The following is a 61,134-nucleotide window of genomic DNA, read 5'->3' as shown; positions in this document are numbered from 1 at the left end:
TCTCTCTGTACCTCTCTCTCTCTCTCTCTCTCTCTGTACCTCCCCTCTCTCTCTACTCTCTCTCTCTACCTCCCTCTCTCTCTCTCTCTCTCTCTCTCTCTCTCTCTCTTTACCTCCCTCTCTACTCTCTCTCTTACCTCTCTCTCTCTCTCTTTACCTCCCTCTCTTTACCCTCCCCTCCCTCTCTCTTCTCTCTCTCTCTCTCTCTCTCTCTCTCTCTCTCTCTCTCTCTCTCTTTACCTCCCTCTCTACTCTCTCTCTACCTCTCTCTCTCTCTCTCTCTCTTTACCTCTCTACTCTCTCTCTCTACTCTCTCTCTCTTACCTCCCTCTCTCTCTCTACCTCCCTCTCTCTCTACTCTCTCTACTCTCTCTCTACTCTCTCTCTCTCTCTCTCTCTCTCTCTCTCTTACCTCTCTCTCTCTCTCTACCTCCTCTCTCTACCTCTCTCTCTCTCTCTCTCTCTCTCTCTACCTCCCTCTCTCTCTCTCTCTCTCTCTCTCTCTCTCTCTCTCTCTCTCTCTCTCTCTCTCTCTACTCTCTCTTTACTCTCTCTCTACCTCCCTCTCTCTCTCTCTCTCTACCTCCCTCTCTCTCTCTCTCTCTACTCTCTCTCTACTCTCTCTCTACTCTCTCTCTCTCTCTCTCTCTACCTCCCTCTCTCTACTCTCTCTCTACTCTCTCTCTCTCTCTCTCTCTCTCCTCCCTCTCTCTACTCTCTCTCTCTACCTCTCTCTCTACTCTCTCTCTCTCTACTCTCTCTCTCTCTCTCTACCTCTCTCTCTCTCTCTCTCTCCTCCCCCCCTCTCTCTACTCTCTCTCTCTCTACTCTCCCTCTCTACTCTCTCTCTCTCTCTCTCTCTCTACCTCCCTCTCTCTACTCTCTCTCTACTCTCTCTCTCTCTCTCTCTCTCTCTACCTCCCTCTCTCTACTCTCTCTACTCTCTCTACTCTCTCTACTCTCTCTACTCTCTCTACTCTCTCTACTCTCTCTACTCTCTCTCTCTCTTTACTCTCTCTCTCTCTCTCTCTCTCTCTCTCTCTCTCTCTCTTTACCTCCCTCTCTCTCTCACTCTCTCTCTCTCCCTCTCTACTCTCTCTCTCTCTCTACTCTCTCTACTCTCTCTCTCTCTCTCTCTCTCTCCCTCCTACTCTCTCTCTCTCTCTCTCTCTCCTCCCTCTCTCTCTCTCTCTCTCTCTTCTCTCTACTCTCTCCTCTCTATACTCTCTCTCTACTCTCTCTCTCTCTACCCTCTCCTCTCTCTCTCTTCTCTCTCTACTCTCTCCTCTCTCTCTCTCTCTACCTCTCTCTCTCTCTCTCCCTCTCTCTCTCTCTCTCTCTCTCTCTCTACTCTCTCTCTCTCTCTCTCTCTCTCTCTCTCCCTCACTCCCTCCATCACAGGAAGAGTTGGAGAACTTCCCCCTGCCTACGATCCACCACTGCCAGACAGTGTTGAATCAGACCAGGTATCCATCTGTCCTACTGCTGGTGTGTCAAGACACTGAACAGCACAGACCTGACATACACTTCTTCCACTGTGACGAGGTCGAGGTGGGTCACTTCTATCTACGTAATCATGAGAGACAACAGCAGGTCACTATATAGGGAATGGGCCCTGGTTAATAGCAGGTCACTATATAGGGAATGGGCCCTGGTTAATTGTCACGTTCTGACCATCGTTCGTGTGTGTTTTCCTTGTATGTTTGGCCTGAGATGATTCTCAATCAGAGGCAGGTGTTAGTCATTGTCTCTGATTGGGAACCATATTTAGGTAGCCTGTTTTGTGTTGGGTTTTGTGGGTGATTGTTCCTGTCTTTGTGTTTGTGGCACCAGATAGGACTGTTTTGGTTTTTCATGTTTCTTGTTTTGTAGATTGTTCATTGTTCATCTTTATTAAAGACGTTTACAAGTAACCACGCTGCATTTTGGTCCGCCTCTCTTTCCCCAGAAGAAAACCATTACATTAATAGCAGGTCACTATAGAGGGAATGGACTCTGGTTAATAGCAGGTCACTATATAGGGAATGGACCCTGGTTAATAGCAGGTCACTATAGAGGGAATGGACCCTGGTTAATAGCAGGTCACTATAGAGGGAATGGACCCTGGTTAATAGCAGGTCACTATAGAGGGAATGGACCCTGGTTAATAGCAGGTCACTATAGAGGGAATGGACCCTGGTTAATAGCAGGTCACTATAGAGGGAATGGACCTGGTTAATAGCAGGTCACTATAGAGGGAATGGACCCTGGTTAATAGCAGGTCACTATAGAGGGAATGGACCCTGGTTAATAGCAGGTCACTATAGAGGAATGGACCCTGGTTAATAGCAGGTCACTATATAGGGAATGGACCCTGGTTAATAGCAGGTCTCTATAGAGGGAATGGACCCTGGTTAATAGCAGGTCACTATAGAGGGAATGGACCCTGGTTAATAGCAGGTCACTATAGAGGGAATGGACCCTGGTTAATAGCAGGTCACTATAGAGGGAATGGACCCTGGTTAATAGCAGGTCACTATAGAGGGAATGGACCCTGGTTAATAGCAGGTCACTATAGAGGGAATGGACCCTGGTTAATAGCAGGTCACTATAGAGGGAATGGACCCTGGTTAATAGCAGGTCACTATAGAGGGAATGGACCCTGGTTAATAGCAGGTCACTATAGAGGGAATGGACCCTGGTTAATAGCAGGTCACTATATAGGGAATGGACCCTGGTTAATAGCAGGTCACTATAGAGGGAATGGACCCTGGTTAATAGCAGGTCACTATAGAGGGAATGGACCCTGGTTAATAGCAGGTCACTATAGAGGGAATGGACCCTGGTTAATAGCAGGTCACTATAGAGGGAATGGACCCTGGTTAATAGCAGGTCACTATAGAGGGAATGGACCCTGGTTAATAGCAGGTCTCTATAGAGGGAATGGACCCTGGTTAATAGCAGGTCTCTATAGAGGGAATGGACCCTGGTTAATAGCAGGTCACTATAGAGGGAATGGACCCTGGTCAATAGCAGGTCACTATAGAGGAATGGACCCTGGTTAATAGCAGGTCACTATAGAGGGAATGGACCCTGGTTAATAGCAGGTCACTATAGAGGGAATGGACCCTGGTTAATAGCAGGTCACTATAGAGGGAATGGACCCTGGTTAATAGCAGGTCACTATAGAGGGAATGGACCCTGGTTAATAGCAGGTCACTATAGAGGGAATGGACCCTGGTTAATAGCAGGTCACTATAGAGGGAATGGACCCTGGTTAATAGCAGGTCACTATAGAGGGAATGGACCCTGGTTAATAGCAGGTCACTATAGAGGGAATGGACCCTGGTTAATAGCAGGTCACTATAGAGGGAATGGACCCTGGTTAATAGCAGGTCACTATAGAGGAATGGACCCTGGTTAATAGCAGGTCACTATAGAGGGAATGGACCCTGGTTAATAGCAGGTCACTATAGAGGGAATGGACCCTGGTTAATAGCAGGTCACTATAGAGGAATGGACCCTGGTTAATAGCAGGTCACTATAGAGGGAATGGACCCTGGTTACTAGCAGGTCACTATAGAGGAATGGACCTGGTTAATAGCAGGTCACTATAGAGGAATGGACCCTGGTTAATAGCAGGTCACTATAGAGGGAATGGACCCTGGTCAATAGCAGGTCACTATAGAGGGAATGGACCCTGGTTAATAGCAGGTCACTATAGAGGGAATGGACCCTGGTTAATAGCAGGTCACTATAGAGGGAATGGACCCTGGTTAATAGCAGGTCACTATAGAGGGAATGGACCCTGGTTAATAGCAGGTCACTATAGAGGGAATGGACCCTGGTTAATAGCAGGTCACTATAGAGGGAATGGACCCTGGTTAATAGCAGGTCACTATAGAGGGAATGGACCCTGGCTAATAGCAGGTCACTATAGAGGGAATGGACCCTGGTTAATAGCAGGTCACTATAGAGGGAATGGACCCTGGCTAATAGCAGGTCACTATAGAGGGAATGGACCCTGGTTAATAGCAGGTCACTATAGAGGGAATGGGCCCTGGTTAATAGCAGGTCACTATAGAGGGAATGGACCCTGGTTAATAGCAGGTCACTATAGAGGGAATGGACCCTGGTTAATAGCAGGTCTCTATAGAGGGAATGGACCCTGGTTAATAGCAGGTCACTATAGAGGGAATGGACCCTGGTTAATAGCAGGTCACTATAGAGGGAATGGACCCTGGTTAATAGCAGGTCACTATAGAGGGAATGGACCCTGGCTAATAGCAGGTCACTATAGAGGAATGGTCCCTGGTTAATAGCAGGTCACTATAGAGGGAATGGACCCTGGTTAATAGCAGGTCACTATAGAGGGAATGGACCCTGGTAAATAGCAGGTCACTATAGAGGGAATGGACCCTGGTTAATAGCAGGTCACTATAGAGGGAATGGACCCTGGTTAATAGCAGGTCACTATAGAGGGAATGGACCCTGGCTAATAGCAGGTCACTATAGAGGGAATGGACCCTGGTTAATAGCAGGTCACTATAGAGGGAATGGACCCTGGTTAATAGCAGGTCACTATAGAGGGAATGGACCCTGGTTAATAGCAGGTCACTATAGAGGGAATGGACCCTGGCTAATAGCAGGTCACTATAGAGGGAATGGACCCTGGTTAATAGCAGGTCACTATAGAGGGAATGGGCCCTGGTTAATAGCAGGTCACTATAGAGGAATGGACCCTGGTTAATAGCAGGTCACTATAGAGGGAATGGACCCTGGTTAATAGCAGGTCACTATAGAGGGAATGGACCCTGGTTAATAGCAGGTCACTATAGAGGGAATGGTCCCTGGTTAATAGCAGGTCACTATAGAGGGAATGGACCCTGGTTAATAGCAGGTCACTATAGAGGGAATGGACCCTGGTTAATAGCAGGTCACTATAGAGGGAATGGGCCCTGGTTAATAGCAGGTCACTATAGAGGGAATGGACCCTGGTTAATAGCAGGTCACTATAGAGGGAATGGACCCTGGTTAATAGCAGGTCACTATAGAGGGAATGGACCCTGGTTAATAGCAGGTCACTATAGAGGGAATGGACCCTGGTTAATAGCAGGTCACTATATAGGGAATGGACCCTGGTTAATAGCAGGTCACTATATAGGGAATGGACCCTGGTTAATAGCAGGTCACTATAGAGGGAATGGACCCTGGTTAATAGCAGGTCTCTATAGAGGGAATGGACCCTGGTTAATAGCAGGTCACTATAGAGGGAATGGACCCTGGTTAATAGCAGGTCACTATAGAGGGAATGGACCCTGGTTAATAGCAGGTCACTATAGAGGGAATGGGCCCTGGTTAATAGCAGGTCACTATAGAGGGAATGGACCCTGGTTAATAGCAGGTCACTATAGAGGGAATGGACCCTGGTTAATAGCAGGTCACTATAGAGGGAATGGACCCTGGTTAATAGCAGGTCACTATAGAGGAATGGACCCTGGTTAATAGCAGGTCACTATAGAGGGAATGGACCCTGGTTAATAGCAGGTCACTATAGAGGGAATGGGCCCTGGTTAATAGCAGGTCACTATAGAGGGAATGGACCCTGGTTAATAGCAGGTCACTATAGAGGGAATGGACCCTGGTTAATAGCAGGTCACTATAGAGGGAATGGACCCTGGTTAATAGCAGGTCACTATAGAGGGAATGGACCCTGGTTAATAGCAGGTCACTATAGAGGGAATGGACCCTGGTTAATAGCAGGTCACTATAGAGGGAATGGACCCTGGTTAATAGCAGGTCACTATAGAGGGAATGGACCCTGGTTAATAGCAGGTCACTATAGAGGGAATGGACCCTGGTTACTAGCAGGTCACTATAGAGGGAATGGACCCTGGTTAATAGCAGGTCACTATAGAGGGAATGGACCCTGGTTAATAGCAGGTCACTATAGAGGGAATGGACCCTGGTTAATAGCAGGTCACTATAGAGGGAATGGACCCTGGTTAATAGCAGGTCACTATAGAGGGAATGGACCCTGGTTAATAGCAGGTCTCTATAGAGGGAATGGACCCTGGTTAATAGCAGGTCACTATAGAGGGAATGGACCCTGGTTAATAGCAGGTCACTATAGAGGGAATCTACCCTGGTTAATAGCAGGTCACTATAGAGGGAATCTACCCTGGTTAATAGCAGGTCACTATAGAGGGAATGGACCCTGGTTAATAGCAGGTCACTATAGAGGGAATGGACCCTGGTTAAAATAGCAGGTCTCTATAGAGGGAATGGACCCTGGTTAATAGCAGGTCACTATAGAGGGAATGGACCCTGGTAAATAGCAGGTCACTATAGAGGGAATGGACCCTGGTTAATAGCAGGTCACTATAGAGGGAATGGACCCTGGTTAATAGCAGGTCACTATAGAGGGAATGGACCCTGGTTAATAGCAGGTCACTATAGAGGGAATGGACCCTGGTTAATAGCAGGTCACTATAGAGGGAATGGACCCTGGTTAATAGCAGGTCACTATAGAGGAATGGACCCTGGTTAATAGCAGGTCACTATAGAGGGAATGGGCCCTGGTTACTAGCAGGTCACTATAGAGGGAATGGACCCTGGTTAATAGCAGGTCACTATATAGGGAATGGACCCTGGTTAATAGCAGGTCACTATAGAGGGAATGGACCCTGGTTAATAGCAGGTCACTATAGAGGGAATGGACCCTGGTTAATAGCAGGTCACTATAGAGGGAATGGACCCTGGTTAATAGCAGGTCACTATAGAGGGAATGGACCCTGGTTAATAGCAGGTCACTATAGAGGGAATGGACCCTGGTTAATAGCAGGTCACTATATAGGGAATGGACCCTGGTTAATAGCAGGTCACTATAGAGGGAATGGACCCTGGTTAATAGCAGGTCTCTATAGAGGGAATGGACCCTGGTTAATAGCAGGTCACTATAGAGGGAATGGACCCTGGTTAATAGCAGGTCACTATAGAGGGAATGGACCCTGGTTAATAGCAGGTCACTATAGAGGGAATGGACCCTGGTTAATAGCAGGTCACTATAGAGGGAATGGACCCTGGTTAATAGCAGGTCACTATAGAGGGAATGGACCCTGGTTAATAGCAGGTCACTATAGAGGGAATGGACCCTGGTTAATAGCAGGTCACTATAGAGGGAATGGACCCTGGTTAATAGCAGGTCACTATATAGGGAATGGACCCTGGTTAATAGCAGGTCACTATAGAGGGAATGGACCCTGGTTAATAGCAGGTCACTATAGAGGGAATGGACCCTGGTTAATAGCAGGTCACTATATAGGAATGGACCCTGGTTAATAGCAGGTCACTATAGAGGGAATGGACCCTGGTTAATAGCAGGTCTCTATAGAGGGAATGGACCCTGGTTAATAGCAGGTCACTATAGAGGGAATGGACCCTGGTTAATAGCAGGTCACTATATAGGGAATGGACCCTGGTTAATAGCAGGTCACTATAGAGGGAATGGGCCCTGGTTAATAGCAGGTCACTATAGAGGGAATGGACCCTGGTTAATAGCAGGTCACTATAGAGGGAATGGACCCTGGTTAATAGCAGGTCACTATAGAGGGAATGGACCCTGGTTAATAGCAGGTCACTATAGAGGGAATGGACCCTGGTTAATAGCAGGTCACTATATAGGGAATGGACCCTGGTTAATAGCAGGTCACTATAGAGGGAATGGACCCTGGTTAATAGCAGGTCACTATAGAGGGAATGGACCCTGGTTAATAGCAGGTCACTATAGAGGGAATGGACCCTGGTTAATAGCAGGTCACTATAGAGGGAATGGACCCTGGTTAATAGCAGGTCACTATAGAGGGAATGGGCCCTGGTTAATAGCAGGTCACTATAGAGGGAATGGACCCTGGTTAATAGCAGGTCACTATAGAGGGAATGGACCCTGGTTAATAGCAGGTCACTATAGAGGGAATGGTCCCTGGTTAATAGCAGGTCACTATAGAGGGAATGGACCCTGGTTAATAGCAGGTCACTATAGAGGGAATGGACCCTGGTTAATAGCAGGTCACTATAGAGGGAATGGACCCTGGTTAATAGCAGGTCACTATAGAGGGAATGGACCCTGGTTAATAGCAGGTCACTATAGAGGGAATGGACCCTGGTTAATAGCAGGTCACTATAGAGGGAATGGACCCTGGTTAATAGCAGGTCTCTATAGAGGGAATGGACCCTGGTTAATAGCAGGTCACTATAGAGGGAATGGACCCTGGTTAATAGCAGGTCACTATAGAGGGAATGGACCCTGGTTAATAGCAGGTCACTATAGAGGGAATGGACCCTGGTTAATAGCAGGTCACTATAGAGGGAATGGACCCTGGTTAATAGCAGGTCACTATAGAGGGAATGGTCCCTGGTTAATAGCAGGTCACTATATAGGGAATGGACCCTGGTTAATAGCAGGTCACTATATAGGGAATGGACCCTGGTTAATAGCAGGTCACTATAGAGGGAATGGACCCTGGTTAATAGCAGGTCACTATAGAGGGAATGGACCCTGGTTAATAGCAGGTCACTATAGAGGGAATGGACCCTGGTTAATAGCAGGTCACTATAGAGGGAATGGACCCTGGTTAATAGCAGGTCACTATAGAGGGAATGGACCCTGGTTAATAGCAGGTCACTATAGAGGGAATGGACCCTGGTTAATAGCAGGTCACTATAGAGGGAATGGGCCCTGGTTAATAGCAGGTCTCTATAGAGGGAATGGACCCTGGTTAATAGCAGGTCACTATAGAGGGAATGGACCCTGGTTAATAGCAGGTCACTATAGAGGGAATGGACCCTGGTTAAAATAGCAGGTCTCTATAGAGGGAATGGACCCTGGTTAATAGCAGGTCACTATATAGGGAATGGACCCTGGTTAATAGCTGGTCACTATAGAGGGAATGGACCCTGGTTAATAGCAGGTCACTATAGAGGGAATGGACCCTGGTTAATAGCAGGTCACTATAGAGGGAATGGACCCTGGTTAATAGCAGGTCACTATAGAGGGAATGGACCCTGGTTAATAGCAGGTCACTATAGAGGGAATGGACCCTGGTTAATAGCAGGTCACTATAGAGGGAATGGACCCTGGTTAATAGCAGGTCACTATAGAGGGAATGGACCCTGGTTAATAGCAGGTCACTATAGAGGGAATGGACCCTGGTTAATAGCAGGTCTCTATAGAGGGAATGGACCCTGGTTAATAGCAGGTCTCTATAGAGGGAATGGACCCTGGTAATAGCAGGTCACTATAGAGGGAATGGACCCTGGTTAATAGCAGGTCACTATAGAGGGAATGGACCCTGGTTAATAGCAGGTCACTATAGAGGGAATGGACCCTGGTTAATAGCAGGTCACTATAGAGGGAATGGACCCTGGTTAATAGCAGGTCACTATAGAGGGAATGGACCCTGGTTAATAGCAGGTCACTATAGAGGAATGGACCCTGGTTAATAGCAGGTCACTATAGAGGGAATGGACCCTGGTTAATAGCAGGTCACTATAGAGGGAATGGACCTGGTTAATAGCAGGTCTCTATAGAGGGAATGGACCCTGGTTAATAGCAGGTCACTATAGAGGGAATGGACCCTGGTTAATAGCAGGTCACTATAGAGGGAATGGACCCTGGTTAAAATAGCAGGTCTCTATAGAGGGAATGGACCCTGGTTAATAGCAGGTCACTATATAGGGAATGGACCCTGGTTAATAGCTGGTCACTATAGAGGGAATGGACCCTGGTTAATAGCAGGTCACTATAGAGGAATGGACCCTGGTTAATAGCAGGTCACTATAGAGGGAATGGACCCTGGTTAATAGCAGGTCACTATAGAGGGAATGGACCCTGGTTAATAGCAGGTCACTATATAGGGAATGGACCCTGGCTAATAGCAGGTCACTATAGAGGGAATGGACCCTGGTTAATAGCAGGTCACTATAGAGGGAATGGACCCTGGTTAATAGCAGGTCACTATAGAGGGAATGGACCCTGGTTAATAGCAGGTCACTATAGAGGGAATGGACCCTGGTTAATAGCAGGTCACTATAGAGGGAATGGTCCCTGGTTAATAGCAGGTCACTATAGAGGGAATGGACCCTGGTTAATAGCAGGTCACTATAGAGGGAATGGACCCTGGTTAATAGCAGGTCACTATAGAGGGAATGGACCCTGGTTAATAGCAGGTCACTATAGAGGGAATGGACCCTGGTTAATAGCAGGTCACTATAGAGGGAATGGACCCTGGTTAATAGCAGGTCACTATAGAGGGAATGGACCCTGGTTAATAGCAGGTCACTATAGAGGGAATGGACCCTGGTTAATAGCAGGTCACTATAGAGGGAATGGACCCTGGTTAATAGCAGGTCACTATAGAGGGAATGGACCCTGGTTAATAGCAGGTCACTATAGAGGGAATGGACCCTGGTTACTAGCAGGTCACTATAGAGGGAATGGACCCTGGTTAATAGCAGGTCACTATAGAGGGAATGGGCCCTGGTTAATAGCAGGTCACTATAGAGGGAATGGACCCTGGTTAATAGCAGGTCACTATAGAGGGAATGGTCCTAGGCTTTGGGATGGTTAAAAGGCTGTCTCTCCATGCCACCTGGTCCTAGGCTTTGGGATAGTTAAAAGGCTGTCTCTCCATGCCACCTGGTCCTAGGCTTTGGGATAGTTAAAAGGCTGTCTCTCCATGCCACCTGGTCCTAGGCTTTGGGATAGTTAAAAGGCTGTCTCTCCATGCCACCTGGTCCTAGGCTTTGGGAGAGTTAAAAGGCTGTCTCTCCATGCCTCCTGGTCCCAGGCTTTGGGAGAGTTAAAAGGCCAGAGGCCCTGAGAGACCTACTGTGTATATAACTTAAATCAAAACCGGTGTCATGTGTGCTCTCCGTCTGGTCTTGGGTCAGTACCCGTGCTGCAGCATTCTGTATGTTTTACAGTTGACCAATGGCTTTCTTGGGTAGAGCAGACAGGAGAGCATTACAGTAATCATGTCTGCTTGTAATAAAAGCGATGAGTCTCTCTGTTTCAGCCTGAGAGAGAAACGGCCACACCTTGGCAATGTTCCTATTGTGTGATTAGAAATTGAGTTCAGAATCTAAAATAACAACTAGTTTTTTTTACCTGGTGTTTTATCTTTATTACCGTGAGTTAAAATGTGCGTCCAGATTCTCTCTGTGCGCTTCGGTTCCACCAATAATTACTTCGGACTTGTCTTGATTTAGCTGCAGGAAATTGTGAGCCGTCCAAGTATTTAAATCACTTATGAAGTCTAATAATTAATCTGTGGAGCTAAAATCCTCTGGTGACACAGAAACGTAAAGTTGTGTATTGTCTGTAATATTAGGAAGGCGTTCCTCATACTCATAAAGTAAACAGTAATTTACCTCTTTAAGCGAGGGTCATCTCCAAATACTACCGTTGCACCATCGACTGTCATCAAATCAAATCAAGTTAATTTATAAAGCCCTTCTTACATCAGCTGATATCTCAAAGTGCTGTACAGAAACCCAGCCTAAAACACCAAACAGCAAGCAATGCAGGTGTAGAAGCACGGTGGCATTACAGCCCGGTGTAGAAGCCCGGTTGCATTACAGCCCGGAGACATGTGTAGAAGCCGGTTGCATTACAGCCCGGTGTAGAAGCCTCTCTGCATTACGGCCGGGCAGTAGAAGCCCGGTTGCATTACTGCCCGGTGTAGAAGCCCGGTTGCATTACGGCCCGGTGTAGAAGCCCGGTTGCATTACAGCCCGGTGTAGAAGCCCGGTTGCATTACAGCCCGGTGTAGAAGCCCGGTTGCATTACGGCCCGGTGTAGAAGCCCGGTTGCATTACGGCCCGGTGTAGAAGCACGGTGGCATTACGCCCGATGTAGAAGCCCGGTTGCATATACAGCCCGGTTGCATTACAGCCCGGTGTAGAAGCCCGGTTGCATTACGGCCCATGTAGAAGCCGGTTGCATTACGCCCGGTGTAGAAGCCGGTTGCATTACGGCCCGGTGTAGAAGCCCGGTTGCATTACGGCCTGGTGTAGAAGCCCGGTTGCATTACGGCCCGGTGTAGAAGCCTGTTGCATTACGCCGGTGTAGAAGCCCATGGTGGCATTACAGCCCGGTGTCTCTCCTGGTTGCATTACAGCCTCTCTGGTGTAGAAGCCTGGTTGCATTACAGCCCGGTGTAGAAGCACAGTGGCATTACGGCCCGGTGTAGAAGCCCATGGAGACATTACGGCCCGGTGTAGAAGCCTGGTTGCATTACGGCCCGGTGTAGAAGCCTGGTTGCATTACGGCCCGGTTACATGGGAATTGTTCTGAATTGTTAAAACCAATTTCTCCAGAATGTTTCTTAAGAATGGAAGGTTGGACGTTGGCTGTAAAATTGCTAAGAGCTGAATAATCTGTTCTTCAGAAGGTGTTTCAGCAGATTTTATAGTGCAGTGGGGGAAAGTGCCTGTGAATAGGAAGTTTATTTTTTATTTATTTTTTATTTCACCTTTATTTAACCAGGTAGGCGAGTTGAGAACAAGTTCTCATTTACAACTGTGACCTGGCCAAGATAAAGCAAAGCAGTTCTGACACATACAACACCACAGAGTTACTCATGGAATAAACAATAAACAAGCCAATAACACAATAGAAAAAATAAAATAAAATAAAGTCTATATACAGTGTGTGCAAAGAGGAGGTAAGGCAATAAATAGGCCATAGTAGCTTTCTTATTACAGTTTAGCAGATTAACACTGGAGTGATCGATGAGCAGATGATGATGTGCAAGTAGAGATACTGGTGTGCAAAAGAAATTTAAATAAAGTGATTAGCAATAGCTTGTACTTCTTCAGATATGCATTTAAAAACTGGTTTGAAGAAAGTGGTGTGGTTAGGATCTAGCAGGTAGAAGTCCTAATTTGTGATAACACTTTCCTGAACATGTCTGTGTCAACCAGGGAAAATACATCTGTAGTAGACTAGGGCAGATATCAGATATCAGATATCGTCAAACTTCTCATCAGGTCTTGACTGGTACTTAACGTTTGTTATCCTTTCTCATCAGGTCTTGACTGGTACCTAACGTTTGTTATCCTTTCTCATCAGGTCTTGACTGATACCTAACGTTTGTTATTCTTTCTCATCAGGTCTTGACTGGTACCTAACGTTTGTTATCCTTTCTCATCAGGTCTTGACTGATACCTAACGTTTGTTATCCTTTCTCTGCCATATTTAGATGTGGTGGAAAGTTCACATAGGTTTGCGGGGGGGGGGGGGGTGTGTGTGTATGTTTTATCCGGCCATAAATGGTCGAGAAGAGCCTTCTCAAATTATTCTGATTATTAGTGTTCAAGTAGGTAAAATGACCCCGTCTGGCATTTCTATAATCGCCTTGTTTTATATGCTCATTTTTTTGACAAATCATGATTTGGTGATGATACTTTTGACAAATCATGATTTGGTGATACTTTTGACAAATTGTGATTTGGTTCTTGAAGTGTTGGCAGAGACATTTACCAGAACGTTTGTTGTGATTCTGTAGTCATATACAACTGTTATTCAGCTCTGACCGCCGTACACACATCCCCTACAGGCAGAGATGCTCCATGGAGACATTTATATTGACTATGCTTTCTCTCTCTGTCTCTCTCTCTGTCTCTCTCTGCAGGCAGAGATGCTCCATGGAGACATATTTATATTGACTATGCTTTCTCTCTCTCTCTCTCTCTCTCTGTCTCTCTCTGTCTCTCTCTGCAGGCAGAGATGCTCCATGGAGACATATTTATATTGACTATGCTTTCTCTCTCTCTCTCTCTCTCTCTCTGTCTCTCTCTGCAGGCAGAGATGGTCTATGCAGACATCGACAGTGCCCTGGGTGACAACAAACATGGGAAGAAGATGCGACCACAGACCTTGAAGTAAGACTCTGTTATTTCTAATTTCTAATGGGGCCCAGCCCCCCCCACCGTCCATATCCACCGGACATATTTATATTGACATTAAAAACCCCCTCCTCCTTTCAGGGTGAACCAGGAGAAGATGAAGCGCCACAGAGAGACTATCATCCCCCCCTCCTCGGCCCCTAAGGGCCCGACCCCAGGGGGCCGCGTGGCTGCCATGAACATGCAGGGTAAGACTTATACCACACACACATTACGGACACACACACACACACACACACACACACACACACACACACACACACACACACACACACACACACACACACACACCACACAACATTACAGAGAGACACACACACACACACAAAGACACACACACACATTACACAGAGACAGAGAGACACACACATTACACAGAGAGAGAGACAGACACACACACATTACACACAGCGAGAGAGACACACACACACACACACACACTACACAGAGAAATACACACACACATTACACACAGAGAGAGAGGGAGAGAGAGCGAGACACACACACACACACACACACACACACACACACACACACACACACACACACACACACACAAAACACAGAGAGAGAGAGAGACACACACACACACACACACACACACACACACACACACACACACACACACACACACACACACACACACACACACACACACACACACACACACACACAGCATAATCCAAATAAAATACCATTTTATTGGTCACATACAGTTTTTCCTGTTTTGTTGCATAACAACCTGTAATTTAAATAGATTTTATTTGGATTTCATGTAATGGACATCCACCAAATAGTCCAATCAGTGAAGTGAAATTTAAAAAATATTATAATTTTTTTTTAATATGAAACGGAAAAGTGTTGTATGAATTCACCACCTTTGCTATGAAGCCCCTAAATAATATCTACCTATGAATATGGCACCACAACAAACCTGCCAAGAGAGGGACGCCCACCAAAAGTCACAGACCAGGCAAGGAGGGCATTAATCAGATGGAGCTGCAACGCTCCACAGCAGAGATTGGAGTATCTGTCCATAGGACCACTTTAAGCCTTACACTCCACAGAGCTGGGCTTTATGGAAGAGTGGCCAGAAAAAAAGCCATTGCTTGAAGAAAAAAATACACTTTCGCCAAAAAGCATGTGGGAGACTCCACAAATATATGGAAGAAGGTACTCAGATGAGACTAAAATGCAGATTTTTGGCCATCAAGAAAAATGCTTTGCCTGGTGCAAACCCAACACCTCTCATCCCCTCGAGACACCATCCCCACAGTGAAGCATGGTGGTGGCAGCATCATGCTGTGGGGATGTTTTACATTGGCAGGGAAACTGGTCAGAATTGAAGGAAGGATGGATGGCGCTAAAGGCAGGGAAATTCTTGAGGGAAACCTGTTTCAGTCTTCCAGAGATTTGAGACTGGGACGGAGGTTCACCTTCCAGCAGGACAATGATCCTAAGCATACTGCTAAAGTAACACTTGAGTGGTTTAAGGGAAACATTTAAATGTCTTAGAATAGCCTAGTCAAAGCCTAGACCTCGATCCAATTCAGAATCTGTGGTATTTGTATATGACTTAAAGATTGCTGTACAGCGGAACCCATCCAACTTGAGCTGGAGCAGTTTTGTCTTGACGAATGGGTAAAACTCCCAGTGGCTAGATTTGCCAAGCCTATAGAGACATACCCCAAGAGACTTGCAGCTGTAATTGCTGCAAAAGGTGTCTCTACAAAGTATTGAGTTTGGGGGGGTGAATAGTTATGGACGCTCAAGTAAAAAAAAAAATGGTGTTCTTGTTTGTTTCACAATAAAAATGATTTTGCATCTTCAAAGTGGTAGACATGTTGTGTAAATCGAATGAAACAAACCCCCCAAAATCTATTTTCATTCCAGGTTGAAATAGTAAAAATGCCAAGGGGGCTGAATACTTTCGCAAGCCACTGTATTCATTGCGGGTGTGGCGAAATGCTTGTGTTCCTAGCTCCAACAGTGCAGTAGTATCTAACAATTCACAACAATACAATACACAGAAATCTAAAGTAAAGGAATGGAATTAAGAAATATATAAATATTAGGATGAGCAATGTTTGAGAGGCATTGACTAAAGTACAGTAGAATAAAATGCAGTATATACATATGAGATGAGTAAAGCAGTAGGGAACCATTCTGACCAGTGTTTCATTATTAGAGTAGCCAGAGACTCCATGTCTATGTATAGGGTTAGGGTGGCAGGGTAGCCTAGTGGTTAGACCAGTAGTATAGAATACAGTATATACACACAGACACCAGTAGAATAGAATATAGTATATACACACAGACACCAGTAGAATAGAATACAGTATATACACACAGACACCAGTAGAATAGAATACAGTATATACACACAGACACCAGTAGAATAGAATACAGTATATACACACATACACCAGTAGAATAGAATACAGTATATACACACAGACACCAGTAGAATAGAATACAGTATATACACACAGACACCAGTAGAATAGAAGACAGTATATACACACAGACACCAGTAGAATAGAAGACAGTATATACACACAGACACCAGTAGAATATAATACAGTATATACACACAGACACCAGTAGAATAGAATACAGTATATACACACAGACACCAGTAGAATAGAATACAGTATATACACACAGACACCAGTAGAATAGAAGACAGTATATACACACAGACACCAGTAGAATAAAATGCAGTATATACACACAGACACCAGTAGAATATAATACAGTATATACACACAGACACCAGTAGAATATAATACAGTATATACACACAGACACCAGTAGAATAGAAGACAGTATATACACACAGACACCAGTAGAATAGAATACAGTATATACACACAGACACCAGTAGAATAGAATACAGTATATACACACAGACACCAGTAGAATAGAATACAGTATATACACACAGACACCAGTAGAATAGAATACAGTATATACATATGAGATGAGTAAAGCAGTATGGAACCATTCTGACCAGTGATTCCAGGTCTATGTATATGGAGCAGCATCCTCTAAGGTGCAGGGTTGAGAGTGACTAGTGTTCCATTATTAGTGGCCAGTGATTCCAGGTCTATGTATATAGGGCAGCAGCCTCTAAGGTGCAGGGTTGAGAGTGACTAGTGTTCCATTATTAAAGTGGCCAGTGATTCCAGGTCTATGTATATAGGGCGGCAGCCTCTAAGGTGCAGGGTTGAGAGTGACTAGTGTTCCATTATTAAAGTGGCCAGTGATTCCATGTCTATGTATCTGGGGCAGCATCCTCTAAGGTGCAGGGTTGAGAGTGACTAGTGTTCCATTATTAGTGGCCAGTGATTCCAGGTCTATGTATATAGGGCGGCAGCCTCTAAGGTGCAGGGTTGAGAGTGATTAGTGTTCCATTATTAAAGTGGCCAGTGACTCCATGTCTATGTACATGGGGCAGCAGCTTCTAAGGTGCAGGGTTGAGGAACCAGGTGGAAGCTGGCTAGTGATGGCTGTTTAACAGTCTGATGGCGTTGAGATAGATGCTGTTGCCCCGTCCAGGTGTATGGGGGCCTTCTCCCTCTACTGTCTCCTAAAGTCCACAATCAGCTCCTTTGTTTGTTGACATTGAGGGAGAGGTTATTTTCCTGGCACCAGGGCCCTCACACTGACACACTGATACACACACACACACACACACACACACACTGATACACACACACACACTGATACACACACACACACTGATACACACACACACTGATACACACACACACACACACACTGATACACACACACACACTGATACACACACACACTGATACGCACACACTGATACACACGCACGCACGCACGCACACACTGATACACACACACACTGATACACACACACACTGATACACACACACTGATACACACATGCACACACACACACACACACACACACACATACACACACACACACACACACACGCACACACTGATACACACACACACGCACACACTGATACACACACACACACACACATACACACACACACACACACACACACGCACACACTGATACACACACACACGCACACACTGATACACACACACACACACACACTGACACACACACACACATTATAATAACCATGACTAACTGTTATCGTTGTTGTTGTTGTATATGAAGTAGACTCTGACTGTGTCTGTTAGATGTGGAAAGACGAGGCTCCGCCCAGCAGGACCCAGAGTCCCATGAAAAGCTGGCCCAGCGTATTGAGAAGGACGTGGTGAGTTCCACTGTTACACCTTGTGACCCACATACTAATAGCGAACACATGTCTCTATCGTCCTGCAGAAAGTCAGTCATTACTGCCTCCCTTTTAAATCTCTTTTACCACCTCTAATCTACACTTAACATAGAAACACAACAGTTTCAAAGATTTAACTGAGTTACAGTTCATATGAGGAAATCAGTCCATTTAAATACATTCAATAGGTCCAAATCTATGGATTGCACATGACTGTCGGTCACAGATATCTTAAAAAAAAAATGTATGGGCGTGGATCAGACACCCAGTCAGTATCTGGTGTGGATCAGACACCCAGTCGGTATCTGGTGTGGAGCAGACACCCAGTCGGTATCTGGCGTGGATCAGACACCCAGTCGGTATCTGGCGTGGATCAGACACCCAGTCGGTATCTGGTGTGGATCAGACACCCAGTCGGTATCTGGCGTGGATCAGACACCCAGTCGGTATCTGGCGTGGATCAGACACCCAGTCGGTATCTGGTGTGGATCAGACACCCAGTCGGTATCTGGCGTGGATCAGACACCCAGTCAGTATCTGGCGTGGATCAGACACCCAGTCAGTATCTGGTGTGGATCAGACACCCAGTCGGTATCTGGTGTGGATCAGACACCCAGTCGGTATCTGGTGTGGATCAGACACCCAGTCGGTATCTGGCGTGGATCAGACACCCAGTCAGTATCTGGCGTGGATCAGACACCCAGTCGGTATCTGGCGTGGATCAGACACCCAGTCGGTATCTGGTGTGGATCAGACACCCAGTCGGTATCTGGTGTGGATCAGACACCCAGTCAGTATCTGGTGTGGATCAGACACCCAGTCGGTATCTGGCGTGGATCAGACACCCAGTCAGTATCTGGTGTGGATGAGACACCCAGTCAGTATCTGGTGTGGAGCAGACACCCAGTCAGTATCTGGTGTGGATCAGACACCCAGTCAGTATCTGGTGTGGATCAGACACCCAGTCAGTATCTGGTGTGGAGCAGACACCCAGTCGGTATCTGGCGTGGATCAGACACCCAGTCGGTATCTGGTGTGGATCAGACACCCAGTCAGTATCTGGTGTGGATCAGACACCCAGTCAGTATCTGGTGTGGATCAGAACACCCAGTCAGTATCTGGTGTGGATCAGACACCCAGTCAGTATCTGGTGTGGAGCAGACACCCAGTCAGTATCTGGTGTGGATCAGACACCCAGTCGGTATCTGGTGTGGATCAGACACCCAGTCAGTATCTGGTGTGACCACCATTTGCCTCATGCAGTGTGACACATCCCTTCACATAGAGTTGATCGGGTTGTTGGTTGTGGCCTGTGGAATGTTTTCAGCTTCCAGGAATTGATCCTTGCGACATGGGGCCGTGTATTATCAGGCTGAAACATGAGGTGATGGCGGCGGATGAATGGCACAACAATGGGCCTCAAGATCTCGTCATTGTATTTCTCTGCATTCAAATTGCAATCGATAAAATACAATTGTCCTTAGCTTATGTGTGTCCATACCATAACCCCACCCCACTGCGGTTGTGAGGCCGGTTGAACGTACTGCCAAATTCTCTAAAATGACGTTGGAGGCGGCTTATGGTAGAGAAAATAACATTCAATTGTCAAAACAGTGGCGCAGCGGTCTAAGGCAAATTTGTTTACGTTAGTGACGTCTGTGTGGTGTGACAAAACTGCACATTTGTTGAGTGGCTTTTTATTGTCCCCAGCACAAGGTGCACCTGCGTAATGATCATGCTGTTTCATCAGCTTCTTGTTATGCCACACCTGTCAGGTGGATGGATTATCTCAGCAAAGGAGAAATGCTCACTAACAGCGACGTAAACAAATTTGTGCTCAGAATTTGAGAGAAATAACTTTTTTTTGTGCGTATGGAACATTTCTGGTATCTTTTATTTCAGCTCATGAAACATGGGAACAACACATTAACACTTTAATGTTGCTTTTCTATTTTGATTTCAGTGTAGGTATTTCTGTTACTTGCCTAGCGCCTGTAGATCTGTCTATTAGTAGTTACTCTTCTGTGTGTATTGTTCTCTTGCATGGTCGATAAATCACTCCTTAGAATTTCCCCTGCAGGACATTCACAGCTAAACCATTTGATCATGCTAGCTTGGTGGTCAGCCATCACTCATGAGACTTTTTTTCTTTCTCTGTCCTTCTCTTTTAGCAAATCCTGAACTGTTCCCTGGATGACATTGAGATCTTTGTGGCTCGGCTGCAGAAGGCTGCGGAGGCGTTCTCTCAGCTCAACCAGCGCAACAAGAGTAAGAAGAGTAAGAAGAAAGGCCCAGCAGGTCTGTCTCCTCTTCTTCTGGTCAACTGACAATATGACACATATTGTCCACTAACACTTTCCATGTTCTCTTGTATTATATCTTCTCTTTAACTCTTTCATCAACTGAACTGTGTATCTTGAAATACGGTATTGTCCACTATCTATGATGTAATCTATAGAGATGATGGAGAGCAGTATATACATAAGATATGTAAACATTATTAAAGTGGCATTATTTAAATTGGACAATTTATCAAATTGGACAATGATTTGAGTCTGTATATAGGCAGCAGCCTCTCTGTGTAGTGATGGCTGTTTTAACAGTCTGATGGCCTTGAGATAGAAGCTGTTTTTCAGTCTCTCGGGCCCAGCTTTGATGCACCTGTACTGATCTCCTCTTCTGGATGATAGCAGGGTGAACAGGCAGTGGCTCGGGTGGTTGTTGTCCTTGATGATCTTTTTGGCCTTCCTGTGACATCGGGTGGTGTAGGTGTCCTGGAGGGCAAGTAGTTTGCATCTGTTGATGCATTGTGCAGACCTCACTACCCTCTGGAGAGCCTTGTGGTTGTGGGTGGTGCAGTTGCCGTACCAGGCGGTGATGCGATGCAGTCCGACAGGATGCTCTCAATTGTGCATTTGTAAACGTTTGTGAGGGTTTTAGGTGACAAGCCACATTTCTTCTGCCTCCTGAGATTGAAGAGGCGCTGCCTGTGTGGGTGGACCATTTCAGGTTGTCCGTGATGTGTACGCCGAGGAACTTAACATTTTCCACCTTCTCCACTGTTGTCCTGTCGTGGTGGATAGGGAGGGGAGGGGGGTGCTCCCTCTGCTGTTTCCTGAAGTCCATGACTACCTTCTGATCCAAGACACATAGATCTCGGTGAAAAATGGGTAGCTGATGTTGAATACGTTGAATATTCTAAACTGGTCACGTATTGACTAAAATCAGTTGGAATGAGTCTACAATTTCTCAGATGGTCTGTGTGGAATTAGAAATAATTAATTAAATATTGATCTTGATCTTGTCAGATGTCCTTTTTGACCTGGCTATACAGTTCTAAATTCTGAATGCAACTGAGAAATCTGAACAGATGATTCTACACGGACACAATCAACACAGCTAGATAGGCGTGTTATGTTGACTCCGCCCATCTGACCCCTCTCCCTTGCCTTGTGTGAAGCCTGTATGTTAATCTTGATACTACTATTAATAGCTGCGACCAGCAATGAACGGGGTTCACAGGATGACAGAAAGGACACGCGATCTGTTGGATGAATAACTCTATAGCAGTCTGTGGTATGTTTGTCTCTCTCGCCTGTCTGTCTGCTTATTGTCAGACGGCATGCTGACCCTGAGAGCGAAGCCCCCCTCCGAGGCAGAGTTCATTGATAGCCTACAGAAACTGAAGCTGGCCTTCAACCTGCTGGTGAGTGGACTTCCTCCTGCACAAACCTCCATTATGTACAGTATAGTACATCTGACATTTTAATAATTAGCAGATGCTCTGATCCAGAGCCACTACAGTAGGGAGTCATTTAGCAGACTCTCTTATCCAGAGACACTTACAGTAGTGAGTCATTTAGCAGACTCTCTGATCCAGAGACACTACAGTAGGGAGTCATTTAGCAGACTCTCTTATCCAGAGACACGACAGTAGTGAGTCATTTAGCAGACTCTCTGATCCAGAGACACTACAGTAGTGAGTCATTTAGCAGACTCTCTGATCCAGAGACACTACAGTAGGGAGTCATTTAGCAGACTCTCTTATCCAGAGCCACAACAGTAGTGAGTCATTTAGCAGACTCTCTTATCCAGAGACACTTACAGTAGTGAGTCATTTAGCAGACTCTCTTATCCAGAGACACTTACAGTAGTGAGTCATTTAACAGACTCTCTTATCCAGAGACACTTACAGTAGTGAGTCATTTAGCAGACTCTGATCCAGAGACACTTACAGCAGTGAGTCATTTAGCAGACTCTCTTATCCAGAGACACTACAGCAGTGAGTCATTTAGCAGACTCTCTTATCCAAAGCCACTACAGTAGTGAGTCATTTAACAGACTCTCTGATCCAGAGACACTACAGTAGTGAGTCATTTACCAAACTCTCTTATCCAGAGCCACAACAGTAGTGAGTAATTTAGCAGACTCTCTTATCCAGAGCCACGACAGTAGTGAGTCATTAAGCAGACTCTCTTATCCAGAGACACTTACAGTAGTGAGTCATTTAGCAGACTCTCTTATCCAGAGACACTTACAGTAGTGAGTCATTTAACAGACTCTCTGATCCAGAGTCACTACAGTAGTGAGTCATTTAGCAGACTCTCTGATCCAGAGACACTACAGTAGTGAGTCATTTAGCAGACTCTCTTATCCAGAGCCACGACAGTAGTGAGTCATTAAGCAGACTCTCTTATCCAGAGCCACTTACAGTAGTGAGTCATTTAACAGACTCTCTTATTCAGAGCCACTACAGTAGTGAGTCATTTAGCAGACTCTCTGATCCACTACAGTAGTGAGTCATTTAGCCGACTCTCTGATCCACTACAGTAGTGAGTCATTTAGCAGACTCTCTGATCCAGAGACACTACAGTAGTGAGTCATTTAACAGACTCTCTGATCCAGAGCCACTTACAAGAACAATTAGGTTTAAGTACCTTGCTCAAGGGCACTTTGACAGATTTTTCACCATTCGAACAAGCAACCTTTAGCTTACTGGCCCAATGTTCTTAACCCTTAGTACCAGTGGAGACCAAATCGTTCCCTACCCCTTTACTGTGGTCCTAACCCTTTACTGTGGTCCTACCCCTTTACTGTGGTCCTAACCCTTTGCTGTGGTCCTAACCCTTTGCTGTGGTCCTAACCCTTTACTGTGGTCCTAACCCTTTGCTGTGGTCCTAACCCTTTACTGTGGTCCTACCCCTTTGCTGTGGTCCTAACCTTTTACTGTGGTCCTAACCCTTTACTGTGGTCCTAACCCTTTGCTGTGGTCCTAACCCTTTACTGTGGTCCTAACCCTTTGCTGTGGTCCTAACCCTTTACTGTGGTCCTACCCCTTTGCTGTGGTCCTACCCCTTTGCTGTGGTCCTACCCCTTTGCTGCGGTCCTAACCCTTTGCTGTGGTCCTAAACCTTCACTGTGGTCCTAACACTTTACTGTGGTCCTAACCCTTTAATGTGGTCCTTCCCCCTTTACTGTGGTCCTACCCCTTTGCTGTGGTCCTAACCCTTTGCTGTGGTCCTAACCCTTTACTGTGGTCCTAACCCTTTGCTGTGGTCCTACCCCTTTACTGTGGTCCTTACCGTTTACTGTGGTCCTAACCCTTTGCTGTGGTCCTAACCCTTTACTGTGGTCCTAACCCTTTGCTGTGGTCCTAACCCTTTAATGTGGTCCTTCCCCCTTTACTGTGGTCCTACCCCTTTACTGTGGTCCTAACCCTTTGCTGTGGTCCTAAACCTTCACTGTGGTCCTAACGCTTTACTGTGGTCCTAACCCTTTAATGTGGTCCTTCCCCCTTTACTGTGGTCCTACCCCTTTACTGTGGTCCTAACCCTTTGCTGTGGTCCTAACCCTTTACTGTGGTCCTAACCCTTTGCTGTGGTCCTACCCCTTTACTGTGGGCCTAACCCTTTGCTGTGGTCCTACCCCTTTGCTGTGGTCCTACCCCTTTGCTGTGGTCCTACCCCTTTGCTGTGGTCCTAACCGTTTACTGTGGTCCTAACCCTTTATTGTGGTCCTAACCCTTTACTGTGGGCCTAACCCTTTACTGTGGGCCTAACCCTTTACTGTGGTCCTAACCCTTTATTGTGGTCCTAACCCTTTGCTGTGGTCCTACCCCTTTGCTGTGGTTCCCTTTACTGTGGCCCTACCCCTTTACTGTGGTCCTACCCCTTTACTGTGGTCCTACCCCTTTACTGTGGTCCTACCCCTTTGCTGTGGTCCTAACCCTTTGCTGTGGTCCTAACCCTTTGCTGTGGTCCTAACCCTTTGCTGTGGTCCTACCCCTTTACTGTGGTTCCCTTTACTGTGGTCCTAACCCTTTGCTGTGGTCCTAACCCTTTACTGTGGGCCTAACCCTTTACTGTGGTCCTACCCCTTTACTGTGGTCCTACCCCTTTACTGTGGTCCTAACCCTTTACTGTGGTCCTACCCCTTTACTGTGGTCCTACCCCTTTGCTGTGGTCCTACCCCTTTGCTGTGGTCCTACCCCTTTGCTGTGGTCCTACCCCTTTGCTGTGGTCCTACCCCTTTGCTGTGGTCCTAACCCTTTGCTGTGGTCCTATCCCTTTACTGTGGTCCTACCCCTTTACTGTGGTCCTACCCCTTTGCTGTGGTCCTACCCCTTTGCTGTGGTCCTACCCCTTTGCTGTGGTCCTACCCCTTTACTGTGGTCCTACCCCTTTACTGTGGTCCTACCCCTTTACTGTGGTCCTAACCCTTTACTGTGGTCCTACCCCTTTACTGTGGTCCTACCCCTTTACTGTGGTCCTACCCCTTTGCTGTGGTCCTACCCCTTTGCTGTGGTCCTACCCCTTTACTGTGGTCCTACCCCTTTACTGTGGTCCTACCCCTTTACTGTGGTCCTACCCCTTTACTGTGGTCCTACCCCTTTGCTGTGGTCCTACCCCTTTGCTGTGGTCCTACCCCTTTGCTGTGGTCCTACCCCTTTGCTGTGGTCCTACCCCTTTACTGTGGTCCTAACCCTTTGCTGTGGTCCTACCCCTTTGATGTTGACAAATTTAAAGGGGTGTTTAATCAAGCTAGTGGTGGAGCCTCCACCATGCTGTGGTGAACTGTCTCTAACAGTCTGTATTTGTCACTCTGCCCCCTGCAGGCCAAACTGAAGAAGCACATCCAGAACCCCAGTGCTTCTGAGCTGGTGCACTTCCTGTTTGGCCCCCTGGAGTTGGTAAGAACCTGACTGATACACAGTATCAGTATATTTATACACAGTATATATGTTTCCTTATGGAGTGCATTCATAGCAGGCAAAGTTGGTAGAAAGTTGGTTGAAAAGACATAACAGCCAGATAACAACCTGAACCGTTTCAAATCTGGTTGCAATAATGACGTCATCCCGTATTTAGATAGAGATTGTTGGGTGTCATACTCTGTCCTTGCAGAGAAAATAAGTCTCACTGTTGCCTACATCAGATGAGGTAGGAGAGTGTTTCTAAACATCAGACACGGGTCTTTCAGCTGGTCTTTCAGCTGGTCTTTCAGCTGGTCTTTCAAACCAGTTTCTGTTATTCTGATTTTTTTTTAAATCAAACAAATGCCAGTGACATCAACTAAAATCTCAATGAACATGATATGGATTGTTTCTGTACCTTTTGGCCTTCTACTAAACGATGTCTGGCCAGCCAAGCAGAACACTGTATGCTTTAGGAAGCATTAAGGCTTCCCCACAATGTTGACTGAATCACTGTTATCGCCACACACAACCGTTGGTCTATTGAAGTGGGGAGGAGAACAGTTGAATGTGTGTATTGTCCTAGTCATCAACATACCCTTCCCTCTATTGTCTTGTGTGTGCGTGTGTGTGTGTGTGTGTGTGTGTGTGTGTGTGTGTGTGTGTGGTAGCTTTCCTGCAGGGGGATAGTCTAATGAGTGATGTACCTAGCATGCAAACACACACACACACACACACACACACACACACACACACACACACACACACACACACCTTCCATCATGGAACTAAGCAGACCGGATCAGTGTGGTTATATCCCACATCAGGTGCAGCCACCACAATTGCCAAATGATGGCTAGATTTACCTAACCCTGACGTGTTTTATTGAGACAGACACACCTGGTAGCTAGATTTACCTAACCCTGACGTGTTTTATTGAGACAGACACACCTGGTAACTAGATTTACCTAACCCTGACGTGTTTTATTGAGACAGACACACCTGGTAACTAGATTTACCTAACCCTGACGTGTTTTATTGAGACAGACACACCTGGTAACTAGATTTACCTAACCCTGACGTGTTTTATTGAGACAGACACACCTGGTAACTAGATTTACCTAACCCTGACGTGTTTTATTGAGACAGACACACCTGGTAACTAGATTTACCTAACCCTGGCGTGTTTTATTGAGACAGACACACCTGGTAACTAGATTTACTTAACCCTGACGTGTTTTATTGAGACAGACACAACTGGTAACTAGATTTACCTAACCCTGACGTGTTTTATTGAGACAGACACACCTGGTAACTAGATTTACCTAACCCTGACGTGTTTTATTGAGACAGACACACCTGGTTACTGTCTCATGGGAACATAGCCTTACGGTACACCTGGTTACTGTCACATGGCAACATAGCCTTACGGTACACCTGGTTACTGTCTCATGGCAACATAGCCTGAATATACACCTGTCTACTTCCAGGTGCTCTAGTGTATGAGCTGTGACCTCTACCCTCTGACCTCTAGGTTCTCCAGTCCTGTGGTAGTCCAGAGCTACCCCGCTCGGTGGTCTCCCCTCACCTGTCGAGAGATGCAGTAGACTTCCTGAGAGGTCACCTGTCGCCTAAAGAGATGACCATCTATGAACTGCTGGGAGACGGGTGGACACGACCTAGGTGAGTGTATGGGGTTTCTGGAAGGTACTACGCTGCGTACAGACCTCCTCAACGTCTTCAAGACACACGACATGACTAGGGCGTGGTGACCGTATTACCGCCACACCGGCGGTCACGAATCACGAAGGCAGTCAAATTCCACGTTCACCTGTTTAGTCACTTTAATTAGGCTTCTTTAAGCTCTGATGCTGCTGCTGGTCATTAGTATCCTGCCAAACTGGCTGACTGCCTGGTACTCAGCACTCTGGTGTCCCTCTAATCACTCTGACATCAAATGTAGTTGAAAATCTAATCAAATTCTTCATGAGAGCCCATGAGCTCATGTTGCGCAACGTTTCTATAGGCTATGCAATTGCACGAGTGATGACCTCTATTAAAAAGAGGAGAATCCCAACAGATACATATTCTATATTTATTTCTCAACATTACTATTATGAAGCACATTGCTTCTCTTTACAACAGGAATATAGCCTACCTGGCTGGCATGAAAATGACCAATGAGAAAGCGTCCTCCATTCTCTATGTACCCCCCCCCCCTGTTTCGATACAGGTGCATGATAATGGTCCATTATAAATTAAAACTAATTTCACACATATTATTTAGCATATGTAAAGACAAGATTAAATCAAGAATAGTCTGACGGGAGATAATATTAGCTTATCACTTGTGAATTATATATTATCACTTGTGAATCATGCCCAGCGTAAGGCAAGAAGCAATGCCTTTTCTTTGTGACTTTTTCAGATCATAGTCCTACATCTCATTTAGAGCATAGGCCAACATGCTTTGATAAGGTTGTAATCACAACTAAAGTGGCCAAATATCTCCTTAAAATGAAGCACATTAATCCGCTTTACAATGAGTGTAGCTAGAGCCTAACTGGCATATATACAGAACGTGTGAGTTTCAAGTTTGGGGAAGATAATTTTCACCATTAAAATGCACCTTTATAATAAAAGAATTAGGTGCATAATCACTTTTGATAATGGTGTTTTCCACTGATGGAACATTCTCGCTTATAGCTTTGCCGTGTTCGCATTGGTACACTTATAACGTGAAGAAATAGCCTCATAGTTTATCAACATGTTCTGAACTGTTGCATCAGCCTCATTGAGTAAAAAAAAAATTTATGCTAGTGATTGTATTCATTTGGGATCCTCAAATCGTTTGGGGAAAATATCCTTTCTGATTCAAACAGCTTAGTTCAATTGTATTCTTCATACTATAAAATAATATAAATAAAGCCACAGAATTCCAACCAAATGTTATCTGCTAAATGAACTAGTGTAGCCCACAGCCATGTGGAATAGCCAGATCAGGGCCGAACCAAGGGAAAACTCTGAACATTTAGTTCCTCTGAAGTAGACTACATTTCCTTCATATCATAATGCGTCTTGAGGCTTTAGTCTAAAATAAATAAGGGATTTATTGTGAAGGTGGACGCTATACTACATGCATTTATTAAACTTTTAAAAATGTAGATGTTCCGAAGGTCTGCATCAGTGGCTTGTAGTCTGTGTGTGGAAGACAGGAGATGCTAAATGTGTTTATGTTAATTACAGTAAATTACCATGATACCAACAGTTATTTTCTTGACAATCACCGTCTGATGAAATTTCGTGACCGCCACGGCCCAATAAATTACCAAAAGTATGTGGACACCTGCTCGTCGAACATCTGATTCCAAAATCATGAGCATTAACATGGAGTTGGTTCCCCCTTTGCTGCTACAGCCTCCTCTCTTCTGGGAAGGCTTTCCACTAGATGTTAGAAGAACACTAGATGAACATTGTTGTGGGGACTTGCTTCCATTCAGCCACAAAGAGCATTAGCGAGGTTGGGCAGTCAGCGTTTCAATTCATCCCAAAGGTGCTGATGGGGTTGAGGTCAGGGCTCTGTGCAGGAAAGTCAAGTTCTTCCACATCGATCTCGATAAACTATTTTTGTATGGACCTCGAATTGTGCACAGGGGCATTGTCATGCTGAAACATGAAAGGGCTTCCCCAAACTGTTGCCACAAAGTTGGAAGCACAGAATGTCATTGAATGTTGTAGAATGTTGTTAAACTGTTCGGCCTGCTGTTAAACTGTTCAGCCTGCTGTTAAACTGTTCGGCCTGCTGTTAAACTGTTCAGCCTGCTGTTAAACTGTTCGGCCTGCTGTTAAACTGTTCGGCCTGCTGTTAAACTGTTCAGCCTGCTGTTAAACTGTTCGGCCTGTTGTTAAACTGTTCAGCTGTTAAACTGTTCGGCCTGCTGTTACACTGTTCAGCCTGCTGTTAAACTGTTCAGCCTGCTGTTAAACTGTTCAGCCTGCTGTTAAACTGTTCGGCCTGCTGTTAAACTGTTCGGCCTGCTGTTAAACTGTTCAGCCTGCTGTTAAACTGTTCGGCCTGCTGTTAAACTGTTCGGCCTGCTGTTAAACTGTTCAGCCTGCTGTTAAACTGTTCAGCCTGCTGTTAAACTGTTCGGCCTGCTGTTAAACTGTTCGGCCTGCTGTTAAACTGTTCGGCCTGCTGTTAAACTGTTCGGCCTGCTGTTAAACTGTTCGGCCTGCTGTTAAACTGTTCAGCCTGCTGTTAAACTGTTCGGCCTGCTGTTAAACTGTTCGGCCTGCTGTTAAACTGTTCGGCCTGCTGTTAAACTGTTCGGCCTGCTGTTAAACTGTTCGGCCTGCTGTTAAACTGTTCAGCCTGCTGTTAAACTGTTCAGCCTGCTGTTAAACTGTTCGGCCTGCTGTTAAACTGTTCTGCCTGCTGTTAAACTGTTCGGCCTGCTGTTAAACTGTTCGGCCTGCTGTTAAACTGTTCGGCCTGCTGTTAAACTGTTCTGCTGTTAAACTGTTCAGCCTGCTGTTAAACTGTTCAGCCTGCTGTTAAACTGTTCGGCCTGCTGTTAAACTGTTCTGCCTGCTGTTAAACTGTTCGGCCTGCTGTTAAACTGTTCGCCTGCTGTTAAACTGTTCGGCCTGCTGTTAAACTGTTCTGCTGTTAAACTGTTCAGCCTGCTGTTAAACTGTTCAGCCTGCTGTTAAACTGTTCAGCCTGCTGTTAAACTGTTCGGCCTGCTGTTAAACTGTTCAGCCTGCTGTTAAACTGTTCGGCCTGCTGTTAAACTGTTCGGCCTGCTGTTAAACTGTTCGGCCTGTTGTTAAACTGTTCGGCCTGCTGTTAAACTGTTCGGCCTGCTGTTAAACTGTTCGGCCTGCTGTTAAACTGTTCGGCCTGCTGTTAAACTGTTCGGCCTGTTGTTAAACTGTTCAGCCTGTTGTTAAACTGTTCAGCCTGCTGTTAAACTGTTCAGCCTGCTGTTAAACTGTTCGGCCTGCTGTTAAACTGTTCAGCCTGCTGTTAAACTGTTCGGCCTGCTGTTAAACTGTTCGGCCTGCTGTTAAACTGTTCAGCTGTTAAACTGTTCTGCTGTTAAACTGTTCGGCCTGCTGTTAAACTGTTCAGCTGTTAAACTGTTCTGCTGTTAAACTGTTCGGCCTGCTGTTAAACTGTTCAGCCTGTTGTTAAACTGTTCAGCCTGTTGTTAAACTGTTCAGCCTGCTGTTAAACTGTTCAGCCTGCTGTTAAACTGTTCAGCCTGTTGTTAAACTGTTCGGCCTGCTGTTAAACTGTTCGGCCTGCTGTTAAACTGTTCGGCCTGCTGTTAAACTGTTCGGCCTGCTGTTAAACTGTTCAGCCTGTTGTTAAACTGTTCAGCCTGCTGTTAAACTGTTCGGCCTGCTGTTAAACTGTTCAGCCTGTTGTTAAACTGTTCGGCCTGCTGTTAAACTGTTCGGCCTGCTGTTAAACTGTTCGGCCTGCTGTTAAACTGTTCGGCCTGCTGTTAAACTGTTCGGCCTGCTGTTAAACTGTTCGGCCTGCTGTTAAACTGTTCGGCCTGCTGTTAAACTGTTCGGCCTGTTGTTAAACTGTTCAGCCTGTTGTTAAACTGTTCAGCCTGCTGTTAAACTGTTCAGCTGTTAAACTGTTCAGCCTGCTGTTAAACTGTTCGGCCTGCTGTTAAACTGTTCAGCCTGCTGTTAAACTGTTCAGCCTGTTGTTAAACTGTTCGGCCTGCTGTTAAACTGTTCGGCCTGCTGTTAAACTGTTCTGCTGTTAAACTGTTCGGCCTGTTGTTAAACTGTTCGGCCTGCTGTTAAGTTGTTCGGCCTGCTGTTCTAATACTTTATAAGTTGTTATACACTTGTTCTCTCTGTATCGGCATTAACGACCTCCCCCCGACCCCTGCCCCTTGCAGAGCGGACTGGCCGCGGGACCAGTGTGCTCCTACATACTTCCCTAAATTCAGGAATGGGTGGGAGCCCCCAGCCGAGCTGTTCAGGACCTCCCCGTGGGAGACAGAGGGATCAGGGGAACCTCCCAGGTCCCCCATATCCAACCTCCTGTCCCCCTACAAGTCAGACGAGGTGTGTACACAGACACACACACACAGACACACACACGTTCTACACTGATACATTTTTAGGCTCCAGTTGAGTCATTCTAGTAGATTTTTCCCAACCATCCAGACTTCTCCCAGCCATCCGTTGTTAGTTCTTCATTTGTTTGTTTACATTTCTTTAGTGATGCAGGTTTGAAATACTTTTGAGTTATTTACTAGTTCAGTGTGTTACACTAGTCAGAAACATACTAGTCCAGTATTGTATTTTTTATTGAACCTTTATTTAACTAGGACAGTCAATTAAGAACCAATTCTTATTTACAATGACGGCCTAACTCGGCCAAAATCTCCCCTAATCCGGACGATGCTGGTCAAATTGTGCGCCGCCCTATAAAAATTTCTCTCTCTTTCAGATTTTTGGAACCCAGTCTTTAAACTCATCGAATGGGTAAATGGATTATATTTCCCAGATTACTACTACTGTGATTCTACATTACATGCTGCTACTACCATTACTTAACAAAAATATTTCTCAAATTATTATTTCTTGAGCTGCTATAAAACGCTGTTGTAGTGTTAATACAGACCATGTACCAGAAGTGTAGCTAAATCTGGGCCAATATTTATTGTGCAAATAACTCATGCATCTGTCTCCTGTCCCAGGTCCAACAATGGGCTGACCTCCTCGTCCCGTAAATATGCCAAGATCCGCTACCACTTTGTGGCCCGCAATGCCAACGAACTGTCAGTACTGCAGGACGAGGTGCTAGAGGTACGACATCTATATTATAATACTGTCAGTATGATTGTATATAGTCTGGTGCTGATAGTATCTAGTCTGGTGCTGATAGTATGATAGTATATAGTCTGGTGCTGATAGTATATAGTCTGGTGCTGTAAGTATATAGTCTGGTGCTGATAGTATATAGTCTGGTGGTGATAGTATATAGTCTGGTGCTGATAGTATATAGTCTGGTGCTGATAGTATATAGTCTGGTGCTGATAGTATCTAGTCTGGTGCTGATAGTATCTAGTCTGGTGCTGATAGTATGATAGTATATAGTCTGGTGCTGATAGTATATAGTCTGGTGCTGTAAGTATATAGTCTGGTGCTGATAGTATATAGTCTGGTGCTGATAGTATATAGTCTGGTGCTGATAGTATATAGTCTGGTGCTGATAGTATATAGTCTGGTGCTGATAGTATATAGTCTGGTGCTGATAGTATATAGTCTGGTGCTGATAGTATATAGTCTGGTGCTGATAGTATATAGTCTGGTGCTGATAGTATGATAGTCTGGTGCTGATAGTATATAGTCTGGTGCTGATAGTATGATAGTATATAGTCTGGTGCTGATAGTATATAGTCTGGTGCTGATAGTATGATAGTATATAGTCTGGTGCTGATAGTATGATAGTCTGGTGCTGATAGTATATAGTCTGGTGCTGATAGTATGATAGTATATAGTCTGGTGCTGATAGTATATAGTCTGGTGCTGATAGTATGATAGTATATAGTCTGGTGCTGATAGTATGATAGTCTGGTGCTGATAGTATATAGTCTGGTGCTGATAGTATGATAGTATGATAGTCTGGTGCTGATAGTATATAGTCTGGTGCTGATAGTATATAGTCTGGTGCTGATAGTATATAGTCTGGTGCTGATAGTATATAGTCTGGTGCTGATAGTATGATAGTATCTAGTCTGGTGCTGATAGTATATAGTCTGGTGCTGATAGTATGATAGTATATAGTCTGGTGCTGATAGTATATAGTCTGGTGCTGATAGTATATAGTCTGGTGCTGATAGTATATAGTCTGGTGCTGATAGTATATAGTCTGGTGCTGATAGTATATAGTCTGGTGCTGATAGTATATAGTCTGGTGCTGATAGTATATAGTCTGGTGCTGATAGTATGATAGTATATAGTCTGGTGCTGATAGTATATAGTCTGGTGCTGATAGTATATTATCTGGTGCTGATAGTATATAGTCTGGTGCTGATAGTATATAGTCTGGTGCTGATAGTATATAGTCTGGTGCTGATAGTATGATAGTATATAGTCTGGTGCTGATAGTATATAGTCTGGTGCTGATAGTATCTAGTCTGGTGCTGATAGTATATAGTCTGGTGCTGATAGTATGATAGTATATAGTCTGGTGCTGATAGTATATAGTCTGGTGCTGATAGTATCTAGTCTGGTGCTGATAGTATATAGTCTGGTGCTGATAGTATATAGTCTGGTGCTGATAGTATATAGTCTGGTGCTGATAGTATATAGTCTGGTGCTGATAGTATATAGTCTGGTGCTGATAGTTTATAGTCTGGTGCTGATAGTATATAGTCTGGTGCTGATAGTATGATAGTATATAGTCTGGTGCTGATAGTATATAGTCTGGTGCTGATAGTATATAGTCTGGTGCTGATAGTATATAGTCTGGTGCTGATAGTATATAGTCTGGTGCTGATAGTATATAGTCTGGTGCTGATAGTATGATAGTCTGGTGCTGATAGTATATAGTCTGGTGCTGATAGTATGATAGTATATAGTCTGGTGCTGATAGTATATAGTCTGGTGCTGATAGTATATAGTCTGTCTGGTGCTGATAGTATATAGTCTGGTGCTGATAGTATGATAGTATATAGTCTGGTGCTGATAGTATATAGTCTGGTGCTGATAGTATGATAGTCTGGTGCTGATAGTATGATAGTCTGGTGCTGATAGTATATAGTCTGGTGCTGATAGTATGATAGTATGATAGTCTGGTGCTGATAGTATATAGTCTGGTGCTGATAGTATATAGTCTGGTGCTGATAGTATATAGTCTGGTGCTGATAGTATGATAGTATCTAGTCTGGTGCTGATAGTATATAGTCTGGTGCTGATAGTATGATAGTATCTAGTCTGGTGCTGATAGTATATAGTCTGGTGCTGATAGTATATAGTCTGGTGCTGATAGTATATAGTCTGGTGCTGATAGTATATAGTCTGGTGCTGATAGTATATAGTCTGGTGCTGATAGTATATAGTCTGGTGCTGATAGTATGATAGTATATAGTCTCGTGCTGATAGTATATAGTCTGGTGCTGATAGTATATAGTCTGGTGCTGATAGTATATTATCTGGTGCTGATAGTATATAGTCTGGTGCTGATAGTATATAGTCTGGTGCTGATAGTATATAGTCTGGTGCTGATAGTATGATAGTATATAGTCTGGTGCTGATAGTATATAGTCTGGTGCTGATAGTATCTAGTCTGGTGCTGATAGTATATAGTCTGGTGCTGATAGTATGATAGTATATAGTCTGGTGCTGATAGTATATAGTCTGGTGCTGATAGTATGATAGTCTGGTGCTGATAGTATATAGTCTGGTGCTGATAGTATGATAGTATATAGTCTGGTGCTGATAGTATATAGTCTGGTGCTGATAGTATATAGTCTGGTGCTGATAGTATGATAGTCTGGTGCTGATAGTATGATAGTATATAGTCTGGTGCTGATAGTATATAGTCTGGTGCTGATAGTATGATAGTATGATAGTCTGGTGCTGATAGTATGATAGTCTAGTCTGATAGTATATAGTCTGGTGCTGATGTATGATAGTATATAGTCTGGTGCTGATAGTATATAGTCTGGTGCTGATAGTATATAGTCTGGTGCTGATAGTATATAGTCTGGTGCTGATAGTATGATAGTCTGATAGTATATAGTCTGGTGCTGATAGTATGATAGTATATAGTCTGGTGCTGATAGTATATAGTCTGGTGCTGATAGTATATAGTCTGGTGCTGATAGTATATAGTCTGGTGCTGATAGTATGATAGTCTGGTGCTGATAGTATATAGTCTGGTGCTGATAGTATATTATCTGGTGCTGATAGTATATAGTCTGGTGCTGATAGTATATAGTCTGGTGCTGATAGTATATAGTCTGGTGCTGATAGTATGATAGTATATAGTCTGGTGCTGATAGTATATAGTCTGGTGCTGATAGTATCTAGTCTGGTGCTGATAGTATATAGTCTGGTGCTGATAGTATGATAGTATATAGTCTGGTGCTGATAGTATATAGTCTGGTGCTGATAGTATCTAGTCTGGTGCTGATAGTATATAGTCTGGTGCTGATAGTATATAGTCTGGTGCTGATAGTATATAGTCTGGTGCTGATAGTATATAGTCTGGTGCTGATAGTATATAGTCTGGTGCTGATAGTATATAGTCTGGTGCTGATAGTATATAGTCTGGTGCTGATAGTATGATAGTATATAGTCTGATGCTGATAGTATATAGTCTGGTGCTGATAGTATATAGTCTGGTGCTGATAGTATATAGTCTGGTGCTGATAGTATATAGTCTGGTGCTGATAGTATATAGTCTGGTGCTGATAGTATATAGTCTGGTGCTGATAGTATGATAGTATATAGTCTGGTGCTGATAGTATGATAGTCTGGTGCTGATAGTATATAGTCTGGTGCTGATAGTTTATAGTCTGGTGCTGATAGTATGATAGTCTGGTGCTGATAGTATGATAGTATATAGTCTGGTGCTGATAGTATGATAGTCTGGTGCTGATAGTATATAGTCTGGTGCTGATAGTATATAGTCTGGTGCTGATAGTATGATAGTATATAGTCTGGTGCTGATAGTATGATAGTCTGGTGCTGATAGTATATAGTCTGGTGCTGATAGTATGATAGTATATAGTCTGGTGCTGATAGTATGATAGTCTGGTGCTGATAGTATATAGTCTGGTGCTGATAGTATATAGTCTGGTGCTGATAGTATATAGTCTGGTGCTGATAGTATATAGTCTGGTGCTGATAGTATATAGTCTGGTGCTGATAGTATATAGTCTGGTGCTGATAGTTTATAGTCTGGTGCTGATAGTATATAGTCTGATGCTGATAGTATGATAGTATATAGTCTGGTGCTGATAGTATGATAGTATATAGTCTGGTGCTGACAGTATATAGTCTGGTGCTGATAGTATGATAGTATATAGTCTGGTGCTGACAGTATATAGTCTGGTGCTGATAGTATGATAGTATATAGTCTGGTGCTGATAGTATATAGTCTGGTGGTGATAGTATATAGTCTGGTGCTGATAGTATATAGTCTGGTGCTGATAGTATGATAGTCTGGTGCTGATAGTATATAGTCTGGTGCTGATAGTTTATAGTCTGGTGCTGATAGTATATAGTCTGATGCTGATAGTATGATAGTCTGGTGCTGATAGTATCTAGTCTGGTGCTGATAGTATATAGTCTGGTGCTGATAGTATATAGTCTGGTGCTGATAGTATGATAGTATTTAGTCTGGTGCTGATAGTATATAGTCTGGTGCTGATAGTATGATAGTATATAGTCTGGTGCTGATAGTATGATAGTCTGGTGCTGATAGTATATAGTCTGGTGCTGATAGTATATAGTCTGTTGCTGATAGTATATAGTCTGGTGCTGATAGTATATAGTCTGGTGCTGATAGTATATAGTCTGGTACTGATAGTATATAGTCTGGTGCTGATAGTATGATAGTCTGGTGCTGATAGTATATAGTCTGGTGCTGATAGTATATAGTCTGGTGCTGATAGTATATAGTCTGGTGCTGATAGTATATAGTCTGGTGCTGATAGTATATAGTCTGGTACTGATAGTCTGGTGCTGATAGTATATATATAGTCTGGTGCTGATAGTATGATAGTCTGGTGCTGATAGTATGATAGTCTGGTGCTGATAGTATATAGTCTGGTGCTGATAGTATGATAGTATATAGTCTGGTGCTGATAGTATATAGTCTGGTGCTGATAGTATATAGTCTGGTGCTGATAGTATATAGTCTGGTGCTGATAGTATGATAGTCTGGTGCTGATAGTATATAGTCTGGTGCTGATAGTATATAGTCTGGTGCTGATAGTATGATAGTCTGGTGCTGATAGTATATAGTCTGGTGCTGATAGTATATAGTCTGGTGCTGATAGTATATAGTCTGGTGCTGATAGTATGATAGTATATAGTCTGGTGCTGATAGTATGATAGTCTGGTGCTGATAGTATGATAGTCTGGTGCTGATAGTATATAGTCTGGTGCTGATAGTATATAGTCTGGTGCTGATAGTATGATAGTATTTAGTCTGGTGCTGATAGTATATAGTCTGGTGCTGATAGTATGATAGTATATAGTCTGGTGCTGATAGTATGATAGTCTGGTGCTGATAGTATATAGTCTGGTGCTGATAGTATATAGTCTGGTGCTGATAGTATATAGTCTGGTGCTGATAGTATATAGTCTGGTGCTGATAGTATATAGTCTGGTGCTGATAGTATGATAGTCTGGTGCTGATAGTATGATAGTCTGGTGCTGATAGTATATAGTCTGGTGCTGATAGTATGATAGTCTGGTGCTGATAGTATGATAGTATATAGTCTGGTGCTGATAGTATATAGTCTGGTGCTGATAGTATATAGTCTGGTGCTGATAGTATATAGTCTGGTGCTGATAGTATATAGTCTGGTGGTGATAGTATATAGTCTGGTGCTGATAGTATATAGTCTGATGCTGATAGTATGATAGTCTGGTGCTGATAGTATATAGTCTGGTGCTGATAGTATGATAGTATATAGTCTGGTGCTGATAGTATATAGTCTGGTGCTGATAGTATATAGTCTGGTGCTGATAGTATATAGTCTGGTGCTGATAGTATATAGTCTGGTGCTGATAGTATGATAGTCTGGTGCTGATAGTATATAGTCTGGTGGTGATAGTATATAGTCTGGTGCTGATAGTATATAGTCTGGTGCTGATAGTATATAGTCTGGTGGTGATAGTATATAGTCTGGTGCTGATAGTATATAGTCTGGTGCTGATAGTATGATAGTCTGGTGCTGATAGTATGATAGTATATAGTCTGGTGCTGATAGTATGATAGTCTGGTGCTGATAGTATATAGTCTGGTGCTGATAGTATATAGTCTGGTGCTGATAGTATATAGTCTGGTGCTGATAGTATATAGTCTGGTGCTGATAGTATATAGTCTGGTGCTGATAGTATATAGTCTGGTGCTGATAGTATATAGTCTGGTGCTGATAGTATGATAGTATATAGTCTGGTGCTGATAGTATATAGTCTGGTGCTGATAGTATATAGTCTGGTGCTGATAGTATATAGTCTGGTGCTGATAGTATGATAGTCTGGTGCTGATAGTATGATAGTCTGGTGCTGATAGTATATAGTCTGGTGCTGATAGTATATAGTCTGGTGCTGATAGTACAGTGCCTGGTTAAATAAAGGTACAATTTTTTATTTTTTTAATGTGGCCCTGCAGGTGATAGAGGACGATAAACAGTGGTGGAAACTGAGGAACAGGAGTGGCCAATCAGGATACGTCCCCTACAACATCCTGGATGTGGTCAAACTAGAGGAACCACACGGCATGGCTGAACCTCTCTATAGCCAGGTAACATTACACACACACACATTATCATAAACGCACACACACACACATTATCATAAACGCACACACACAAACATTATCATAAACGCACACATTAGAACGCACACACACACACATTATCATAAACGCACACATTAGAAAGCACACACACAGACACACTATCATGCACAATATGATATACAGACACATTATCACAGACATGCACACACTCAATATCATATGCACACATATTATCACACACACACAGCTACTGTTCACACATAATGTATAACCTTCAGTTATGCACACTCCCTCTATACTTCTAAAACACACCACACACACACACATCTTCATGATACCACCCCTTCTCCGTACTTTACAAGCCCTGTACCCACCTACCAATGCATCCTGGAAACCAGTTGAACACATTTTGAAACATTATCAAACATTTTTGGAAAAATTAACCTGTTTTCCCTGACAGCATTTGACATTATGTACGAGCATCTGGATAAGCACTATATAAATCCAATCTATTCATGAATTATTAACGTCCTTTCATGTGTCTTTCTTTTGTCTCTGTGTGTGTCTGTGTCACCTCTGGTTGGCCAGCCCTACAGCCCTACCTCTCCCTCCAGCTCTCTAGGTAGAGGGGAGAGCTTTGACATGGGCCGCTTCAAAGAATGTGAGTCTCATAGCTTTCGTTTACTACTGCACAATCTAGATAACTGCTTATCTGAGCTATCTGAGCTCAAGGTTTTTACGAGTTTCCTCATCTTAGCTACGAGGACCTCAGCACTTATATAGGAGCAGGAATACCTCTTAAACAGTTACTTCCCCTGTCTCTCCGTTCTCCACATTCTGTTAATTGTCTCTCTCTTTTCCCTCGGTCTCTCACTCTCTTCCCTGCCATTGATCCTCTGTCTCTCCCTCCCTCCCTTCCCTCTCTCCCTCCCTTCCCCCAGCTCGGACACACCAGATGGATGAGGTGAATGATGAGTTGTTGAAGAGGATCACTACTAATAAGTCCAATCCTCCGGGCCGTAACTTCAGGGTAGAGCGCCCCTCAGACAGCAGCTCCTCTCCTCCTCTCACCTTAGACTCCAGCCCACCGCAGGTCACCGCCTGGCTCAATGCCAAGGGATTCTCTAAACCGTGAGTCACCATACTTGGCTGTGTGTTAAGAAGCCATGATATACGCACGTGCGCACACACAAACGCACGCACGCACACACAAAAACATAAATAAACACACAGGCAGGCAGATATCAGTTAAAGTTTATGTACTTACAATCGTGAGGAAGAGAGAAAAGTGACAAAGTGCTGGCTTCAGTTAGCTCATGGTTTAATCATGCTATATAGTCTTCAGTTAGCTCATGGTTTAATCATGCTATATAGTCTTCAGTTAGCTCATGGTTTAATCATGCTATATAGTCTTCAGTTATCTCATGGTATTATCATGCTCTATGGTCTTCAGTTATCTATAGTCTTCAGTTATCTCATGGTATTATCATGCTCTATAGTCTTCAGTTATCTCATGGTATTATCATGCTCTATGGTCTTCAGTTATCTCATGGTATTATCATGCTCTATAGTCTTCAGTTATCTCATGGTATTATCATGCTCTATAGTCTTCAGTTATCTCATGGTATTATCATGCTCTATAGTCTTCAGTTATCTCATGGTATTATCATGCTCTATAGTCTTCAGTTATCTCATGGTATTATCATGCTCTATGGTCTTCAGTTATCTCATGGTATTATCATGCTCTATAGTCTTCAGTTATCTCATGGTATTATCATGCTCTATAGTCTTCAGTTATCTCATGGTATTATCATGCTCTATAGTCTTCAGTTATCTCATGGTATTATCATGCTCTATAGTCTTCAGTTATCTCATGGTATTATCATGCTCTATAGTCTTCAGTTATCTCATGGTATTATCATGCTCTATAGTCTTCAGTTATCTCATGGTATTATCATGCTCTATAGTCTTCAGTTATCTCATGGTATTATCATGCTCTATAGTCTTCAGTTATCTCATGGTATTATCATGCTCTATAGTCTTCAGTTATCTCATGGTATTATCATGCTCTATAGTCTTCAGTTATCTCATGGTATTATCATGCTCTATAGTCTTCAGTTATCTCATGGTATTATCATGCTCTATAGTCTTCAGTTATCTCATGGTATTATCATGCTCTATAGTCTTCAGTTATCTCATGGTATTATCATGCTCTATAGTCTTCAGTTATCTCATGGTATTATCATGCTCTATAGTCTTCAGTTATCTCATGGTATTATCATGCTCTATAGTCTTCAGTTATCTCATGGTATTATCATGCTCTATAGTCTTCAGTTATCTCATGGTATTATCATGCTCTATAGTCTTCAGTTATCTCATGGTATTATCATGCTCTATAGTCTTCAGTTATCTCATGGTATTATCATGCTCTATAGTCTTCAGTTATCTCATGGTATTATCATGCTCTATAGTCTTCAGTTATCTCATGGTATTATCATGCTCTATAGTCTTCAGTTATCTCATGGTATTATCATGCTCTATAGTCTTCAGTTATCTCATGGTATTATCATGCTCTATAGTCTTCAGTTATCTCATGGTATTATCATGCTCTATAGTCTTCAGTTATCTCATGGTATTATCATGCTCTATAGTCTTCAGTTATCTCATGGTATTATCATGCTCTATAGTCTTCAGTTATCTCATGGTATTATCATGCTCTATAGTCTTCAGTTATCTCATGGTATTATCATGCTCTATAGTCTTCAGTTATCTCATGGTATTATCATGCTCTATAGTCTTCAGTTATCTCATGGTATTATCATGCTCTATGGTCTTCCGCTAGCTACCTGTACTATTTGAACCAGGAAAGGTCACCTAGCCAGTGCAAGTTTACAGAGAAAAAATGCTCCAAATGCAAACTCAACATTGCTCTTTTTCTTGTGGGTAATCTTATCCAAATCAGTATACTAGCCTTGCAAACATCACACTAGATAAAACATTTAGTTAGAACATTTGACATTTTGTGAATTTATATTGCAAATATTTAGTATGTTGGTATTTTGTTTAGAAAGGAAGGTGGAGTGTCTGGGTAACCTGACTAGAGCTCAGCTCTTCTCTAGTGTTTAATATGTTACACAAGGAATTATGGGTAACAGACTTCGGATAACTATACATTTAACTATGGTTGGTGGAAATATCTATTTTGGGGAAGGAACAAGCCGTAACTTTGGAGGTGACTATTTCAATACAGATACCCACAAAATAACTTTTTTAAACAATTTGATTACAGATCTGATAAAGCAAAATATATTTGAATACAGATCTCAGGAAGTTACTATTTTTCTGGAACTGCATGTTGGATTGGCTGTCTTCTACTAATGACAGGGCTGTATCTACATGGATTGGCTGTCTACTACTAATGACAGGGCTGTATCTACATGTTGGATTGGCTGTCTACTACTAATGACAGGGCTGTATCTACATGTTGGATTGGCTGTCCACTACTAATGACAGGGCTGTATCTACATGGATTGGCTGTCTACTACTAATGACAGGGCTGTATCTACATGGATTGGCTGTCTTCTACTAATGACAGGGCTGTATCTACATGTTGGATTGGCTGTCTACTACTAATGACAGGGCTGTATCTACATGTTGGATTGGCTGTCTACTACTAATGACAGGGCTGTATCTACATGGACTGGCTGTCTACTACTAATGACAGGGCTGTATCTACATGGATTGGCTGTCTACTACTAATGACAGGGCTGTATCTACATGGATTGGCTGTCTACTACTAATGACAGGGCTGTATCTACATGTTGGATTGGCTGTCTACTACTAATGACAGGGCTGTATCTACATGTTGGATTGGCTGTCTACTACTAATGACAGGGCTGTATCTACATGTTGGATTGGCTGTCTGCTACTAATGACAGGGCTGTATCTACATGGATTGGCTGTCTACTACTAATGACAGGGCTGTATCTACATGTTGGATTGGCTGTCTACTACTAATGACAGGGCTGTATCTACATGGATTGGCTGTCTACTACTAATGACAGGGCTGTATCTACATGGATTGGCTGTCTACTACTAATGACAGGGCTGTATCTACATGTTGGATTGGCTGTCTACTACTAATGACAGGGCTGTATCTACATGGATTGGCTGTCTACTACTAATGACAGGGCTGTATCTACATGTTGGATTGGCTGTCTACTACTAATGACAGGGCTGTATCTACATGGATTGGCTGTCTACTACTAATGACAGGGCTGTATCTACATGGATTGGCTGTCCACTACTAATGACAGGGCTGTATCTACATGGATTGGCTGTCTACTACTAATGACAGGGCTGTATCTACATGGATTGGCTGTCTACTACTAATGACAGGGCTGTATCTACATGGATTGGCTGTCCACTACTAATGACAGGGCTGTATCTACATGGATTGACTGTCTACTACTAATGACAGGGCTGTATCTACATGTTGGATTGGCTGTCTACTACTAATGACAGGGCTGTATCTACATGGATTGGCTGTCTACTACTAATGACAGGGCTGTATCTACATGGATTGGCTGTCTACTACTAATGACAGGGCTGTATCTACATGGATTGGCTGTCTACTACTAATGACAGGGCTGTATCTACATGGATTGGCTGTCCACTACTAATGACAGGGCTGTATCTACATGGATTGGCTGTCTACTACTAATGACAGGGCTGTATCTACATGGATTGGCTGTCCACTACTAATGACAGGGCTGTATCTACATGGATTGACTGTCTACTACTAATGACAGGGCTGTATCTACATGTTGGATTGGCTGTCTACTACTAATGACAGGGCTGTATCTACATGGATTGGCTGTCTACTACTAATGACAGGGCTGTATCTACATGGATTGGCTGTCTACTACTAATGACAGGGCTGTATCTACATGGATTGGCTGTCTACTACTAATGACAGGGCTGTATCTACATGGATTGGCTGTCTACTACTAATGACAGGGCTGTATCTACATGGACTGGCTGTCTACTACTAATGACAGGGCTGTATCTACATGGACTGGCTGTCTACTACTAATGACAGGGCTGTATCTACATGGATTGGCTGTCTACTACTAATGACAGGGCTGTATCTACACGGATTGGCTGTCTACTACTAATGACAGGGCTGTATCTACATGTTGGATTGGCTGTCTACTACTAATGACAGGGCTGTATCTACATGTTGGATTGGCTGTCTTCTACTAATGACAGGGCTGTATCTACACGGATTGGCTGTCTACTACTAATGACAGGGCTGTATCTACATGTTGGATTGGCTGTCTACTACTAATGACAGGGCTGTATCTACATGGATTGGCTGTCCACTACTAATGACAGGGCTGTATCTACATGGATTGGCTGTCTACTACTAATGACAGGGCTGTATCTACATGTTGGATTGGCTGTCTACTACTAATGACAGGGCTGTATCTACATGGATTGGCTGTCTACTACTAATGACAGGGCTGTATCTACATGGATTGGCTGTCCACTACTAATGACAGGGCTGTATCTACATGGACTGGCTGTCTACTACTAATGACAGGGCTGTATCTACATGGATTGGCTGTCCACTACTAATGACAGGGCTGTATCTACATGGATTGACTGTCTACTACTAATGACAGGGCTGTATCTACATGTTGGATTGGCTGTCTACTACTAATGACAGGGCTGTATCTACATGGATTGGCTGTCTACTACTAATGACAGGGCTGTATCTACATGGATTGGCTGTCTACTACTAATGACAGGGCTGTATCTACATGGATTGGCTGTCTACTACTAATGACAGGGCTGTATCTACATGGATTGGCTGTCTACTACTAATGACAGGGCTGTATCTACATGGACTGGCTGTCTACTACTAATGACAGGGCTGTATCTACATGGACTGGCTGTCTACTACTAATGACAGGGCTGTATCTACATGGATTGGCTGTCTACTACTAATGACAGGGCTGTATCTACACGGATTGGCTGTCTACTACTAATGACAGGGCTGTATCTACATGTTGGATTGGCTGTCTACTACTAATGACAGGGCTGTATCTACATGTTGGATTGGCTGTCTTCTACTAATGACAGGGCTGTATCTACATGGATTGGCTGTCTACTACTAATGACAGGGCTGTATCTACATGTATTGGCTGTCTACTACTAATGACAGGGCTGTATCTACATGGATTGGCTGTCTACTACTAATGACAGGGCTGTATCTACATGGATTGGCTGTCTACTACTAATGACAGGGCTGTATCTACATGGATTGGCTGTCTACTACTAATGACAGGGCTGTATCTACATGTTGGATTGGCTGTCTACTACTAATGACAGGGCTGTATCTACATGGATTGGCTGTCCACTACTAATGACAGGGCTGTATCTACATGGATTGGCTGTCTACTACTAATGACAGGGCTGTATCTACATGTTGGATTGGCTGTCTACTACTAATGACAGGGCTGTATCTACATGGATTGGCTGTCTACTACTAATGACAGGGCTGTATCTACATGTTGGATTGGCTGTCTACTACTAATGACAGGGCTGTATCTACATGTTGGATTGGCTGTCTACTACTAATGACAGGGCTGTATCTACATGGATTGGCTGTCTACTGTGGACTACTAATGACAGGGCTGTATCTACATGTTGGATTGGCTGTCTACTACTAATGACAGGGCTGTATCTACATGGATTGGCTGTCTACTACTAATGACAGGGCTGTCTACATGGATTGGCTAGAACTGTATGTTGAAGATAGAAACAGAATGGGTATAGCACACATTCCCCTACACTATTCCCATCTATCTGACAGTAGGTCAAACATTTCTATCTGAACATTATGCAAATTTCCATTCTTCTGAATGTCCATTGCCCCACGATGTCCATTTCATACCTGAAGGGAACAATTTGGCATTTGCTGTATGGTTGATGAGAAACTCCATATTGCAAATGTTTGTCAAATTTGCGGACGGCGGCAGGCCGTGCACAGGGGCCAGATCTTCCGGGAAGACATCAAACGAAGTCTCCCGGACATTCGGTTTCCGTTCTATAACATTTTCTAATTTTGGTCATTTTTCCTGTCCCGGTAAATTCCAGCAGATGGCGAATGGAATTTTATTGCAAATGTACAAATCATCACCAACCCGACGTGGCTTTTTCTCCTAAATGGAAAAGACTTCGAAGACGAAACTTGGTGAGCTTAGGTTTGGCATAATGGGCAGTTAGCCCCAAACAGGATGGCGTCGAGGCCTCAACACTTTTTGAGTGAAGGCCATTTTGGGATTAAAGGTCAAAAGCGAAAATAGTGCGCTAATTTGACCAGCTCACATCAAAGTACATGAACCTACGGTGTCAGGAAAAAAAGAACCAGACATTTATCTATCGTAATTTAAGAGAAATCGTACAATGTAAATTGATGTTAAAAAAAAATAGATTTTTTTTTCTCCCCAAAAAAGTTACAGTTGCAGCGTTAAGGTTTCGTAGCTCTGCTTGATTTCTGTGATTTTCTCAAATAACACTCATTCAACCCTCTGTAAATAAATCAGTTCTTAATGTAAAGACTTAAAAATCAATATTCTATAAGCCTTAAAATGGTATCATAGGGGCTGTTTCGAAGGGTTAAAGAGGTCAGATCTTTTCAAAACTTCATATGTGTGATTAGGCAACCCTCATGAACTGTAAATCAGTCATGTCTCCCAACAGATTTCAAAGAAAAAACTCTCTCACATGCACATCAAGGATGGAGTGACACAGTGTGGGGCTTAAAGACACTCAGAGCCTGCAATGGCATTACCATAATCTCTAGGCAGTGCCGAGTTCAACGAGATGCCCTGCTTGACCGTAGCTTGCTCGGTCTGAGCGCAGCGAACGTGAAAGAAAGTAGGCCCATAATGAAGCCTGGCCCTAAATTTGAGGTGCTTTTGGGTGACAGCAGGAGAACAGTTAGGGTTAGAGGCACAATTCGATCTCAGGAACATTCTTGAGGTCCTCCCGATCTGTTCAAGCCTAACCTTGACCGTGTGGCTTAACCCTTAACAGTGAAAAGAAGGTTTTTACATCAGTTTGCAATGACTTCTCTCCCACATTTACATTTACATCAAAGGAATACATTGCCTGCGCCCCTAAATTCAACCTGAAGCCTATGTGGGTTATGAATGTCTTATGAACCTGTCTTCGATGACAATCCATCAGGCCACTATGAGGTCTACCTGTGTTGATTCTAAGCTTCCTGGAGCAACCGGAAGTGGTTCACCCTAAAGGTGTTTTGATACATCCAACCTGCAGTTTGTGAGAAATAGTGCATTCAACCCTGTGTAAATCAGTCAGTTCTTAACGTAAAGACTTAAAACTCAGGATTCCGTGAAAGCCTATGCCAATGAGGATATGTGTTTACTTTTAGCTTCCTGTGCCAACCGGAAGTGACTTAAATTGGGGTCACATTGGCTGTTTCAAAGGGTTAAAAAAGTAACATCTTTCCAAAACTTCAAATGTGTGATTAGGCAACCCTCATGATGTCATGTTCGTTGTAACGAGGAGACCAAGGCGCAGCGTGATGAGAACACTAAAACAAACTAACAAAACAACAAAACGAACTTGAAGCTATAAACACTAGTGCTGACACAGGCAATTATACATAGACAATAAGCCACAAAACCAACATGGAAAATAGCAACGTAAATAGGATCCCCAATCAGAGACAACGATAAACAGCCGTCTCTGATTGGAAACCAATTGAGGCCACCATAGACCTACATTCTATGAATCTTACCCAGTTGATTAACTCACCCACTCGCCCAAATCTTAAATACCCAGATAAAACTACCCTGATTGATTTGATATTGACAAATGTCCACATAAATATCCTGTGGTTGGTGTTTTTGGTAATGATTTAAGTGACCATTGTGCTGTTGTTGCTGTTGGAAATACTAAGGTTCCTAAAACAAACCCACGTTTTATTCGTAAGAGAAATTTGAAGTGTTTTAATGAGCAGGCGTTCTTTCACGATTTGTTTTATTTTGACTGGAGCAAGATTGAGCTTATCCCTGATGTGGAAACTGCCTGGAAATTCTTCCATTATGTTTTTTTCCAAATAGTAAACAAACATTCAGGGTTAAAGGGCGGGATAATCCATGGTTTTCTTCTGAGCTGTCTTGTATTATTCACAACCGTAATCTAGCCTGGGCTAAAGCAAGGAAATCATGTTCTGATGCTGATTGGTTTATTTTTAGGCAGCTAAGAAACAAGTGTTCTTTTCTTCTCAGGAAGGCCAAGTCTGAATATTTTATGTCTGTTACCACTGATAACCTGAATGACCCTAGAAAGTTTTGGAAGGCTATTAAGTCTATGTCTGGTAACAGTAATGTTAATGAATTATCGTCATGTGTTTTGAAGGACTCTGTTGCTATATATGACCAAACTAAAATGCTGAATTGTTTCAATGAGCACTTTGAATCATCTGGTAGGCTGTCTGATTCAGTGTCCTCTGTCTCTGTACAACCCTGTGTGGATGAATCGGTGAAACTTTTAGCTTTTTTCCATTCTCAGTGCAGGTGGTACATAAAGTCCTGAAATTCTCAGACCAGAAAGCCTGCAGGTCCTGATCTTTTGGATCCTTGCTTTTTAAATCTGGCAGCTGATTTCATAGCTGAACCACTTACATCTCTGTTCAATCTAACCCTGGAATGTAATGACATTCCAAAGATCTGGAAATCAGCATTTGTCCTACCACTTTTAAAAGGGGGAGATCCAACTCTTTTAAATAATTATAGGCCAATCTCAAAGCTGTCATCCCTGGTGAAAAATACTTGAAACCCTTGTAAGTGAACACTAAAATAGTTTTTATTTACTAACTCTATTTTATCAATGTACCAATCGGGCTTCAGGAAGAAGCATAACACAATTACAGCAGCCATGAAGGTTTTAAATGATATCACTGAAGCCATTGACAAAAAACAGCACTGTGTCTCACTTTTTATTGATCTCTCTAAGGCGTTTTATACAGTTGATCATGCTATACTAAGGCAGAGATTGTTGAGTGTAGGTCTTTCAGAGCATGCAGTTGCATGGTTTGCTAACTATCTGTCTGATAGAACTCAGTGCACTTAATTTGATGGGCTTATGTCTGTTAAATTGTCTGTCTTGAATGGTGTGCCCCAGGGCTCTGTACTTGGTCCTCTCTTAGTCACTATTTATATAAATGATTTAGACAAAAATGTCCAAAATGCACAACTTCATTTTTATGCTGATGATACTGTTATTTACTGTTGTGCCTCGTCTCTTACAAAAGCTTTCCAGAACTTGCAAACTGCTTTTTATACTGTTCAACATGCCTTGTGTCAATTGAAACTTATCCTCAATACTGACTAAACTAATGGTGTTTTCTAATGCAAGAAATAGACCTCTGAACCTTTCACCAATTACTACCTGTCAGGGCAAGGAGATTGAGGTTGTAACCTCATATAAATATCTTGGAATTTTAATTGATGACGGCCTCTCTTTTCATTTGCATATTCAACAACTTACAAAGAACGTGAAGCTGAAATTGGGATCTTATTTTAGGAATAAGGTCTGTTTATTTTGAAGCCAAAAGGAGGCTAGTATCAGCTACATGTATGCCTTTACTAGACTGTGGGGGTATTTTATATATGAATGCTTCCGCTCAGTGTTTGAGATCAATTGTCACTCTTTACCATGGCACTGTGAGATTTATTCTAAACTGCAAAACCCTTACCCACCACTGCACTTTGTATAACAGTGTTGGCTGGCCTTCTCTAGTCACTCGTAGGCTCAGTCACTGGTATACTTTTATTTACAAAACCATTTTGGGTTTACTACCTTTTTATTTGGGCATTTTTATTGTTCAGAAATGTGGTACTCTCTTCGTTCGCTGGACTTTATCCTGGTAACTGTTCCAAATGTCCAAACTGAATCTGGTAAAAGGGCTTTTATGGACTCTGCGCCATTGTCTTGGAACACCTTACAAAATACTTTTAAACTGGAAGAATTTGTCCCGATTGGTGTTTTTAAATCACTGATGAAGGATTTTGAGGCTGATTCCCAGACCTGTCAATGTTTTTAATTTGCTGTTTTATACTCTTGTGAATTCAATGGTTTTTACTAGATTACTTGTAGTTTTTCATGTTGTCTGTCTGTATTTTTTTGTAATGACTTGGTGCTGCCTATCTTAGCCAGGGTGCTATTGAAAAAGAGATTTTAGTCTCAATGAGCCCTTCCTGGTTAAATAAAGGTTAAATTAATTTAAAAAGTGACACGCTCCCCACGGTAAGCATGAGGAGGAGTTGGCTCAGGTCTCATACCTGACTCAGCCAATCTCCTCGTGTGCCCCCGCCCAAAAATATCTTGTGGCTGCCTCTCGGGCTTCCGTGTACCCTTATATCGTCGCCGTTCCTCCCTTTCACGCTGCTTGGTCCTTGTTTGGTGGGTTATTGTCACGTTCATTGTAACGAGGAAAAACTAACAAAATGACAGTGAAGATTTAAACACTAGTGCTGACACAGGCAACTATACATAGACAATAACCCACAAAACCAACATGGAAAATGGCAACCAAAATGGGATCCCCAATCAGAGACAACGATAAACAGCTGTCTCTGATTGGGAACCAATTCAGGCCACCATAGACCTACATTTGCCTAGACATATCAAAACCCCATAGATATACAATAAACCCTAGACAGGGAAAAAACACACATACAACCCTCGTCACACCCTGACCTAAACAAAATAATAAAGAAAACTAAGATAACTAAGATCAGGGCGTGACACATGAGCTGTAAATCAGTCATTTCTCCCATCAGATTTCCAAGAAAAACTAACACACACACGCACACACAGCAAGGATGGAGTGACACAGTGTGGGACTTAGAGACACACAGAGTCTGCAATAGTTACCTTTGTTTGAACTATCAAAGAACCGTCAGACCTTTGAAGCTTTATAGAAACATGTTATAGAGCTCAAGTCGATAGTGCACGGTGAGTTATGTAGCTCTAGAAGATTCTCAGACCGAGAAACAGCCTTGTACATTTGCAATAACTTCAATTCATTTTGACCATTAGGAAAATGACAACATTTAGAAAAGTCCCAGAGTCGCAAGACTAGGTTCATTGAACATTTTAAAATGTTTTTTTTTATGCCTTTAGGGGGAGCAAGGGGTCTACGGTTGGGTAGGGAGTACCCCCCACCCGTGCCCATCCAATAGGGGGCACCCCTTGTCATTTTGGACCTTTTTCAAAAAAGAGTCCCACTTCTCCCTCATCATACATGACAAATAGACCATCTATGTTGATTCATGTAACAAAGTGCTAAATATCATTTGGGCAGTATAAATGCCATTTGGACATGGTTCACTGACTTTTGGGTTTGGAAACCGACTTCCTGTGATCGTACATGGCAAATGGTCTTAACATCCTGATTTGGCACTTTTAATACTTTCATATTGCATTTGGACATTTCTTACTGCATTTGGCAATGGTTCACTGACTTTTGACTTCGACTTTTGACTTCCTAGTAAATCATATTGCAAATGGACAAAACATATGCTTTATGGACAAGTAAAAAAATAATAACTATGACAATAAAATATGACAAAAGTATGTGTAATTGACAAAAAAAATGGAAAGAATTTCAAAATACGGTCCAGAAAGCCTTTTTAACTTCTCTGGGATATGTGCGATGCTACCTTGACAACAGCCAGTGAAATTGCAGGGATACAAATTCAAAACAACAGAAATCCTATAATTAAAATTCCTCAATCATACAAGTATTTTACACCATTTTAAATATAAACTTCTTGTAAATCCAGCCACAGTGTCCGATTTCAAATAGGCTTTACGGCGAAAGCACAACAAACTATTATGTTAGGTCAGCACCTAGTCACAGAAAACCAGAAAGCCATTTTCCAGCCAAGGACAGCCCTCACTGTTCTTGTGCCTCTGTAGTTAAACTGTAATTACTTCAGGAGCAGCATTTTATTAGTATGTTGTTACATAATTATTGAGTAATTGCATTTTAATCATATAACAAAGAGCTGAGAGTATTTGTAACTATTGACAAGAGGAATAGTGACTGTTCCTTATTCCATTTATGTAATAACTCACTTATTATAAAGCAATTTCCAAAATCTTATGCAACACTATTGTTGCTATTGTAATGATCACAAAGACAATACAGTATAATAACTGGCTGTCAGATGGTACGTTATGTCTCACTCATTATGAAAATATGTGTCATTTTGGGGCTGGAAGAGTGGGTTATCTTGATGATTCCATGTCCCTCATATGTTTCATTTCACACACACTACTTGTTGTCGTCTTTGGTTCTTCATTACATTTTGGGCAGCCATCAAATACAATTTTTGTTTTGTTTTCAAATAACTTGCATATATTCAAATACATTAAAATAGTATTCATTTTTCTGAGACCTGTATTTGAATATCACATAAAATAATTGCCTTTGAAAACGCTACATTTCTAACTCTTCATTAAACTACCTAGAGTATTTCAAAAGTTGGTATTTTAAAATAAACTATAAAATACAACTATTTCCTGCCCAGGTCTGATGGATAATGCAGTCTCTGTTCCCTGAAGCATGATGGAGTGCCTGGGTATAGATCATTATGGGCAATGTAGTCTCTGTTCCCTGAAGCATGATGGAGTGCCTGGGTATAGATCATTATGGGCAATGTAGTCTCTGTTCCCTACAGGACGGTGGAGTGCCTGGGTATAGAGCATTATGGGCAATGTAGTCTCTGTTCCCTGAAGCATGATGGAGTGCCTGGGTATAGATCATTATGGGCAATGTAGTCTCTGTTCCCTGAAGCATGATGGAGTGCCTGGGTATAGATCATTATGGGCAATGTAGTCTCTGTTCCCTACAGGACGGTGGAGTGCCTGGGTATAGAGCATTATGGGCAATGTAGTCTCTGTTCCCTGAAGCATGATGGAGTGCCTGGGTATAGATCATTATGGGCAATGTAGTCTCTGTTCCCTGAAGCATGATGGATTGCCTGGGTATAGAGCATTGTGGGTAATGTAGTCTCTGTTCCCTACAGGACGGTGGAGTGCCTGGGGAACCTGACGGGCGCTCAGCTCTTCTCTCTGAACAAGGAGGAACTGAAGGCAGTGTGTGGAGACGAGGGAGCCAGGGTGTACAGCCAGACCACCGTGCAGAAAGCCCAGCTCGAGGTCTGTATCACATGCACACATACTGACACATGAACCACTGTACACACACACACACACACATACACACACGAACACACACACACACACACACACACACACACACACACACACACACACACACACACACACACACACACACACACACACACACACACACACACACACACACACACACACACACGCACGAACACACATGCACAGGCACATTATTCAAGTATTTTAAGATAATTACCTTTATTACATGTAATCTGATGTTGTTAAGACTGAAACAGTTGTAATCTGATGTTGTTAAGACTGAAACAGTTGTAATCTGATGTTGTTAAGACTGAAACAGTTGTAATCTGATGTTGTTAAGACTGAAACAGTTGTAATCTGATGTTGTTAAGACTGAAACAGTTGTAATCCGATGTTGTTAAGACTGAAACAGTTGTAATCCGATGTTGTTAAGACTGAAACAGTTGTAATCCGATGTTGTTAAGACTGAAACAGTTGTAATCTGATGTTGTTAAGACTGAAACAGTTGTAATCTGATGTTGTTAAGACTGAAACAGTTGTAATCCGATGTTGTTAAGACTGAAACAGTTGTAATCTGATGTTGTTAAGACTGAAACAGTTGTAATCCGATGTTGTTAAGACTGAAACAGTTGTAATCTGATGTTGTTAAGACTGAAACAGTTGTAATCTGATGTTGTTAAAACTGAAACAGTTGTAATCTGATGTGGTTAAGACTGAAACAGTTGTAATCTGATGTTGTTAAGACTGAAACAGTTGTAATCTGATGTTGTTAAGACTGAAACAGTTGTAATCTGATGTTGTTAAGACTGAAACAGTTGTAATCTGATGTTGTTAAGACTGAAACAGTTGTAATCTGATGTTGTTAAGACTGAAACAGTTGTAATCTGATGTGGTTAAGACTGAAACAGTTGTAATCTGATGTGGTTAAGACTGAAACAGTTGTAATCTGATGTGGTTAAGACTGAAACAGTTGTAATCTGATGTTGTTAAGACTGAAACAGTTGTAATCTGATGTTGTTAAGACTGAAACAGTTGTAATCTGATGTTGTTAAGACTGAAACAGTTGTAATCTGATGTTGTTAAGACTGAAACAGTTGTAATCTGATGTTGTTAAGACTGAAACAGTTGTAATCTGATGTTGTTAAGACTGAAACAGTTGTAATCTGATGTTGTTAAGACTGAAACAGTTGTAATCTGATGTTGTTAAGACTGAAACAGTTGTAATCTGATGTTGTTAAGACTGAAACAGTTGTAATCTGATGTTGTTAAGACTGAAACAGTTGTAATCTGATGTTGTTAAGACTGAAACAGTTGTAATCTGATGTTGTTAAGACTGAAACAGTTGTAATCTGATGTTGTTAAGACTGAAACAGTTGTAATCTGATGTTGTTAATCTGATGCTGTTAAGACTGAAACAGTTGTAATCTGATGTTGTTAAGACTGAAACAGTTGTCCAACAGGTTAACATGCCACACGTTTAGAGCCTTTAGATGTTTAGATATAAAAATGTAAAAAAAACTCAACCCTGAAAATCTATTTCCAGAAGAACAATGGGAATTCAGAGCTCCAAGAGATTATGAGACGACGACAAGAGAAGATCGATGCCGGCAAGGACTAATCTGAGCATGCTCAATGACTGTCAACCAATCACAGCTCAGCATGGCTGGTCACCATAGCAACCCTCTCCAGTAGCAACCAACCAGAAGCCTTCCCCTCCCACAGTGCCCACCCTTTCACCAACTTCTTTTTATCAGACAATCGACAGTTAACATTGGCATTTAATATAAATGTTATATACATTTTTTTAATTATATATTTATTTTTCATCTTAGTGAATGTGTATGTTTACCTTTTTCTTCAATGATGTTCTCTGGTAATTATGACTGTTGCTTTTTGATTCTTTGCCTGACAATGTTTCTATCTTTGTATAGTGGTGAAGGACCATATTAATATAGAGGTGTAGTGGTGAGAGAGATAGTTTGTGCATCTGTGTGTGTGTGACTGACGGCTGTGTGTGACTGACGGCTGTGTGTGACTGACGGCTGCTGTGTGTGACTGACGGCTGTATGTGACTGACGGCTGCTGTGTGTGACTGACGGCTGCTGTGTGTGACTGACGGCTGTGTGTGACTGACGGCTGTATGTGACTGACGGCTGCTGTGTGTGACTGACGGCTGCTGTATGTGACTGACGGCTGCTGTGTGTGACTGACGGCTGTATGTGACTGACGGCTGTATGTGACTGACGGCTGCTGTGTGTGACTGACGGCTGTATGTGACTGACGGCTGTATGTGACTGACGGCTGTATGTGTGTCCTATTTCCAGGGAATTCTTGAAGAAATGTTTTTTGGTGAAATCAAATCCATAAGGTCCTCAAAAGTACATTTTCAAATTGGATGTTATTGTTCACATATCTGATTATACTCCAATGTATTAATGTTATAATGTTTACTGAATAATGCTACATTATAGTTCTGAGCAGTCTGTTTTCTATTCTCATATCCAGTCACACTGTCCATATTGCAAAATATCCTCCAACTATTACTAAATACAGTTCTGTAATTCATTTGACCTATCCTCCAACTATTGCATCCCTGTGCCACTGTCTATATGAAGTATGCTTTACGTTTACAATTGTCATCCAATCATATTTCTGTTCTGTGTAGACGTGTTTATTCCTTCAATAATAAACGCAAGTTCGGGATTCAACTCTCTGCTGGTCGTATTGAATTCCATCCTTAGGTTACAGATTGTAGTCATATTACCGGTGGTGAAATAGAATCCTGTTCAAGCTCACATACCGGAGGTCAGAACGTGACGTAAACTCACTCCACAGCTAGCTTGAAATGTTGCAGATGGGGCCATCCAATCGGTACTTTTTTGGTGGCTCAAAACGTTGTGAGGTTGTCAAGGAGGGCGATCAGATGTGTTGGTAGGTTGTCAAGGAGGGCGATCGATCCTCTGAAGGAACCAAATACACAGCGAACGCAGGAGTGATCCGCAAGCCCGGAAAGGTCGTTCAGAGGAAGATGTTGCCAATTAACTTACATGTTATACGTTCTCTTGAAGGATTTCGAGTGGAAAAACTCCAACATAAAAGTACACCAATACACTCACCTGATGAACACACCAATACACTCACCTGATGAACACACCAATACACTCACCGGATGAACACACCAATACACTCACCGGATGAACACACCAATACACTCACCGGATGTGTAGTAGTAGTAGTAGTAGCAGTAGTAGTAGTAGCGGTAGCAGTAGCGGTAGTAGTAGCAGTAGTGGTAGTAGTAGTAGTAGTAGTAGTGGTTGTAGTAGTAGTAGTAGTAGTAGTAGTAGTAGTAGTAGTAGTAGTAGTAGTAGTAGTAGCAGTAGTAGTATTAGTAGTAGTAGCAGTAGTAGTGGTAGCAGTAGTGATAGTAGTAGTAGTAGCAGTAGCAGCAGCAGCAGTAGCAGCAGTAGTAGTGATAGTAATAGCAGTAGTATTGATATTAATATTAGTATTAGTGATAGTAATAGTAGTAGTATTGATAGTAGTAGTGATAGTAGTAGTATTGATAGGAGGGGTGGTAGTAGCAGTAGTAGTGATATTAGTAGTGATAGTAATAGTAGTAGTAGTAGTGATAGTAGCAGTAATAGTATTAATATTGATAGTAATAGTGATAGTAGTAGTAGCAGTAGTAGTGATAGTAATAGCAGTAGTATTGATAGTAGTAGTGATAGTAATATTAGTAGTGTTGATAGTAGTATTGATATTAATATTAGTATTAGTGATAGTAATAGTAGTAGTATTGATAGTAGTAGTGATAGTAGTAGTGTTGATAGGAGGGGTGGTAGTAGCAGTAGTTGTAGTGATATTAGTAGTGATAGTAATAGTAGTAGTAGTGATCGTAGTAGTAATAGTAGTAGTATTGATAGTAGCAGTAATAGTAATAGTATTAATATTGATAGTAATAGTGATAGTAGCAGTAGTAGCAGTAGCAGTAGTAGTTGCAGCAGCAGTAGTAGTCGTAGTAGTAGTAGCAGTAGAAGTAGTCGTAGTAGCAATAGCAGTAGTAGTAGTAGTAGTAGTAGTATTGATAATAGTAGTAGTATTGATTGTAGTGGTAATAGTAGTAGTATTGATACTACTAGTAGTAGTGATAGTAGTAGTATTGATGGTAGTAGTGATAGTAATAGTAGTAGTATTGATAATAGTAGTGATAGTAGTAGTATTGATGGTAGTAGTGATGGTAATAGTAGTAGTATTGATAATAGTAGTGATAGTAGTAGTATTGATGGTAGTAGTGATGGTAATAGTAGTAGTATTGATAGTAGTAGTGATAGTAATAGTTGTAGTGAAAGTAGTAGTATTTATAGTAGTAGAAATAGTAGTAGTATTGATAGTAATAGTAGTAGTAGTTGTAATAGTGATAGTAGTGATAGTAGTAGTGATAGTAATAGTGATAGTAGTGATAGTAATAGTGATAGTAGTGATAGCAATAGTGATAGCAGTAGTAGTGATAGTAAAAAAAAAAAAACTTTATTTAACCAGGTAGGCTAGTTGAGAACAAGTTCTCATTTACAACTGCGACCTGGCCAAGATAAAGCATAGCAGTGTGAACAGACAACACAGAGTTACACATGGAGTTAACAATTAACAAGTCAATAACACATTTGTTTTTTTCAAAGAGAGTCTATATACATTGTGTGCAAAAGGCATGAGGAGGTAGGCGAATAATTACAATTTAGGAGATTAACACTGGAGTGCTAAATGATCAGATGGTCATGTGCAGGTAGAGATACTGGTGTGCAAAAGAGCAGAAAAGTCAATAAATATAAACAGTATGGGGATGAGGTAGGTAAATTGGGTGGGCTGTTTACCGATAAGACTATGTACAGCTGCAGCGATCGGTTAGCTGCTCAGATAGCAGATGTTTGAAGTTGGTGAGGGAGATAAAAGTCTCCAACTTCAGCGATTTTGCAATCGTTCCAGTCACAGGCAGCAGAGAACTGGAACGAAAGGCGGCCAAATGAGGTGTTGGCTTTAGGGATGATCAGTGAGATACACCTGCTGGAGCACGTGCTATGGGTGGGTGTTGCCATCGTGACCAGTGAACTGAGATAAGGCAGAGCTTTACCTTGCATGGACTTGTAGATGACCTGGAGACAGTGGGTCTGGCGACGAATATGTAGCAAGGGCCAGCCGACTAGAGCATACAGGTCGCAGTGGTGGGTGGTATAAGGTGCTTTAGTAACAAAACAGATGGCACTGATAAACTGCATCCAGTTTGCTGAGTAGAGTATTGGAAGCTATTTTGTAGATGACATCGCCGACGTCGAGGATCGGTAGGATAGTCAGTTTTACTAGGGTAAGTTTGGCGTGAGTGAAGGAGGCTTTGTTGCGGAATAGAAAGCCGACTCTAGATTTGATTTTAGATTGGAGATGTTTGATATGAGTCTGGAAGGAGAGTTTACACTCTAGCCAGACACCTAGGTACTTATAAATGTCCACATATTCTAGGTCGGAACCATCCAGGGTGGTGATGCTAGTCAGGCGTGCGGGTGCAGGCAGCGAACGGTTGAAAAGCATGCATTTGGTTTTACTAGCGTTTAAGAGCAGTTGGAGGCCACGGAAGTGTTGTATGGCATTGAAGCTCGTTTGGAGGTTAGATAGCACAGTGTCCAAGGAAGGGCCGGAAGTATACAGAATGGTGTCGTCTGCGTAGAGGTGGATCAGGGAATCCCCAGCTATAATGAATGCAGCCTCAGGATATGTGGTTTCCAGTTTGCAAAGAGTCAAATAAAGTTTGTTCAGAGCCATCGATGTGTCTGCTTGGGGGGGAATATATACGGCTGTGATTATAATCGAAGAGAATTCCCTTGGTAGATAATGCGGTCGACATTTGATTGTGGGGAATTCTAAATCAGGTGAACAGAAGGACTTGAGTTCCTGGATGTTGTTGTGACCACACCACGTCTCGTTAACCATAAGGCATACCACCCCACACCTCTTCTTACCAGAAAGATGTTTGTTTCTGTCGGCACGATGCGTGGAGAAACCAGCTGGCTGCACCGACTCCGATAGCGCCTCTCGAGCCATGTGAGCCATGTTTCCGTGAAGCAAAGAACGTTACAGTCTCTGATGTCTCTCTGGAAAGCTACCCTTGCTCGGATTTCATCAACCTTGTTGTCAAGAGACTGGACATTGGTGAGAAGTATGCTAGGGAGTGGTGCGCGATGTGCCCGTCTCCGGAGTCTGACCAGAAGACCGCTTCGTTTCCCTCTTTTACGAAGTCGTTGTTTTGGGTCGCCAGCTGGTCCGTTGTCCTGGGTGGAAGGCAGAACACAGGATCCGCTTCGGGAAAGTCATATTCCTGGTCGTACTGATGGTGAGTTGACGTTGCTCTTATATTCAGTAGTTCCTCCCGACTGTATGTAATGAAACCTAAGATTACCTGGGGTACCAATGTAAGAAATAACACGTAAAACAACAAAAAACTGCATAGTTGCCTAGGAACGCGAAGCGAGGCGGCCATCTCTGTCTCTGTAATTATGTGACTTCTAAAGGTGTCGCTGCCTCCAGCTCAGCCTTGGGGCAGCGATATTCTCCCAGCTGGTCCCTTTCCAAGTTCTCCTCCCAAGTCCAGGAGTCTTGAACCCGCTGCTGCTGCCCGTTACCACGTTGGTCCTTTGGTGGTGGGTGATTCTGTACCTGACGAGAAGGAGTAGTAGGAAGGATCGGAGCGCAGGTAAGTGTTCATCATATATTTATTGAACCGAGAACACTCAACAAAATAACAAAGGAGAAACAAAACAGTTCTGAAAGGTGACCGACACATAACAGAAAATAATCACCCACAACTCAAAGGTGACACCAGGCTACCTAAGTATGATTCTCAATCAGAGACAACTAACGACACCTGCCTCTGATTGAGAACCATAACAGGCCAAACACAGAAATACCATATCATGGAAAATGCACATAGACTACCCACCCCAACTCACACCCTGACCATACTAAAACAAAGACAAAACAAAGGAACTAAGGTTGGAACGTGAAATGCTCTTTAATTGTTTGTTAGTTTTATTTCTTATTCTTATTTTTTGTGGTATTCTATAATTTTTTAAAACTGCTTTGTTCGTTAGGGTTTGTTAGTAAACATTTCACAGTACCTGTTATATTCAGCGCATGTAACAAATACAATTGGATTTGATTTATTTCATTCTGGGAGCTGGCTAGCTGTATCTGTTCCACTTCACCAGACAGCAGCATCTTCACAAGATGACTTGTCTGCGTTTTAGATAGAAGCAGGCCATTGGCTGCCTTCATCACAAGGGGTATTGGGGTTCTGATTGGTTCCAACTTTAGTAATTCTGCAAATTTGCCTGAGCAGCGGCCCGCTTAGACATGTGGCAGCATTTTCTGAGCATTTGAGCATTTGACCTCCACTTAAAATGGCAATCAAACTGGATCCGGTTTCCAAGGGAAAGTGGCTAGCGCAAGGGGTACAAAAAATGTGCTTGGACTGCAGCCACTGTAGTGCCTCCTCCCCACCCACTCCTTTGGTCCTCCCCACCACTCACTTAGCAACATACTGTCTTACTGCTTGACAGTCAGCAGCAGGTCACAGTTAAATATATATTTTTCATGAGAAATGTCATGGTGACCGCTGTGCAATTTAGAAATAGCCCAAAAACCAGCGACCAATAACGTTTCACCCTCGACATCCCTCGTTTTCTCAATTTGGCCGGAAAATCGAGAACATTGCAAAGCTGCCTAATAGTAACGAGATGCTCATGTCTCCGCCCTAACAACGGGAGACGTTGTCCCAAATATGGTTAAAACAACATTCTCTTGAAGAGCAGTCAGAACTACCGATTTCCGTTTATCCCACCTTTATC

General features: G+C 43.0%; 1 protein-coding gene across 1 annotated transcript; it reads left to right on the top strand.

Annotated features, from left to right (window-relative positions):
• The first annotated feature begins 1,468 nt into the window (after nt 1-1,468).
• On the top strand, nt 1,469-55,953 carry LOC135533278 (epidermal growth factor receptor kinase substrate 8-like protein 2). Its single transcript, XM_064960682.1, has 16 exons — nt 1,469-1,551; nt 13,844-13,923; nt 14,029-14,135; nt 18,145-18,221; nt 20,414-20,540; nt 21,860-21,948; nt 25,357-25,431; nt 26,969-27,117; nt 31,365-31,533; nt 31,922-31,956; nt 32,172-32,280; nt 38,831-38,962; nt 39,548-39,620; nt 39,901-40,090; nt 53,098-53,230; nt 54,789-55,953. Exons 2-16 carry the CDS (start codon nt 13,850-13,852, stop codon nt 54,861-54,863), a joined length of 1,614 nt encoding a protein of 537 aa, XP_064816754.1. The 5' UTR covers nt 1,469-1,551; nt 13,844-13,849; the 3' UTR covers nt 54,864-55,953.
• The last annotated feature ends 5,181 nt before the right edge of the window (nt 55,954-61,134 follow it).

The sequence above is a fragment of the Oncorhynchus masou genome, unplaced genomic scaffold (assembly GCF_036934945.1).
Source record: "Oncorhynchus masou masou isolate Uvic2021 unplaced genomic scaffold, UVic_Omas_1.1 unplaced_scaffold_2320, whole genome shotgun sequence".
NCBI lineage: Eukaryota > Metazoa > Chordata > Actinopteri > Salmoniformes > Salmonidae > Oncorhynchus > Oncorhynchus masou.
Note: the sequence above shows the minus strand (reverse complement) of the source record. Positions and strands in the feature narration are given on the sequence as shown.

Coding starts and splice junctions, on each gene's coding strand:
- LOC135533278 (XM_064960682.1), top strand. CDS start 13,850: ATGGTCTATGCAGACATCGACAGTGCCCTGGGTGACAACAAACATGGG. Junction 13,924..14,028: donor ATGCGACCACAGACCTTGAA/GTAAGACTCTGT, acceptor TCCTCCTTTCAG/GGTGAACCAGGAGAAGATGA. Junction 21,949..25,356: donor AGCTGGCCTTCAACCTGCTG/GTGAGTGGACTT, acceptor TGCCCCCTGCAG/GCCAAACTGAAGAAGCACAT.